This window comes from Lolium perenne, chromosome 2 (assembly GCF_019359855.2).
Source record: "Lolium perenne isolate Kyuss_39 chromosome 2, Kyuss_2.0, whole genome shotgun sequence".
Taxonomy (NCBI): Eukaryota; Viridiplantae; Streptophyta; class Magnoliopsida; order Poales; family Poaceae; genus Lolium; species Lolium perenne.
In genome coordinates, this window is record NC_067245.2 from 296253560 (window position 1) to 296317973 (window position 64414).

A 64414-nucleotide genomic window follows, 5' to 3' on the forward strand; every position below is an offset into this window, starting at 1 on the left:
CAATCGCATGCAAGAGGGGCAGAACTAGAGACACAGTCACACTGATTGGCCTCTATACAATTTCTACATCTGCAACCTTGCTAGCTTAAATTATGGCTTCCCTAATGCACTACTCTATGTCTAACCTGATGCACAGGCCTTATTAAGCTCATAAGTGTGACTATATTTTTGTTTGACCCTAAGAGCATCTCCACTCGTTGGCGCTCCACACGCCCAAATCCGGCGGAATTTTTGTCCGGATTGGAGGAAAATTTAGCCTGGGGAGCGCCAAAATTCCAGCCGTCCCCCCGGCAGGAAACCCCCAACCTCGACCATTTGACATATTTCAAACAAATTCAACATAAAATTTAACAAGTTCGGCGAACAAGAGTCGGAAATTTTCTGAAACAAATTCGCGATAATCAGTACAATGTTTAACAAGTGTTGAAACAAATGAAGCACACAATTTCACAAGTTTTGAAACAAATTAAGACAGACTAGTTGGCGTCGGCGTCGGCGTTGGCGTTGCCTCGGAGCGTCCATGTGTGCTCCGCCAGATCATCTTGCAGCTGTTGATGCATTGTAGAGTCTCGTATCTCCTGGCGCATAGCAATGAAGGCGGCCCATGATGTCGGCTCCTGGTGATTAGGCCGTGCAAGAGGACCCTCTCTCTCATATGGTGCTTCTTGCTCAGCCAGAGGAACCGGATGTTTTCGCTCGTTTTCAATAATCATATTGTGTAAGCACACACACCAGTTCATCACCTCCCACATCTGATCTTTGGACCAAGTCATAGCGGGGAACCGGACGACAACAAATCTCTGCTGGAGGACACCAAATGCATGCTCGACATCTTTTCGGCAAGCTTCTTGTTTCTTGACAAACTCGCAAAGTTTGGGGGTGCTAGGTTTCGAGATAGTCTTCACAAATGTTGCCCACTTTGGATAGATACCGTCTGCAAGGTAGTATCCTTTGTTGTAGTGCCGACCATTGATCACATAGTTCACCGGGGGAGCATAACCCTCAACAAGCTTGGAAAAGATCGGGAGCAGTTTAGGATGTTGATGTCATTGTTGGATCCAGGCATACCAAAGAAAGAGTGCCAAATCCAGAGATCATGGGTAGCCATTGATTCAAGTATCACAGTGCAACCGTTTTTGTGACCCTTGTACATTCCCTACCACGCAAACGTACAGTTCTTCCATTTCCAATGCATGCAGTCAATGCTTCCAAGCATCCCTGGAAAACCCCTAGCTTCATTTGTTGCAAGGATCCTCTGAGTGTCTTCGACAGTGGGTGATCTCAAGTAAAAGTCCCCGAACACTGCTATGACGGCCCTGCAGAACCGGTAGAAACAATCAAGGGCGGTGGGCTCTGCCATCCGAAGATAGTCATCTGCACCATCACCGGGAGCTCCATACGCCAGCATCCTCATAGCCACTGTGCACTTCTGCAGTGACGAAAATCCAACCAAGCCAGTGCAATCGGCCTTGCATCTGAAGTAGGGGTCAAAGTCTCGGATGGCATACACAATTTGCAGAAATAGCTTTCTGCTCATCCTGAAACGACGCCTGAAAACACTCTCACCGTGCAATGGATTGTCGGCGAAGTAGTCGGCGTACAACATGCAATAGCCCTCCATTCGTTGTCTTGGCTTGCACTTCCGGCGACCTAGTGCCGACCCACCACGTCGACCAGTTGCCACCCCGGCGTACATGCTTGACAAGCAACCGAGGATCATCATGTGCTCCTCGTCTTGGGCGGCGGCTGCCATCTCTTCTCGCATAAGCTCGACGAACATCTGCTCCTCCTCTTCGTCCGAGTCCATGGCCGGCGAGGCAAATGGAAGAACACCTGACGGGCGTGGTCGAGGCAACTGATATGTCTCCGACGTATCAATAATTTCTTATGTTCCATGCCACTTTATTGATGATACCTACATGTTTTATGCATACTTTATGTCATATTTATGCGTTTTCCGGAACTAACCTATTGACGAGATGCCGAAAGGACAGTTGCTGTTTTCTGCTGTTTTTGGTTTCAGAAATCCTAGTAAGGAAATATTCTCGGAATTGGACGAAATCAACGCCCAGCATCTTAGAATCCCCGGGAGCTTCCAGAACACCCGAGAGTCGCCAGAGAGGACCCACAGGGGGCCCACGCATGGGGCTGGCGCGGCCCAGGCCCTGGCCGTGCCGCCCTATTGTCTGGTGGCCCCAGACCCCTTCTGACGCCGCCTCTTCGCCTATAAGAAGCCTCTCGACCTAAAACCTCGAGACGGAAAAGCCACGGTACGAGAAACCTTCCAGAGCCGCCGCCATCGCGAAGCCAAGATCTGGGGGACAGGAGTCTCTGTTCTGGCACGCTGCCGGGACGGGGAAGTGCCCCCGGAAGGCTTCTCCATCGACACCGCTGCCATCTCCACCGCCATCTTCATCAACGCTGCTGTCTCCCATGAGGAGGGAGTAGTTCTCCATCGAGGCTCGGGGCTGTACCGGTAGCTATGTGGTTAATCTCTCTCCTATGTACTTCAATACAATGATCTCATGAGCTGCCTTACATGATTGAGATTCATATGAGTTTTGTATCACTATTCATCTATGTGCTACTCTAGTGATGTTATTAAAGTACTCTATTCCTCCTGCATGGTGTAAAGGTGGCAGTGTGTGCATCATGTAGTACTTGGCGTAGTTTATGATTGTGATCTCTTGTAGATTATGAAGTTAACTATTACTATGATGGTATTGATGTGATCTATTTGGTTATGTTGATCTGTCTTGCACTCTAAGGTTATTTAAATATGAACATTGAATATTGTGGAGCTTGTTAACTCCGGCATTGAGGGTTCGTGTAATCCTACACAATTAGTGGTCTTCATCATCCAACAAGAGAGTGTAGAGTCTAGCATTTATCTATTTATTCTGTTATGTGATCAATGTTGAGAGTGTCCACTAGTGAAAGTATGATCCCTAGGCCTTGTTCCTAAATACTGCTATCGCTGCTTGTTTACTGTTCTACTGCATCTGTATTGCCTGCAATATTACCACCATCAACCACACGCCAGTCCTGGACAGCAAAGCACTTTTCTGGCGTTGTTGCTACTGCTCATACTTATTCATACCACCTGTATTTCACTATCTCTTCGCCGAACTAGTGCACCTATTAGGTGTGTTGGGGACACAAGAGACTTCTTGCTTTGTGGTTGCAGGGTTGCATGAGAAGGATATCTTTGACCTCTTCCTCCCTGAGTTCGATAAACCTTGGGTGATCCACTTAAGGGAAACTTGCTGCTGTTCTACAAACCTCTGCTCTTGGAGGCCCAACACTGTCTACAAGAATAGAAGCACCCGTATACATCAAGCACTTTTCTGGCGCCGTTGCCGGGGAGGAAAGGTAAAAGGCACTCATACTCCGGTTCGAGGTAACAGTACTTTTCTGGCGCCATTGTGTTTGTGCTCGAAGCTATTTCCTTTAGATCCTGCAATTGCATCTTTTTGTTTCTTGTTTACACTGGTAAGGCATAATGGACAACAATGAGCTTCTTACTCTATTTCCTGATTTAAGACATGGATGGTTTGATCCGAAAATTAAAAAACCCATGGAACATATTAGTATGAACACTTTGAACACCATTGCTGCTAATGATATGGAAAATTCTAAGCTTGGGGAAGCTGGCTTCGATGAGCATGATCTTTTTAGTCCACCAAGCATTGAGGAGAAAAATTTCTTTGATGATACTTTGCCTCCTATTTATGATGATTATAATGATAGTAGTCTTTTGGTACCACCTGATATGGAGGATAAATTTGATTATGATTACAATATACCTCCTATATTTGATGATGAGAATAATAATGATAGCTACTTTGTTGAATTTGCTCCCACTATTACTAATAAAATTGACTATGCTTATGTTGGGAGTAGTAATAATTTTATGCATGAGACTCATGATAAGAATGTTTTATGTGATAGTTATATTGTTGAGTTTGCTCATGTTGCTACTGAAAGTTATTATGAGAGAGGAAAATATGGTTGTAGAAATTTTCATGTTACTAAAACACCTCTCTATGTGCTGAAATTTTTGAAGCTACACTTGTTTTATCTTCCTATGCTTGTCACTTTGCTCTTCATGAACTTGTTTATTTACAAGATTCCTATGCATAGGAAGCATGTTAGACTTAAATGTGTTTTGAATTTGCCTCTTGATACTCTCTTTTGCTTCAAATACTATTTCTTGCGAGTGCATCATTAAAACTGCTGAGCCCATCTTAATGGCTATAAAGAAAGAACTTCTTGGGAGATAACCCATGTGTTTATTTTACTACAGTACTTTGTTTTATATTTGTGTTTTGGAAGTTGTTACTACTGTAGCAACCTCTCCTTATCTTAGTTTTGTTGCATTGTTGTGCCAAGTAAAGTCTTTGATGGTAGGGTTGATACTAGATTTGGATTACTGCGCAGAAACAGTTTTCTTGCTGTCACGAATCTGGGCCTCATTCTTTGTAGGTAACTCAGAAAAATATGCCAATTTACGTGAGTGATCCGCAGATATGTACGCAACTTTCATTCAATTTGAGAATTTTCATTTGAGCAAGTCTGGTGCCTCAATAAAATTCGTCTTTGCGGACTGTTCTGTTTTGACAGATTCTGCCTTTTATTTCGCATTGCTTCTTTTGCTATGTGGGATGGATTTCTTTGTTCCATTAACTTCCAGTAGCTTTGGGCAATGTTCAGAAGTGTTAAAAATGATTGTGTCACCTCTGAACATGTGAATTTTGATTATGCACTAACCCTCTAATGAGTTTGTTTCGAGTTTGGTGTGGAGGAAGTTTTCAAGGGTCAAGAGAGGAGGATGATACAATATGATCAAGAAGAGTGAAAGCTCTAAGCTTGGGGATGCCCCGATGGTTCATCCCTGCATATTTCAAGAAGACTCAAGCATCTAAGCTTGGGGATTCCCAAGGCATCCCCTTCTTCATCGACAAATTATCAGGTTCCTTCTCTTGAAACTATATTTTTATTCGGTCACATCTTATGCACTTTGCTTGGAGCATCTGTGTGCTTTTGTTTTTGTTTTTGTTTGAATAAATGCTTGTGTGGGAGAGAGACACGCTCCGCTGGTTCGTATGAACACATGTGTTCTTAGCTTTTAATTTTCATGGCGAAGGTTGAAACTGCTTCGTTAATGGTTATATGGTTGGAAACGGAAATGCTACATGTAGTAATTGGTATGATGTCTTGAATAATGTGATACTTGGCAATTGTTGTGCTCATGTTTAAGCTCTTGCATCATATACTTTGCACCTATTAGTGAAGAAATACATAGAGCTTGCTAAAATTTGGTTTGCATAATTGGTCTCTCTAAGGTCTAGATAATTTCTAGTATTGGGTTGAACAACAAGGAAGACGGTGTAGAGTCTTATAATGTTTACAATATGTCTTTTATGTGAGTTTTGCTGCACCGGTTCATCCTTGTGTTTGTTTCAAATAAACCTTGCTAGCCTAAACCTTGTATCGAGAGGGAATACTTCTCATGCATCCAAAATACTTGAGCCAACCACTATGCCATTTGTGTCCACCATACCTACCTACTACATGGTATTTCTCTGCCATTCCAAAGTAAATTGCTTGAGTGCTACCTTTAAACTTTCTATTCTTCACCTTTGCAATATATAGCTCTTGGGACAAATAGCCTAAAAACTATTGTGGTATTGAATATGTACTTATGCACTTTATCTCTTATTAAGTTACTTGTTGTGCGATAACCATGTTCCTGGGGACGCCATCAACTACTCTTTGTTGAATATCATGTGAGTTGCTATGCATGTTCGTCTTGTCTGAAGTAAGGGAGATTTACCACTAAAATGGTTAGAGCATGCATAATGTTAGAGAAGAACATTGGGCCGCTAACTAAAGCCATGATCCATGGTGGAAGTTTCAGTTTTGGACATATATCCTCAATCTCATATGAGAAAATTAATTGTTGTTGAATGCTTATGCATAAAAGAGGAGTCCATTATCTGTTGTCTATGTTGTCCCGGTATGGATGTCTAAGTTGAGAATAATCAATAGCGAGAAATCCGATGCGAGCTTTCTCCTTAGACCTTTGTACAAAGTGCATAGAGGTACCCCTTTGTGACACTTGGTTAAAACATATGCATTGCAATGATAATCCAGGTAATCCGAGCTAATTAGGACAAGGTGCGGGCACTATTAGTATACTATGCATGAGGCTTGCAACTTGTAGGATATAATTTACATGATGCATATGCTTTATTACTACCGTTGACAAAATTGTTTCTTGTTTTCAAAACCAAAGCTCTAGCACAAATATAGCAATCGATGCTTCCCTCTGCGAAGGGCCATTCTTTTATCTTTCATGTTGAGTCAGTTCACCTATTTCTCTCCATCTCAAGAAGCAAACACTTGTGTGAACTGTGCATTGATTCTTACATACTTGCATATTGCACTTGTTATATTACTTTACATTGACAATATCCATGAGATATACATGTTATAAGTTGAAAGCAACCGCTGAAACTTAATCTTCCTTTGTGTTGCTTCAATACCTTTACTTTGAATTATTGCTTTATGAGTTAACTCTTATGCAAGACTTATTGATGCTTGTCTTGAAGTACTATTCATGAAAAGTCTTTGCTTTATGATTCAGTTGTTTACTCATGTCATTTACATTGTTTTGATCGATGCATTCATTACATATGCTTACAATAGTATGATCAAGGTTATGATGGCATGTCACTCCAGAAATTATCTTTGTTATCGTTTACCTGCTCGGGACGAGCAGAAACTAAGCTTGGGGATGCTGATACGTCTCCGACGTATCGATAATTTCTTATGTTCCATGCCACTTTATTGATGATACCTACATGTTTTATGCATACTTTATGTCATATTTATGCGTTTTCCTGAACTAACCTATTGACGAGATGCCGAAAGGACAGTTGATGTTTTCTGTTGTTTTTGGTTTCAGAAATCCTAGTAAGGAAATATTCTCGGAATCGGACGAAATCAACGCCCAGCATCTTAGAATCCCCGGGAGCTTCCAGAACACCCGAGAGTCGCCAGAGAGGACCCACAGGGGGCCCACACATGGGGCTGGCGCGGCCCAGGCCCTGGCCGCGCCGCCCTATTGTCTGGTGGCCCCAGACCCCTTCTGACGCCGCCTCTTCGCCTATAATAAGCCCCTCGACCTAAAACCTCGAGACGGAAAAGCCACGGTACGAGAAACCTTCCAGAGCCGCCGCCATCGCGAAGCCAAGATCTGGGGGACAGGAGTCTCTGTTCCGGCACGCTGCCGGGACGGGGAAGTGCCCCCGGAAGGCTTCTCCATCGACACCGCTGCCATCTCCACCGCCATCTTCATCAACGCTGCTGTCTCCCATGAGGAGGGAGTAGTTCTCCATCGAGGCTCGGGGCTGTACCGGTAGCTATGTGGTTAATCTCTCTCCTATGTACTTCAATACAATGATCTCATGAGCTGCCTTACATGATTGAGATTCATATGAGTTTTGTATCACTATTCATCTATGTGCTACTCTAGTGATGTTATTAAAGTACTCTATTCCTCCTGCATGGTGTAAAGGTGGCAGTGTGTGCATCATGTAGTACTTGGCGTAGTTTATGATTGTGATCTCTTGTAGATTATGAAGTTAACTATTACTATGATGGTATTGATGTGATCTATTTGGTTATGTTGATCTATCTTGCACTCTAAGGTTATTTAAATATGAACATTGAATATTGTGGAGCTTGTTAACTCCGGCATTGAGGGTTCGTGTAATCCTACACAATTAGTGGTGTTCATCATCCAACAAGAGAGTGTAGAGTCTAGCATTTATCTATTTATTCTGGTATGTGATCAATGTTGAGAGTGTCTACTAGTGAAAGTATGATCCCTAGGCCTTGTTCCTAAATACTGCTATCGCTGCTTGTTTACTGTTCTACTGCATCTGTACTGCCTGCAATATTACCACCATCAACCGCACGCCAGTCCTGGACAGCAAAGCACTTTTCTGGCGTTGTTGCTACTGCTCATACTTATTCATACCACCTGTATTTCACTATCTCTTCGCCGAACTAGTGCACCTATTAGGTGTGTTGGGGACACAAGAGACTTCTTGCTTTGTGGTTGCAGGGTTGCATGAGAAGGATATCTTTGACCTCTTCCTCCCTGAGTTCGATAAACCTTGGGTGATCCACTTAAGGGAAACTTGCTGCTGTTCTACAAACCTCTGCTCTTGGAGGCCCAACACTGTCTACAAGAATAGAAGCACCCGTAGACATTAGCAACCCGAGCCGTGAACGACGAGGAGTAGGCCGTCGTCGGAAAACAGGCCGGTGGAGGAGCAGCCAGATAGGCCGTCGTCGAAAGACGGCGGAATATAGGCAGGTGGGGAAGGAGGGACGGCGGAATCTGGGCAACAAGCCAGCGGGGTGGTGCCGGCGGCGAGAGAGATACGAGGGGTGGGGGAGATTATGAGCGAGGTGGCGGTGGGGTTCGTGTATCGAGTCGCCGACAGATCGGGCCCTTCCCCGCTTTTCACTTGTCCGGACTCCCCGATAGATCCCCGGGGGACCGGGGTTGGCGTGGGCTCGCCGGATGGATGAAGGGCCAAATCCGGATGAAAATGAGGAACCGGGGGCGCGACTGGGCCGAATTTCGCCGTCCGGATGGAAAAACTTCGCTCGGGGGCCTCGTCGGGGAGACGAGTGGGGATGCTCTAATGCACAAGCATCAGGTACACCCTATTGAGATCTGCCCTGGTGCAAGAGTAACCAGTAAACAAGCTATCGTTATTGTAAGCGCATGCAATAGAGAGAGGATGTAAATTGCCAACGGAGGGCACCCAAAGATATGAGGTTTCTCACTCCGACTGGTGGGCGAGGCCCGACAAACCATGGACAATGTCAATCCGGAATTCGACAACCGGTATGTCCGCGACCAGACGATGCTAAGAGGAATTCTCATCACCATGATGGAAGACATGCTCGCCCACACCATGTAGGTCATCATGCACCGCTCACTTGGATTGTCAAGTTGCATCACTTGGAAGCCTAGAGAGAACTTCAACTCTCCCATCATGGACATCTCAAACTTCATAGTTATCAATTGTTCAAAAGCTTTGTTGTGGTTTTTGTTAGCTCCACTGTCGAGGGTACTCCTCGCCAATGCCCTCCGATAGGGGCTTAGGGTTGATGGAATCCTGCAAGCTGACATGAGACATCGGTTCACAGACAAGCGGGGAGAGCGATTTACCCAGGTTCGGGGCCCTCGATGAGGTAAAACCCTTACGTCCTGTGTGTCTGTTCTTGATTATGATGATAATGGGTTACAATGGGGTGCCGAATAGTTTGGCTGAGATCTCGTCGAGATGGCTATTGCTAAGGTGACCTAGCTCTAAGCTTTTGCTGGCTAAGATTGCTAAGATTGATCGTGTTCCTCGGCAGCCCCTCTCCTAGCCTTTATATAGGAGGCCTGTTGGGGGGATAACCCCCGGTATGCCAAAGGCATGCCAAACCGGATGGTTTGAGCCATCGAGATACCGGTTTAATGTTCTTGCCGGAAGCCTAGAAGGAATCCGGGAGAGCAAGGCTAAGCCGGTATCCCCAAAGGGGTATGCCGGGACCCGGTATAAAAGATACCGGAAAGGAGAGCCTGTCGGCAGGACTGGTCAAAGATTCTCTTCAGAGCAAGAAGACAAGGATGAGCTACGCCAAGTAACTTTATTCAGAGCCCTGGCGCCAAAGAGAGAGGTGACGGAGAAAGAAGCCGGGGGACGTCAGCTTCTATGATAAAAGAAGGCCCCGGTGTCATCTATGATTAAAGTAGCTTTGTACAAGAGCTGATTAAAGTAGCTTTGTACAGTAACTCTGTAAAGTAGTTTGTCCAGTCAAAGATGCCATTAGGGTTTCTTGCAGTGTAAGCCACCCTCTCCCCTATATAAGGAGAGGGGGCAGCCCATCTTCACGGGCAAGTAGGTACGCGTGTATGTAGGAAGGCAGAGCCTGTAACTTGTGTGAATCTATGAACATGGTGATCTAGAGGGAGTTCTTCCTTGTGTCTTTCTTCTTCAACTTCTGGCCTTGGCCAAGTTCTTGAGGAAACCATCCGGAATCTCTTCCCACCTGATCGCAAACCCTCCCCCGAATCCTCTTGCGTCCATTCGGCCCCAATCTAAGCCATCCTATGGCATCTGCTCGTTCACCACGACGACAGTTGGCGCCCACCGTGGGGCCTGAAGTGGCGCTTGATGGAGTTCACATTCGGGCGGGCGTTCTCGAGATCTCCGGCGAACGTACGGTGTCCGCGTTGGTGCAGAGCATCTACGCCATGGACTTCATCAACGACAACGCGGGCTGCTTCGCCAACGGCGGCGTCTTCCCAAGAACGGCCGCATCATCGAGTTCGGCAGCCATCGCGTCTACTTCGGCACCGTCCCGTGCGCCGGCGCCTCTCGCCGGTGCTGGTGGCACCGGACCCGCCAAGATGGCTCTGTGCTGGCCGCGCCGCCGGCAGCGTCGAGGTAATGATGACCGGTGTGGCTGGTGCAGGAAAGGAGGTTGCGGCTGAAGGTGCCGGTCGCGCGGTTTCGACCCGTGCGGCTAAGCCACCGCTGGAGCGCGGCGCAGGCGCAGCAGGAGCATCATCCGCGCCACCGGAGACACCGCTCCAGGCGGCGATGAACGTCCTCGCCACCCCCATCGCGCAGAACATCGATCCGGCAGCGGCTCAGGCGGAGCTGGAGGCGCAGCGCCAGAAGATGCTAGAGAGCGGCAAGGACATCGTCAGGGCGCAGCGCGAGCTGAACCTAACCGTACGTGAGTATAACGCTGCCCATGGCTTTGCTTCGTTAGCGCGCATGCTGCTAGGATGCCGGAAAACCGGCTAAAAGCTCGCAACCTAGATCAAGATTTGCGCAAAGAGATTCTTACCGGCAAGAGCGCCTCTGCATCTGTTAGCATCGTGGAAAAGCCTAAGTATAGCAGCCCGGATAAAACTATAAAAGCTGCTAAGGCCGCTGTAGAGCTGTGCGAGTCGCTTTCCGGGGAGGCTTTGGTAAGGCAGCAAGAGCGTGTTAGAGAGCTGCTGGAAACCATTGAGCAGCAAAATGCTGAGCAGCTGGCTAAGCTGAACAAGGCAGCGGCCTCAAAATCCGCGCGTTCAACAAAGAATGCCGGTAGCAAATCCCATGGGCAGGCTTCGTCCCCCCATCCGGATAGAAGGAGAGAAAAAGAAGTGAATGCGCAGCAGATGACTGTGTACGATCCGGTTCTTGCCGGAAAGCAACAAGCCGGGCAACACGATGCCGGTAGAAAAAGCCAAGGGGCAGAGCGAGGCTATGCCCGAGGCTATGCGGAAACAATCATGCCGGTAGATATGAGACCGGGCAAAACTATCGAGCTGCAAGGGCAGCGTACGAGGAGGAGGAAATAGATCCCCCAAGGTATCGGCGAGGCAAGGGCCGCGGTACCGGAATGTCACGATGAAGCCGATTCCACGAAACCGGCAGCATACCGGAACCCATTGGGAGAACGCTCGGGAGAGAGATACTTACCGGAACGGGATGCGAGGCACCGTCTGGATAGAGTATACTTGTCGGAAATGATCGAGGAGGAAGGTCCTCCAGGTCCAAAGTGTTTTGGCCCAAGGATCATGAAAGAAAAACCACCAGTTCGCAACTTTATGTTGCCCCGTGACACAAAGACGTATGACGGCACCACGAAGCCGGAAGATTGGCTCGCGGATTACGTGACCGCGGTATACGTTGCAGGCGGTGGAGGAACCGTAGCAGGAGGAGGAAACCGGCGTTGGGCCGTGAGGATCATACCATCGTTTTTGGTTGGACCGGCAAGAATCTGGCTAAACAACTTGCCGGCAGGAAGCATAAATGGCTGGCTGGATTTTGAGGAGGCCTTTGTGAGCAATTTCAGCAGCACCTATCGAGGCCAAACAGGCCGCAAAGAACTTGCTCGTGGCGTGCAGCGCCCGAACGAAACAGACCGGGATTATCTAGCCCGGTGGAACACCACAAGGAACTCCCGTGAGGGGGTGATCGAGGCACAAGCCATTGCTTGGTTTAGCAAAGGATGCGAGAAGAGGTTCACCGTTGTGGCAAAAGTTGCGGCGCAACATGCCGACAACGTTGGCGAGAGATGATACGTGTGGCGGATAGCTATGCGTTGGGAGACCCAACGCAACCGGCAAAGGCAACCGGAGCCGGAACAGCCGCGCCACGAACAACACCGGGACAACCGGAATAACAAAAGAAGGGAAGATTTTCCGGATCGAAGGTACGGTCCGCAGCAAGTTGCTTCTTTGTGCGGGAAAACTTTGAGGCCAGCGACAGCCAGAGGCAAAAACCGGATCGCAGCCATGGGCGGGTCCTAAGAAACAATGGGTGGAAAAGAAACCCTGGGTCCGAGAAGAAGAACTGGCGAGAACCCGCGAAATACACCATGGAAGCTGCCATGGATCAACCTTGCCGGTGGCACACGCCGACTCGGCACATCCGTCAAACCATCTCGACGAAGGATTGTACCTGGACCAAGTACTTGATGCAAAAGGAACAGTGAAAGATGCGCGGCCACCGCAAGACATGCCGCGGCAGCAACAACAACTACCGCCACCACCACCACTTACCGGGGCAAACGCCTTACCGGTGCAGCCAAACCGGCAGCGAGTACCAGCAAGTTAACCGGGTGGAGCAAAATGATAACCAGCCACCTCCACCGGCACCTTTAGGCCGGAATGTTTACGAAGATCCGCATCCGTGCTGTGTTGTCTTTGTCACCGAGCCAACAGACCGGCAAAGTGTACACCGGCGCTCCATGGAGGTCAATGCTTTGTGATGCCGGCAGTTCCCAAGTACATGATGTGGTCCAATCAGGAAATTACCTGGTCATCCAAGGATCACCCAAAGATCATGCCGAATCCGGGTGGATATGCTCTTGTTGTGGACCCGATCATGAAAGGGCCGCAAACTCGAGTGAAGTTCAGCAAGGTGCTGATAGACAATGGCGTAGCATCAACATCATGTACAAGCACACCATGCAAACGCTGGGCATAACAGAAAACATGCTTCAGCCAACGCGCACAACGTTCCATGGGATCGTCCCTGGCTTGTCCTGTGCCCCGATAGGAAAAGTTCGGGTGGACGTGGCATTTGGAGGACGTGACAATTGCCGGGTGGAAAATCTGGAGTTTGAGGTGGTGGATCTGGACAGTCCCTACCATGCATTCTTTGGGGAGACCGGCGTTGGCTGCTTTCATGGCCACCACTCATACGGCTTACCTCAAGATGAAGATGCCGGCACCTCGTGGGCCATTGAGCGTGGTGGGAAACTATAAGATCTCACCGGAAATCGCATCCGCCGGATCAAACCTAGCAGAATCGCTGGTGATCGCGGAGGAAAAGAAAAGAATGCAGACAGCTGTTGCGCTGGCTCAATCCTCACAAATGAGTTTGGCGGCAATGAGTGAAAACATGGGCACACCGGCATTCAAGCCAACCAATGAAACAAAGAACATTGTGCTGGATCCGGCTTACCCAGAGCGCACCGTTCGTATCGGCGCCGGCCTTGATCAAGCATAGGAAAGCGCGCTCGTCAGCTTCCTCCGTGAGAATCGGAATATCTTTGCCTGGTCAACTGATGATTTGGTAGGTGTTCCGAGGAGCTGGCTGAGCACTCTCTAAACGTCCGGAAAGATGCCAAGCCGGTGCGGCAACCATCGCGTCGGTTCGCTGAAGACAGAAGAAAGATCATAGGAGAAGAAGTAACCAAGCTGCTTGTTGCCGGATTCATTGTGGAGGTCACGCACACGAGTGGCTGGCCAATCCGGTAATGGTTGAAAAGAAGAAAGATGAGAACCCGGAGGCAAAAGCTCCGAAGGTGTGGCGCATGTGCATCGACTACACCAACCTGAACAAGGCTTGCCCAAGAGATCCTTTTCCTTTGCCACGAATCGATCAAGTGATTGATTCAACCGCTGGGTGTGAGTTGTTGTCCTTCCTGGATGCCTATTCCGGTTTCCACCAAATTCCCTTAAAAAAGGAAGATCAAATAAAAACTGCGTTCATTACCCCGCACGGGGCTTATTGCTATGTCACTATGCCTTTTGGGTTGCGCAACGCTGGTGCAACGTACCAGCGCTGTATGCAAAAATGCTTGTTTGATCAAATTGGAAAAAATGTGCAAGTCTATGTGGATGACATCGTGATAAAAACTAAGGTAAAAAACACTTTAATCGATGACATCCGGCAAACATTCGATAACCTAAGGCGGTTCCGGATGAAACTCAATCCGGCAAAATGTACCTTTGGTGTCCCCGCCGGCAAGCTGCTCGGTTTCTGGTTTCAAGCCGGGGCATAGAGGTTAATCCGGTAAAGATCCGGGCGATAGAAAGAATGGCTATCCCTCGAGAGTTAAAAGATGTGCAAAAGTTTACCGGAAGCTTGGCATCGCTGAGCCGGTTTGTAAGCAGGTTGGGAGAAAAAGCTCTGCCACTCTATGCTCTCATGAAGAAATCTGACACGTTCGTCCGGACCCCTCAGCACGCAACGTTTAAGGAGCTAAAAACGATGCTAGCCACAAAGACCCGTACCGGCTTCACCTCTAGAAAGGGAGCCTATGCTGTTATACATAGCAGCAACAAACCGGGTTGTGAGTGTAGTGGTTGTGGTTGAAAGAGAAGAGGAAGAAAAAACCGTCCATAGGCCGGTATACTACTTGAGCGAGGTGCTCTCCCTCTCAAAACAAAACTACCCTCACTTCCAGAAAATGACTTATGGCGTGTACATGGCCGCCACAAAACTCAAGCACTACTTTGAGGAACACCCCATGAAGGTGGTGAGTGAAGCACCAATTTCCGACATCATGTGCGACAAAGATGCCAGCGGCCGGATTGCAAAATGGGCGATCCAGATATCACCGTACGTGCCGGTATATGAAAGAAGAGATGCCATAAAATCACAGGCTTTGGCTGATTTCCTTGTTGATTGGGCGGAGATGCAATACAAACCGCCGATCGGAGGATAGAATACCGGAAGATGCACTTTGATGGATCTAAGCTCAAGGAAGGTCTAGGTGCCGGTGTGGTGCTTACTTCACCAAAAGGAGACCACCTCCGGTATGTTTTGCAAGTACATTTCAGGGCATCGAACAATGTCGCTGAATATGAAGCTTTGATCCATGGGCTTAAGGTCGCAAAAGAAATCGGTGCGCACCGGATCATTTGCTATGGCGATTCAGACCTTGTGGTACAGCAGTGCTCAGGAGATTGGGATGCAAAAGACGCCAACATGGCCTCGTACCGGTTTCACGTGCAAAAGATTGCCGGATTCTTCGAAGGATGTGAGTTTCACCATGTGCCGCGAGCAGAAAATGAAGCCGCGGATGCTTTGTCCAAGTTGGGCTCATCTAGGCAAGAAATTCCTCCGGAATAGCTTTGGCTCACCTAAGAGTGCCATCGATCAAGCCGAGCCCGGAATCGAATCAATTTTTGTACCGTAGTCACACGTAGTACCCATGGATATCGATGAAGGGAACCTGGGACTGCTCCGGCAAGCTCGGGGACTGCTCCGGTAGGCTCGGGACTGCTGTACCCATACCGGAAGAAACGATGCTGGTAGATAGCATGGAGATAGATGCACGGTGTTTTTGGTTCGAGAATTACCATGATGTGTTTAACCTATTAAGGATTTCCTGATCAGCGGCACCTTGCCGGCCGACGAAAATGAATCAAGGAGGATACAAAGAAGGTCCAAAGCTTACACATTCATCAATGGTGAGGTGTACAAGAGAAGCGTTACCGGTGTCCTTCAAAGATGTGTGGAACCGGAGGAAGGAAAAGAAATGCTTGAGGAAATTCACCAAGGAGAATGTGGGCATCATGCTTCATCAAGGGCTTTGGTAGCAAAAGTATTCCGGCATGGGTTCTATTGGCCCACCGCTTTGGAGGACGCCGAGGATTTGGTAAGAAAATGCAACGGCTGCCGAGGTACGCCAAGCAAAACCATACCCCGGCATCCGGTTTAAAGACAATACCGCTAACATGGCCATTCGCTGTTTGGTGCCTTGACATGGTTGGACCATTCAAAACTGCAAGAAGCAGCATGACTCACATCTTGGTCATGGTGGATAAGTTCACCAAGTGGCTGGAAGTAAAACCTATCGCAAAGTGTGATGGGCATACAGCTGTGAAATTCTTGAAAGATGTCATTTTGCGGTATGGATACCCGCACAGCATCATCAGTGATAACGGAACCAACTTTGCTCATGGTGAGTTCAATAGGTTCTGTGAAGTACTGAACATCCGGTTGGATTTGTGCTCGATGGCACATCCACAGTGGCAATGGCCAAGTAGAAAGAATGAATGCCTTGGTGCTTTCCGGTATCAAGCCTAGACTCATTGATGCGGTGGAAAAGTCACCGGGATGTTGGCTCGATGAGCTACCATCGCATCTTGTGGAGTATAAGAACAACTCCAAACCGGTCTACCGGATACACTCCCTTCTTCATGGTTTATGGAGCAGAAGCGGTGATACCAACCGATATCATCCATGATTCACCAAGGGTACAGCTCTATACTGAGCAAGAGGTCAAAGAGGCCAGAGAAAACGATGTGGACTTGCTAGAAGAAGCAAGAGAGCTGGCTTTGGCAAGAACAGCCATTTACCAGCAAAACCTAAGACGCTATCATAACCGGAAGGTTAACCCAAGAGTTTTCCGGGAAGGAGATCTTGTACTTCGCACAGTGCAGCGCACCGAAGGCCGGCATAAGCTTTTGCCACCGTGGGAAGGTCCCTTCATTGTAAGCAAGGTGCTTCACAATGATGCATACTACTTGATAGATGCACAGGAATGGAAGAAAGGAAAGGCGGACAGTCCGGCGAGGAGAGCAAGCGTCCATGGAACGTAGCTCTGTTGCGTCCTTTCTACTCTTGAAGTGGTGGTGTAAGAAGTTCCTTTTTGTACCTTATATGCTATGAATAAAAGATGCCGGAACCTTGAGTGAATCTCGGGGACTACCCCAACTTAAGTTGCATGTAACTTGTCTATTTTTTCAGTTTACCAGTTGCTTATTGAATGTTTTTTTTCTTTCCGGTTTAGTAGTGTGCTAAATCCTACCGGAGTCTTCGACTCTGCTGCTGTCCGCAAACCGGCTTCATGGCAAGCAAGATAAACCGGTAGGGGATAAGCACATGAACTGCGAAAAGGGAGAGCAGGAAAGAACAATCTGAAAAATTTAATTAACCCCGGTTAAACCGGTTTTTTGCAAAATTTCAAAGTTATTTCTAAGTTCAAGAGGATGCTTGTTTGGTGAAAGAACCTTGTGCTCATACGCCAAAGAACGCCCAGAGAAGGCAGGCAGAGCCAAGGCAAAAGAACCAAGTATGCATCAAATTGGATGCGGAAGCAATTGAGAAATCTTTGCAGTACAGGATAAAAGCGGAACCAAAAGCAAAATATGCTAAGGCAAACTCATAAGTACTTAGCTACCGGTATAACTTACCGGCAGGAAATGTTGTAGCACAACCACAGGCAAACTTAAGTTTTACATCATAAGCCCCGGCATTCCGGGGCAGAATTTAACAGATATTGTCTTAAAGCAACAGGACCAACAGATATAATGAGCAAACACTTCAAAGGAAATCATCATGCAGCAGGGGCTTCCGGAGGAGCATCGCCGGCACCAGCATCGCCCAGGACCTCTTCTTCGGCTTCACCCTCCTCCTCGTCGAGATAATCCGTGACGCCGGGAGGGGAGGGATGAAGGTGCGCATGTCGGCATACTCCGCGATGCGGTACGCGCGATCCTCGCCGCTTGGCGGAGAGGATCGGGTCCAGATCCGTTTCGCGCCTTCGCGCACGCCGGTAAGGGCGTCCCGATTGAGCTCCGGGTACCAGGAGCAGGCGACGCGGAGGGCGGAGTCCGCTCCAGCGCGGGCAGCAGAGCACTTGCCACTCGCGGATCCTCCTGCCGGCACCTTTCGTGCGGTCGTTGATGAGGGAGAAGGTGTCCGGCACCTCCTCGCCGAGCCATAAAGTCCTGTATAGCTGGGTAGCTACATCAGGGATGTCCGAAAGATTGCGGTCTATGCAGCGCATATGGGACACCCGCGCGTTAAGCGCGACCAGATGGTCCTTGGGCGTCCATGGCACGGTAAGATCCGCTTGGCCTTTGTCCTTGCGCTGCGCGTCGACCTTCTTGACGGCATACCTCTGCGAGTCCGGAAAGAGGCCTGTGCAAAGAAAGAAAAAGCTTAAGGAAAAGAGTCTGGAAGAAAAAGAGACCGGAAGAAAAAGAGACCGGAAGAAAAAGAGACCGGAAGAAAAAGAGACCGGAAGAAAAAGAGACCGGAGAGAAAAGAATCCGGAAGAAGAGAGACCGGACGGAAAGATAGCGGAAACAAAAATGGGGTCGAAGGAAAAAAGGCTCGTATGCAGTAGTCAAAGTGTAAAAGAAAACAACTTACGGAGGGCAAGTGTGTCGGTCTGCAGGATCAGCTGATCGCACTCCTTGTGCCCCTCCTCCAGCCCGCGCGGCCTTCTCCTCGGCACCCTTCCGGGCCTTGGTCATCTCCTCCAGCTCTGCCCGCAACACCACAGTGGCATTGCAGGCATTCTCCAGAGCCTCGTCCAACTTGGCCGCTGCAGTCACTTCAGCGGCCTTGAGGGCCTTGGCATGGTCAAGCCCCAGCTGAATCAACTGAGACTTGAGCTCCTGGTAGCTGGTCTTGAGGGCGTTTAGCTCCTCCTGGTGCTGCCGGCTGAGCTCATCCTTCTCCCCTGTAACCGGAAAAATGAGTGTTAGCAAGGCTACACTAGTAAAACTGAAAAGAAACCAAGTTCAAAGGAGAAAGGAAAAAATAGTACGTTGGGCCGTGGCGAGCTGCTCCTTGAGAGCATCGATGGAAGCTTCCGGGATCACTGTTGAACAGAAATTGTAAATATCACAAGGAAAAGAGGTTTCCGGTAGCAAAGATGCCGGTGAAACGAAAAACTTACCTTGGCACTTGTCATGTGCCTCAGCGAGCTCCCGGTGCTCCCATAAAAGCTCCTCGAAGAGGGCCTTCCGAGTGTCAGCGGTGACCTGTTCAAGAAAAAGAAGAAATAAGGTAAAATTTTGTGCTAAGAACCAAGTTCTTAACCCGAAACTCGGGATCGGCAGTGCCGGTTTTGCGCATTTCTAAGGTAAATTATGTGTTAAGAAGAAGATGTTTAACCCGAAACTCGGGACTGGCGATCTGCCGGTTTTGCGCTAAAAACTTAAGTTAAGTTTTGCGCTAAGAGCTGCGCTCTCACCACAAAACTCGGGACTGGGAAGATAGACAAGAGAGAAACCGGCATGAAACTAAGGAAAAGATAAAGCAGAACCGGAAACGAAGAAACCGGCAAAGGTTGAAAGTTAATAGAACATACCGTCAGATTGTTCGTGGAATCGTACCACGCGCTGTCAAGCTCTTTTACGGCAGCCCGGAGCCGCATGAAGTGCTCCTCAGAACACCGATCCCCGACAGGATCGGGAGCCGGCAGACGATACTTGCCCATGCCGCGGGTCGCCGGAGTGATGTCCGCGGCGTTCCACTTTTGGGCATACGGCAGGAGGTGCCCCAGGTCCCGGCCTTGGCGCTGGAACTCCGTAATGCGGCCGAGGAGGCCGGTGGCCTTCATGCTGGCGCTTTTGGCAGCCTTGGAGACGTGCAGCACCAAGGGCTGCTGGCCGCCCGAAGGGGCGCTGGAGGCCGTCGCCTTCCCCTTGATGAGCTTGGAGGGCTTGGGCGGCGGCGCGGTAGAAGAGGCCCCGGAAGTCTTAGCCGGCGGCGCGCCAGGAGCGGCCTTGGAGGGCTGGGCGCGAGGAGCCTCAGGCGGAGGCATGAGGATGGTGCGTGGAGAAGGGGAGCGCTAGGAGCGTCACCCGTCTTGGAGCCTTCCGGCGCGGAAGATTCCGGCGCGGAGGTTGTCTTTTCGAGGACGGGAGGAGCAAAAGGCTCCGCCCGCCCGGCAGCTTCTTCTTCTCCGGCGCCGGTGTTGCTGGCGCCGGTGTGTTGGTGTTCCGGGAGGTAGGAAAGATCCTCCTCCGTGCGGGGATCTGACCGTGACGGGGCCGCACGCCCCGAATTTGTTGTGCCCCCGAAAGGGAGGCGGAGGTGTTGCTTAGGCACCGGATGGTGCCGGGCTTGAACGAGGAGGAGGGGTTGAGGTCCTTGCGGATCCCTCGAGCCCGATGGCCTTGGGCCAAGCTTGAGAGCGGGGCTGAGAAAAAGAAAAAAGACAAGTGGTTGAGAAGAAGCAACCGGAAAAAGAACTTAGCAAAAAAGGAGGCAAGCCGGAAAATGAAATTACCCGGAAGCGGTTGGCATCGCTTTGCGCCCGTAGCGGCGCACGCCCACTTCTTTCTCCCCCACGGGCTCCGTCCGGAAGCGCTTGGAGGGAGGAGCATGGCTGGAGCCGGCAGTAGATGCCGGCTGCTTGTTCTTCTGGCCCTGGGCCATGAGTTTGTCCACAAACTCAGTGCCGGCCTCGGCGCGCAGGGGCGGCACGCGCTCGTGGATCTGTGAGTTGGATATGGCTAAGAAGCAATTCGCAAGAAAGCGATAATGGCAAAGTATAAGAAGCCGGAAAAGAAAATACCTCGAGCACAACCAGCTCCTCCGGATTTCCGGTGGGCTCCGGCGGGTCCCGGCCAAGGCGCGCAGCCGGAGTCTTCCCCATCTTCAGATCCTTCCAAAAGATGTAGGGATCCGGGTCGAAGGAGTCAAAGGCACGCTTCCGGAGAGGTCCTCGCGGCTCTGCCTGGATAGAGGGGAAGCGGTCCCTGGCCTGAAACAAGGTAAAAAAGATGGTTAGCAAAAGCAGAAACTTACCGGCAAAGACAACCCCAAATTGCGCAATCTCTTACTTCTTGGGTCGGACGGTTAGAGAAACTGAGGGGAAGGAGGCCCCATTCCCACGCAAAAGGCATAGCAGTTTGACAAATCTGCTTGGCCTTGAGAACAACGTCTTTCTTGCGAGAGCGGCCCGTGATCTTGGTAGGATCGCTCGGGCCATACATCTCGCTCATCCTATGTGCGCGGCGCTTGAGAGGAAGCACCCGGCGCGATATGAAAGTCCGGATGATATCGTCAGAACAGATGTTGGTCTCCTTCTTCAGAGAGGCCAAGAAACGCACTACCCGGTTGGTTTCGGCGTGTTCCGTCCTTGGGTTGTAGCTCCAGTTGGTTCTACTGGGGGGCCCCGCTTGATATGGAGGAAGATTGATGCGATCAGCGCGGCCGGTGTTCTTCACGTAAAAGAAAGTTCCTTGCCAGGTGCGGCAAGACTCGAGGCCGGAAAGCTTAAGAAAAGTGCTCCCTTGGCGGGAGCCGACGATGCAGGAGCCGCACTGCACGGGCGGCTTGGGCTTGGGGATCTCCTTGCCCTGGACGGAGTTGATCCGCAGGTTGAAGAAACGGGCAAACGTCTCACGAGTGGGACGAATGCCGATGTAAGCCTCCATGAAGGTGGCATAACAAGAAAGATAGAAAAGGGCGTTGCCTGGACGGTGGTGAGGTTGGAGATCGTAGAAATCCAGGAAATCCCGGAAAAAGTAGAGGCGGGAAGGCCGAAGCCGCGCTCAAAGTGAGCGAGAAAAACAACATGCTCGTCGTCTTCCGGATCCGGTTCGATCTCGTTATCCGGAATCCGGCAGGCCACTCCTTCCCGAATCCTCCGAGAACGGTACAGCCAATCGATCTCAAACTCGGTAACGTAGGAGCCCATCCAGGGCTCCGCGGGTGGTTGGGGAAGGCTCCTCGCCGGAAGATTGGCCGGAGCTGCTAGAGGCTTGACCAGAGCCACCGGCCTCTTGGCTACCGGAAGCTTGGCTAAAGCTACCGGATTCTAGGTGGACGCCGGACGCTTCGGGGTCACCGGATTCCTGCTGGTTGCCGGAATCGGTTTCCATTGGATCTGAGGCCGTAGATTCACCGGGAGAAGGTCTACGGCGCTTGAGAGAAAGAGAAGAAGAGGATGCAGAGGAAGATCCCTCGTCAGACATCGCAAGGATGGGCGGAGAAACAGGAATCCCAAACTTCAACCCCGTGTGAAGATCTACGAGTAAGAAGAAAACCAAAGAAAAGGAGCAAATAAGAACACCAAAGGCTCAAGATCTGGAAAGCAAGCGAACGGCGAGTAAAGCAAAATTGATACCAACCTTGAGCGGCGCGGACGCTGAGGGGAGTGTTTGCTGGCGGTGGAGCGGCTCTGCGGTCGCCGGCGAGCTCCGTCGATGGCGAAGCGGAAAAGCTCGCGAAGAAGCACAAATGCGGCGGACGCGAGGAAGGTGCTGCCAAAGAACTCCGCACGGCGAAGTTCGGCGGAGGGGCGGCGTAAGTTCGCCGGGCGCCGGAGCTTGAACGGGCGACGGCGGACGGAGAGCGGCGGAGGCGCAGAGGCGTGGAGCTCTGTGCGCGAAGGAGGAGAATGCGAAGAAGATGAAGGGGAACGGGCAGTTGTGCTTATATAAGAGAGAGAAAGTGGGCAGCGAACCGCTGGGCCGCGGCGGTTCGCCTCGCGGCCCGCGACGGTTCGCACCTTGGGCCGCCACGTGGCGAACGGATACACGCGCGAAAACGGAGGCCACACGGAGGCGCACGCGGGATCCCGAAGAGGTAGTGGGATCCGCTGCGGTGCATTAAATGCGTGCGCGGGAGTCGAAACGATGTGACAGCGGGCACTGGCGCGTCAGTTACAGTGCGCATGTCACTGACAGGCGCGGGGCCCGATATATTCTCGACTTCGCCGAGGAAGGAGCAGAGACACGTGGTGCCGGAAAAAAGAGATGCCGGAACGAGCCTTGCAAAGAGAAGAAAAGGAACAAGGGTAAAGGTGCCGGAACTAAGCTCAAGAGATGAGTGACTAAACCGGTATCTTAGAAAGATGAAAACCTGGCATGGTCTGTAGGATAAAATCCTCCAGGCTATACCAGCTTCGGGGACTAATGTTGGGGGGATAACCCCCGGTATGCCAAAGGCATGCCAAACCGGATGGTTTGAGCCATCGAGATACCGGTTTAATGTTCTTGCCGGAAGCCTAGAAGGAATCCGGGAGAGCAAGGCTAAGCCGGTATCCCCAAAGGGGTATGCCGGGACCCGGTATAAAAGATACCGGAAAGGAGAGCCTGTCGGCAGGACTGGTCAAAGATTCTCTTCAGAGCAAGAAGACAAGGATGAGCTACGCCAAGTAACTTTATTCAGAGCCCTGGCGCCAAAGAGAGAGGTGACGGAGAAAGAAGCCGAGGGACGTCAGCTTCTATGATAAAAGAAGGCCCCGGTGTCATCTATGATTAAAGTAGCTTTGTACAGTAGCCAGTTAAAGTAGCTTTGTACAGTAACTCTGTAAAGTAGTTTGTCCAGTCAAAGATGCCATTAGGGTTTCTTGCAGTGTAAGCCACCCTCTCCCCTATATAAGGAGAGGGGGCAGCCCATCTTCACGGGCAAGTAGGTACGCGTGTATGTAGGAAGGCAGAGCCTGTAACTTGTGTGAATCTATGAACATGGTGATCTAGAGGGAGTTCTTCCTTGTGTCTTTCTTCTTCAACTTCTGGCCTTGGCCAAGTTCTTGAGGAAACCATCCGGAATCTCTTCCCACCTGATCGCAAACCCTCCCCCGAATCCTCTTGCGTCCATTCGGCCCCAATCTAAGCCATCCTATGGCATCTGCTCGTTCACCACGACGACAAGGCCAGGTCTCAAGAGGCTTAACCGAGTACGACTAGGTTTACAGTAGTTTTAGATCCGATCTTTCCTTGTTCGGCTGCTTACTTGTCTTGCCCGTCAAGGAACCTTCCGGTGCACCGTCCTAGCGGCCCATCTCGCCTTCAGGTGTCTTCATGGGCCTCCAATTAATCAATAAAGGATAGGGCAATGTCGGTTACCCGAAGGGTAGTGCCCACGTCAGTAGCCCCCGAGTGTCTAGCCGAAGATAGTTCGGGTAGAGACTAAATCATGTATTCTCCTGATGTTCTTCTCCTTCATTACCCTTGTTCATCTTGAATCTGCTCCGTCTTCATTTTATCGGGTGCGCGTCAGCGCTCTCGATGGGAGTAGCCCCCGAGTCTAGGTACGGATATTTGCAATCCGTGCGTAGACTCAAGTTGTACCACTCGAATATTCTCCTCTGCCGATGTTTTCCGCAGGTCTTCATAGGTCATCCGATATATTTTCTTTATGCAAGGGATAATGAGTAACGTGCCCAACTTTTGTTGGTTAACTGCCGATGGCAAAACAACGTTACCCTACACAGAATCAAGTCCCCGGGCATGATCCTGGAGTGCAAAAAACTTCTATCGGGTGCGCGTCGCGCGCTCCCGATAGGAGTATCCCTCAAGTCTGGGTGCGAGTGCTTGTAACCGAGTGCAGACTTGAGCTATTCAAACAATATTTCTTCAATCCCCTTTTTCCTTCGACTGTGCATTCTGTCGAGTCTTCATTTTATCGGGTGCGCGTCAGCGCTCCCGATGGGAGTAGCCCCCGAGTCTAGGTACGGATGTTTGCAGCCGGGCGTAGACTCAAGTCCTTCATCCGATAACTTTTCATTTTTCCTTTGAATGCCTCAAGATGTTTTTTTTATGACGTCACTGTTGACGTGTAACTGTTGTGGGCTGATTGACAGGACTTGACCTAACGGGCCCACCCTAGTTCTGCGCGGGCAGTTTTTAGGGCTTGACCAATGCACGCATGGCGATCGAGGCGTCTCCTCGATTTTCGCACAACGTGGGAATAATGGGCCGCCGGTTCCAATCCTTCTTCAAGCGCCACGTGCTTACACAGCTCTTGACTTCTCCTCAAAATCTCCAAAGGGCGAAGAATCCCTAACCTTCTCCACGTTTTCCATAGCATCTCCTCAATCTTCCCCTTCTTCCTTCCTTTGCCGTTGCCGCGCCGCCACCACTACTTTTCCAATCTTCATCAGATCTCACAATGGTGAAGAAGAAGAATCCTGCCGCCGCCGCCAGTTCCACCAACGGAGGCGCCGCCGCCAAGCCCTCTTCTTCTCTTCCGAAGGGGAGCGCTCCGAGCGCTCCTCCCCCAGCTCCGGCGCTGCCAGCGCTGTCGAGTTCAAAGGTCAAGCCCGGAGATTGGGTGGCATCAACCGTCACCAAGCGTGACGAGAAGAGATCCCGAAGCCTGGGATTGATTTCTTCCGACGAGGGAAACGCGATCCTTCCAGGTGCGATTTCTCGGCCTGATCCCCTGCTGGCTTTACCGTGATGTTCTTATCTTTCCTGTACCGAGGCCTTTCGCTTCCCACTCATGGATTCCTCCTCCACCTCTTGCGGACGTACGAAATTCAACTATGGCAACTTACCCCCAACTCAATCCTCCACGTTGCCGTGTTCATCACCCTTTGCGAGGCGTTTCTGGGTATCGAACCTCATTTCGGGTTGTGGAAAAAGATCTTCTATGTGAAGAGATACAGCAGCAGTAATGGATACTTTGTCACCGGAGGAGTGGGGTTTGTAGCTCGTTCGGAGGTCAATTACTTCAATTTCCCAATGAGAGAGTCCGTGCAAGGGTGGAGGCTGAAATGGTTTTACATCAAGGACTCCCTGTCACCCGAATCTCGGCTTCCTTGTTTTGCCGATGTCTCCGAAGCCAAGCCCAAGAATTCCTGGAAGAATATTCTCTCACCCGACGAAAGAGCGACAGCCGAAGAACTATTCGCCAAATTCCTTCGAATCAAAGAGGCTGACGGCCAAACCATGATCGGCACAGAGGTGGCAGCGGTATTCTTGAAACGCCGAGTTCAACCAGTCATGGCCAGAGTTCATCCGATGTGGTTGTATTCAGGTCCAAAGGACGAAACCAGGATTAATGTTGCCGATCTGTCGGAGAAGGAGTTGCTTGACGAAGTCCGTCGCCTTACTTCCTTTAGCCAGGAAGATTCGATTCCGCTGATTTCTTCTTATGCTCCCCTTGACGCTGACCATCCACCATCAAAGGTATTTTTCTTTCTTTACGTTCCTACTATGCTGCTTTTACTTAGCCGACATAATTACCATTGTTCTTACTCGTCATTTTCTTCGACAGATCCCCATAGTTTCTGGAAATATGCATGATTCACCGGATCATACTTCTGAGGGGAGAGGCTCCTCAATCCCCGTAGACTTTCACACTGTCGAGCACACAGACCTAGAGGACGAATATAATGGTCCGACAGATTTTGAAGTTGCCCACACCGACCTTCCTTCCTTAGCCGATGATGCTGACGACGCATATGGATCAGTGCGTAATGACGACGCTGATCGTGATACCTTTGTTGATGCAGCTGCGGAGGAGGCCAGGGCTTCACCTGCGAAGAGATCAACCGGTGGCTTTGCCGATGAAGATGATCTCTTCGACATGTAAACAATTTCTTTTCTGAAGTTACATTTGTCCTTTTATTTTTCATACTCCTTTTGTAACCATTGCCAAGCATTCATTTTTGCAGCGACGAAGGCTTTATCGAGCCTCCAACTAAGAAAGCCAAATCTGACGCTGCCCCGCCGGTCGTAGTGGCTTCCGAAGCTTCGGCTCCTAAGGCAGCCCCTACAGCTCAAGCATCGACAGCTTCTTCTCTTTCCAAGGGGAAAGATGTTTCTCCAACTGCTGCCACCGCAACTCCTTCTTCTGTAAGTCCTTTTCTAATTGTGATGCAAATCTCTTGGAGCGTGCTTTGCTTAACAATTTCTGGTAAAACATCCTTCTTTCTTAAGGACCTGCGAGGCGTTATTTCCTCTTTGGAGGCCTTCGCCTCTCAATTCACTTCTCTGGAAGCTGACAAGGCTCGGCTACAAAAGGAAGTCAAATCTTTCTCCTCGAAATTGGATGGCGCAGTCAAGATAGCTGCTGAGGCTTGCCAAGAAGTCGACTCTTTGAAGGAGGAACTGGGCAAGCTGAAGGAGAAGCTAAAGGAGGAGGAAGCATCCAGGCTGTTGGCTGAAGCTCGGGCAGCCGAAAAGGATGAAGTCCTTCGTCAGTCTTCTTTGGCCTTGCTTGGTAATTTCTTATACACCTCTGTCGATTGATGCACTTATGGATTCGATCCTTTGGCCAATGTATTTTTTTTGTCTTTCTTTCCCCTGCAGAAGCGGCGAACATCCCCGCTGATGCCCTGGACAGAGTTCCAAACAATTCCCCAACAAACACTATGTCGATGATTCTTGCCTCTCACCAGCTTACGCGGGAGCTTCTTGTAAAGGGAAAGGGTGCCCTGGCGCGGATGCACTTGATGATTTTTCCCAAGGCCAAGCAGGACAAGACCCTAGGGCAGCTGATCGATGCCTTCGCGGTTGACACCAAGGAGGTTATCGAGGTATTCAAGCGTACATCACGCACTTATGGTGCTGTCCTTGCCTTCCAGCTTATGATGGGTTACGGCTTGAAGGGTGATATCGAAGAGATGACTAAGGAGCTGCTGAAAGAGCAAGACGGGCAGCTTGTTGACTTAAGCGCCTTTAAAGCGTCTGCCCCTTACTTGTGCTCGCCAGCTCCTTGAACTGGTTTCATCAAGGAAGTCGTCGGCTGGACCCAGTTTATCGACTCAGACCCAAGCCCCTTGATTTTTGTAGCAAACTTATGCTTGAGCTGATGTGAAACATTGTTCTGCCGCAAAACTTATGCTTGTAATAAACTCCGTGCTAGCAATGTTGTTAGCACACTTTTGTTATGATATTTCTTCTTGTACTTCTCCCGATGGGAGTTACTTCAGATGCTCAGCTGTACCATATCCATCATCCTTTTGTAACAGTGTTTTCTGCAGGTCTTCCCAGTGCCCTCATTTGTTGACGACTCTTTGGGTGCTCTTCCTGAAAGTGATCGGATCCAGCGTATGAAGGATCGGATTACGCAGATGGAAAAGGACCTGCGCAGCACTTATGCCTTAGCTGCTATTGTCAATAAGAAGAGCGAGATTGCAGCCGACGTGGAACGGTACACTCTTACTGAGCTGCATAAAGCTACCGAGAGTTTGAACTGTAAGTTTCCTGATTCCTTTGCCCTTTTGCCAACAACTCCTTGTCTGACTCTTTATTGATTCTTTTGCCAGTCATAGCTTTGAACCTTGCGGAAGAGAACAAGCGGATACACGAGCGAGTGCATGCTTTAACCCAGCTTTCCTCATCCGAAGAGATTTTCTGGCGGGATCACTCGAAGGCTTCGGCTATCGCGAAATTTCAGGATCGGGTCCAACAAGTCCACCAATTCTTTGACAAATGCTACAAAGCTATGAGGGTGGTTTGGAAGACGATGTTTCCTTTAAATGCAATTCCCCCTACGCTTTTGACTTTGATGTCCGAGTTTGGAAACACCAAGAAGATTCGAGACTTAGTACGAGCTCAAGTTTTTGCAGGGGCCAAGTGTACGCTTTCCCTTGTGCTCGCTTGTTATCCCTCAGCATGTTTGCTATCTATTGCCAACGCAACTGGCGATTTTGAAGAACTGTACCCGAAGGTATTATTGCCCGCCAATATAATTGTCGACAGGCTTGAAGAGGAATCAAAGGTACCTGAAGGAAGGGAAACTCCGCAAGGGTGATATCAGGGTGTAAAGTCATTTTTGTAAAATGAATTGCATTGGCTAGTCCATCCAAGTGTTAGGATTGTTAAGCCGAAACTTTTTATTTGGTAAATACATGAATATGTACTTTTACCGTGCCGTTGGCAAATTTTTGAAGGAGCAAATCTTAATTGCCCGTTATATGTATGTATAGTAGTTGGTCAGCAAATCATTATGAGTGATCAGCTCGTGTTGCAGGTTTTGCTAAACCTGTTGTATGCGCAACTTTGCTTTCAACCGATTGTAAATTTCGACAGTCACTCCCGAATATTTCGGGTGCAGTGATTCTGCCGATGAGCCCGTTGTTCTTTGATATTTCCATAAGTAAAATATCGAACGTGTGTTGCATTTATATTTTCCAAACTCTTGCTTTGTACGGCACTCGTAGAGGCATCTGAAGCAGAGGGTGTAGGATAACGTTGCATAGAAAACAAAAAATTTCCTACGGCGAACACGCAATCCAAGCCAAGATGCAATCTAGAAGACGGTAGCAACGAGGGGGTATCGAGTCTCACCCTTGAAGAGATTCCAAAGCCTACAAGAGGAGGCTCTTGTTGCTGCGGTAGACGATCACTTGCCGCTTGCAAAAGCGCGTAGAAGATCTTGATCACGATCGGTTCCGGCGCCACGAACGGGCAGCACCTCCGTACTCGGTCACACGTTCGGTTGTTGATGAAGACGACGTCCACCTCCCGTTCCAGCGGGCAGCGGAAGTAGTAGCTCCTCTTGAATCCGACAGCACGACGGCGTGGTGTCGGTGGCGGTGGAGAAGTCCGGCGGAGCTTCGCTAAGCTACGCGGGCTATATGGAGGAGAGGGGGCGGCTAGGGTTTGGGAGGGGGTGGCCGGCCACTTCAAGGGGGGCGGCCAGCTTGTGGTCTTGGGGTGGCCGGCCCCCTCCCTTGGCCCCTCATTATATAGGTGGATCCCCAAGTGTTGGTGTCCAAGTCTTCGAATAAGACCCGAACCAAAAACCTTCCATAAGAGGGGGAAACCTAGCCCAACTAGGACTCCCACCAAAGGTGGGAGTTCCACTTCCCATGTGGGGGGGTGGCCGGCCCCCTAAGGGGGAGTCCACTTGGGACTCCTCCCCCACTAGGCTTGGCCGGCCATGGAGGTGGAGTCCCATGTGGACTCCACCTTCCTTGGTGGTTTCTTCCGGACTTTTCTAGAACCTTCTAGAACCTTCCATAGAACCTTCCGCGACATTTTATTTCACATAAAATAACATCCTATATATGAGTCTTATTCTCCGGACCATTCCGAAACTCCTCGTGATGTCCGGGATCTCATCCGGGACTCCGAACAAATATTCGAACTCCATTCCATATTCAAGTACTACCATTTCAACATCCAACTTTAAGTGTGTCACCCTACGGTTCGTGAACTATGCGGACATGGTTGAGTACTCACTCCGACCAATAACCAATAGCGGGATCTGGAGATCCATAATGGCTCCCACATATTCAACGATGACTTTAGTGATCGAATGAACCATTTACATATAATACCAATTCCCTTTGTCTCGCGATATTTTACTTGTCCGAGGTTTGATCTTCGGTATCACTCTATACCTTGTTCAACCTCGTCTCCTGACAAGTACTCTTTACTCGTACCGTGGTATGTGGTCTCTTATGAACTCATTCATATGCTTGCAAGACATTAGACGACATTCCACCGAGAGGGCCCAGAGTATATCTATCCGTCATCGGGATGGACAAATCCCACTGTTGATCCATATGCCTCAACTCATACTTTCCGGATACTTAATCCCACCTTTATAGCCACCCATTTACGCAGTGGTGTTTGGTGTAATCAAAGTACCTTTCCGGTATAAGTGATTTACATGATCTCATGGTCATAAGGACTAGGTAACTATGTATCGAAAGCTTATAGCAAATAACTTAATGACGAGATCTTATGCTACGCTTAATTGGGTGTGTCCATTACATCATTCATATAATGACATAACCTTGTTATTAATAACATCCAATGTTCATGATTATGAAACTAATCATTCATTAATCAACAAGCTAGTTTAAGAGGCATACTAGGGACTTCTTGTTTGTCTACATATCACACATGTACTAATGTTTCGGTTAATACAATTCTAGCATGATATATAAACATTTATCATAAACATAAAGATATAAATAATAACCACTTTATTATTGCCTCTAGAGCATATCTCCTTGATCTCCCACTTGCACTAGAGTCAATAATCTAGATTACATTGTAATATACCTAACACCCATGGTATTCTGGTGTTGGTCATGCTTTGCCCTAGGGAGAGCTTTAGTCAACGGATCTGCTACATTCAGATCAGTATGTACTTTGCAAATCTTTACTTCTCCATCTTCGATGTACTCGCGAATCGAGTGGTAACGCAGCTTGATATGCTTCAGCCTCTTGTGTGACCTTGGCTCTTGTGCATTGGCGATGGCACCCATGTTATCACAAAGAATGATTAATGGGTCCAATGCACTAGGAACCACACCGAGCTCTACAATGAACCTCTTCATCCATACCGCTTCGATGAAGCCTCTGAAGCCGCTATGTACTCTGATTCTGTTGAAGACTTCGCCACCGTGCACCGCTTTGAGCTTGCCCAGCCATCGCAGCACCATTCAATATAAACACGTACCCAGCATTGTGACTTAGAGTCATCGGGATCAGTGTTCCAACTTGCATCGGTGTAACCGTTTACAACGAGCTCTTGGTCACCTCCATAACAAAGAAACATATCCTTAGTTCTTTTCAAGTACTTCAGGATATTCTTGACCGCTGTCCAGTGTTCCATTCCTGGATCACTTTGATATCTGCTAGTCAAACTAACAGCATGCGCTATATCCGGTCTAGTACATAGCATGGCATACATGATAGATCCTATTGCCGAGGCATAGGGGATATTACTCATCCTTTCTCTTTCTTCTGCCGTAGCCGGTCCTTGAGTCTTACTCAAGACCTTGCACAGTAACATAGGTAAGAACCCTTTCTTACTTTCGTCCATTCTAAACTTCTTTAGAATCTTGTCCAGATATGTACTCTGTGATAGCCCTATTAGGCGTCTTGATCTATCTCTATAAATCTTGATGCCTAATATATACGATGCTTCACCAAGGTCTTTCATTGAAAAACTATTATTCAAATAACCTTTAACATTGCTTAATAGTTCTATATCATTCCCGATCAATAATATGTCATCTACATATAATATCAGGAATGCTACAGAGCTCCCACTCACTTTCTTGTAAATACAGGCCTCTCCATGACACTGTATAAACCCGAAGTCTTTGATCACCTTATCAAAGCGTCGGTTCCAACTTCTTGATGCTTGCTTCAGTCCATAGATTGAACGCTGAAGTTTGCATACTTTGTCAGCATTTTTAGGATCGACAAAACCTTTGGGTTGTACCATATACAACTCTTCCTCAATGTCTCCATTAAGGAACGCCGTTTTGACATCCATCTGCCAAATCTCATAATTGAAAAATGCAGCTATTGCTAACAAAATCCTCACAGATTTTAGCTTCGCTACAGGTGAGAAAGTCTCATCGTAGTCAACTCCTTGAATTTGTCGGAAACCCTTTGCGACAAGTCGAGCTTTATAGACAGTAATATTACCATCAGCATCTGTTTTTCTCTTGAAGATCCATTTATTTTCGACAGCCTTTCGGCTATCAGGTAAGTCTACCAAAGTCCATACTTTGTTATCATACATGGATCCCATTTCGGATTTCATGGCTTCTTGCCATTTGTTGGAATCTGGGCTCATCATCGCTTCTTCATACGTCGCAGGGTCCTCATCATTGTTATCCACAATCATGACATTTAGACAAGGATCATACCAATCAGGAGTGGCCCGTTCCCTTGTCGATCTGCGAGGTTCAGTAGTTTCCTCGTTCGAAGTTTCATGATCATTATCATTAGCTTCCTCTGTTGCCGGTGTAGGCGATGCAGTACAACTTGCCGATCGCGCTACTCTGATCAACGAGTATAGATTCATCAATCTCATCGAGTTTTTCTTCCAGTCACTTCTTTAGTGAGAAATTCTTTCTCAAGAAAGGTTCCGTTCTTAGCAACAAAGATTTTGCCTTCGGATCTATGATAGAAAGTGTACCCTATAGTTTCCTTAGGGTATCCTATGAAGACGCATTTCTCCGCTTTGGGTTCTAGCTTGTCCGGTTGTAACTTCTTTACATAGGCTTCGCAACCCCAAACTTTCGGGAACGACAGCTTAGGTTTCTTATTAAACCATAATTCATACGGTGTCGTTTCTACGGATTTTGATGGTGCTCTATTTAAAGTGAATGCGGCTGTCTCTAATGCATAACTCCAAAATAATAACGGCAAATCAGTAAGAGACATCATACTACGAACCATATCTAAGAGAGTTCGATTACGACGTTCGGACACACCGTTTCGTTGAGGTGTTCCCGGCGGTGTCAATTGTGAAAGTATTCCGCATTTCTTTAAATGCATGCCAAACTCATAACTCAGATATTCACCTCCACGATCAGATCGTAGAAATTTGATCTTCTTGTTACGTTGATTTTCTACTTCATTTTGAAATTCCTTAAACTTCTCAAAAGTTTCGGATTTATGTTTCATGAAATAGATATACCCATATCTACTCAGATCATCTGTGAAGGTTAGAACATAACGATAACCACCGCGCGATGCTACGCTCATTGGTCCACATACATCGGTATGTATGATTTCCAATAAGTCAGTAGCTCGCTCCATCATACCAGAAAATGGAGTCTTTGTCATTTTTCCCATTAGACATGCTTCGCATCTATCAAGTGACTCAAAGTCAAGTGATTCAAGTAATCCATCAGTATGGAGTTTCTTCATGCGTTTCACTCCAATATGACCAAGACGACAGTGCCACATATAAGTAGAATTATCATTCAATTTAATTCGCTTAGCATCAATGTTATGTATATGCGTATCACTACTATCGAGATCTAACAGAAATAAGCCATTCTTTTGTGGTGCTCGACCATAAAAGATATTATTCATAAAAATAGAACAACCATTATTCTCAGACTTGAATGAATAACCGCCTTGCATTAAACAAGATCCAGATATAATGTTCATGCTCAACGCGGGTACAAAATAACAATTATTTAGGCTTAAAACTAATCCCGAAGGTAGATGTAGAGGAAGTGTGCCGACAGCGATCACATCGACTTTGGATCCATTTCCAACGCGCATCGTCACTTCATCTTTCAGTAGTCTTCGTTTATTCTTTAGTTCCTGTTTCGAGTTACGTATATGAGCAACCGAACCAGTATCAAATACCCAGTACTAGAACGAGAACCATGAGATAAACATCTATAACATGTATATCAGATATACCTTCTTTCTTCTTCTTGACAAGGCCGCTCTTCGGATCAGCCGGATACTTGGAGCAATTACGCTTCCACTGTCCCTTCTCCTTGCGGTAATAGCACTCAGCATCGTGCTTAGGGCCGTTCTTAGGTTTCATAGGAGGCGTGGCAGCTTTCTTGCCACCCTTCTTGAATTTTCCCTTAGACTTGCCCTGTTCCTTGAAACTGGTGGTCTTGTTGACCATCAACACTTGGTGCTCTTTCTTGATCTCAATCTCAGCAGCTTTTAGCATGCCAAAGAGTTTAGGTAACTCCTTGTTCATGTTCTGCATATTGTAGTTCATCACAAAGTTCTTGTAACTTGGTGGCAGTGATTGAAGGACACGATTAATCCCCAGTCTATTAGGAATCACTATTCCCAAGTCACTGAGTTTCTTCGTATGCCCGGTCATGGCGAGCATGTGCTCACTAACGGAGCTGCCTTCTTCCATCATACAGCTGAAGAAATGTTTCGATGCTTCATAGCATTCCACGGCCGCATGAGTCTCGAATATAGCTTTCAGCTCATTCATCAACTCATGAGGATCATGGTGCTCAAAACGTTTTTGAAGATCGGATTCCAGGCTGCACAGGATGGCACACTGAACTTGAGAGTACCGAGTTTTCCGAGTCGCGTAAACAGCTTTTACTTCATCGGTTTCATCTTCTGCAGGAGGGTCACCTAGCGGTGCATCAAGCACAAATTGCAGATTTCCGCCAGAGAGGAAGATCCTCACATGACGGAACCAGTCGGTGAAGTTGCTACCGTTGCTCTTAAGTTTCTCTTTCTCTAGGAACTGATTAAAATTGATTGGGGACGCCATCTCTACAACATATATTTGCAATAGTTTAGACTAAGTTTATGACAAATTGAGTTCAAATTTTAATTCAACATAATTAAAAATCTAGGTGAACTCCCACTCAAAACAATATCCCTCACATTGTCTTAGTGATCACACGAACCAAATCCACCGCACCTAAACCCGATCATCACGAGAAAAGGTGTGACTTCAATGGCGAACACTCAAAGTGTTCATCATATCAACCATATGATTCATTCTCTACCTTTCGGTATCACGTGTTCCGAGACTATGTCTGTACATGCTAGGCTCGTCAAGGCCACCTTAGTATCCGCATGTGCAAAACTGTCTTGCACCCGTTGTATGCACTTGTTGATTCTATCACACCCGATCATCACGAGATACTTCGAAATGACAAGTCTTGGCAACGGTGCTACTAAGGATGAACACTTTATTATCTTGAGATTTTAGTGAGGGATCATCTTATAATGCTACCGTCGCGATCTAAGCAAAATAAGATGCATAAAAGGATTAACATCACATGCAGTTCATATGTGATATGATATGGCCCTTTTGTCTTTGCGCCTTTGATCTTCATCTCCAAAGCACGGACATGATCTCCATCATCTTCGGGCATGATCTCCATCATCGTCGGCGTAGCGTCAAGGTCAATGGCGCCGTCTTCATGATCGTCCTCCATGTAGCAACTATTACAACTACTTTGAAATACTACTCAACATGAAATTTAAAGACAACCATAAGGCTCCTGCCGGTTGCCACAATACAATAATGATCATCTCATACATATTCATCATCACATTATGGCCATATCACATCACCAAACCCTGCAAAAACAAGTTAGACGTCTCTAATTTGGTTTGCATATTTTACGTGGTTTAGGGTTTTCGAGAGAGATCTAATCTACCTACGAACATGAACCACAACGTTGATACTAATGTTTTCAATAGAAGAGTAAATTGAATCTTCACTATAGTAGGAGAGACAGACACCCGCAAAGCCTCTTATGCAATACAAGTTGCATGTCGAACGAGGAACAAGTCTCATGAACGCGGTCATGTAAAGTTAGTCCGAGCCGCTTCATCCCACTATGCCACAAAGATGCAAAGTACTCAAACTAAAGATAACAAGAGCATCAACGCCCACAAACCATTGTGTTCTACTCGTGCAACCATCTATGCATAGACACGGCTCTGATACCACTGTAGGATAACGTTGCATAGAAAACAAAAAATTTCCTACGGCGAACACGCAATCCAAGCCAAGATGCAATCTAGAAGACGGTAGCAATGAGGGGGTATCGAGTCTCACCCTTGAAGAGATTCCAAAGCCTACAAGAGGAGGCTCTTGTTGCTGCGGTAGACGATCACTTGCCGCTTGCAAAAGCGCGTAGAAGATCTTGATCACGATCGGTTCCGGCGCCACGAACGGGCAGCACCTCCGTACTCGGTCACACGTTCGGTTGTTGATGAAGACGACGTCCACCTCCCGTTCCAGCGGGCAGCAGAAGTAGTAGCTCCTCTTGAATCCGACAGCACGACGGCGTGGTGTCGGTGGCGGTGGAGAAGTCCGGCGGAGCTTCGCTAAGCTACGCGGGCTATATGGAGGAGAGGGGGCGGCTAGGGTTTGGGAGGGGGTGGCCGGCCACTTCAAGGGGGGCGGCCAGCTTGTGGTCTTGGGGTGGCCGGCCCCCTCCCTTGGCCCCTCATTATATAGGTGGATCCCCAAGTGTTGGTGTCCAAGTCTTCGAATAAGACCCGAACCAAAAACCTTCCATAAGAGGGGGAAACCTAGCCCAACTAGGACTCCCACCAAAGGTGGGAGTTCCACTTCCCATGTGGGGGTGGCCGGCCCCCTAAGGGGGAGTCCACTTGGGACTCCTCCCCCACTAGGCTTGGCCGGCCATGGAGGTGGAGTCCCATGTGGACTCCACCTTCCTTGGTGGTTTCTTCCGGACTTTTCTAGAACCTTCTAGAACCTTCCATAGAACCTTCCGCGACATTTTATTTCACATAAAATGACATCCTATATATGAATCTTATTCTCCGGACCATTCCGAAACTCCTCGTGATGTCCGGGATCTCATCCGGGACTCCGAACAAATATTCGAACTCCATTCCATATTCAAGTACTACCATTTCAACATCCAACTTTAAGTGTGTCACCCTACGGTTCGTGAACTATGCGGACATGGTTGAGTACTCACTCCGACCAATAACCAATAGCGGGATCTGGAGATCCATAATGGCTCCCACATATTCAACGATGACTTTAGTGATCGAATGAACCATTTACATATAATACCAATTCCCTTTGTCTCGCGATATTTTACTTGTCCGAGGTTTGATCTTCGGTATCACTCTATACCTTGTTCAACCTCGTCTCCTGACAAGTACTCTTTACTCGTACCGTGGTATGTGGTCTCTTATGAACTCATTCATATGCTTGCAAGACATTAGACGACATTCCACCGAGAGGGCCCAGAGTATATCTATCCATCATCGGGATGGATAAATCCCACTGTTGATCCATATGCCTCAACTCATACTTTCCGGATACTTAATCCCACCTTTATAGCCACCCATTTACGCAGTGGTGTTTGGTGTAATCAAAGTACCTTTCCGGTATAAGTGATTTACATGATCTCATGGTCATAAGGACTAGGTAACTATGTATCGAAAGCTTATAGCAAATAACTTAATGACGAGATCTTATGCTACGCTTAATTGGGTGTGTCCATTACATCATTCATATAATGACATAACCTTGTTATTAATAACATCCAATGTTCATGATTATGAAACTAATCATCCATTAATCAACAAGCTAGTTTAAGAGGCATACTAGGGACTTCTTGTTTGTCTACATATCACACATGTACTAATGTTTCGGTTAATACAATTCTAGCATGATATATAAACATTTATCATAAACATAAAGATATAAATAATAACCACTTTATTATTGCCTCTAGGGCATATCTCCTTCAGAGGGAAGGATTAATGTCCTTGTTTTTCTTTGCAGCACTCGTAGAGGCTTTTCCCTTGGGGCGCGATCTTCTGCCGCGCGTTACGTTATATCGTTGCTTGTAAGCAAGGTTCACGGTGGCGCGGTCATAGATGCTTTAGATTACTGCAATGCTCAACAAGGAATCGAAACTTAAGTTCTCATTAATAGGGTAAATACGAAACTAGAGCGCGAAAAAGGGAGGCCCTGTGTAAAGAAAGGGGAAAAATTTAAAGGCTAAGGAAGTGCTTAATCAAGGAAGGGGTTCTTCTTATCTTCGACAACATCTTCTGACTTCTTCGCCATGCTAGTGGTCGCTGCAGTGTTGTTGATTTCGCCAGGGCTCTGGGCAGTGATTGCCAGCCTCTTGCTGTTTCCTGTGCCTTCTATGCCGTCCGCTGCCGAAGCTTTTGTTGCCGGAGCTTCTGCCGCTGAGGCTTCAAGGGCAAGGTTGGCTGGCTTCTTCTTGGTTTCCCTGTTATGTTTTTCCTCCTTGATTTCTCGTATCGTCAGCTTGGGCGGAGGGTCGACAATTTCTCGTTGAGGCCCAAACTTTGCAGCAATCCTTTGAAAGTCGCGATCACAATTGTCCGAGCGTGAGAAACTTCCATGGACTATGATGTTCGTCCCGTTGTTCCCAGGCATTTTCAGCTTGAGGTATGCGTAGTGCGGCACAACCATGAACTTGGCATAAGCTGGTCTCCCGAGTATGGCGTGATACTATGATTCCCAGTTCACGACTTCGAACTCGATCTTCTCCTTCCTGAAATTGTCGGGTTTGCCGAAGACGACGTTCAGGTACGCTTTGCCAAGAGAGTACGCTGGCGAAGTAGGGAGGATCCCATGGAAGCGGGTGTCTGATTCTTCTAGCATTCTCATGGTGATCCCCATACTTTGGATTGTGTCAAGGAATATCAGGTTGAGTCCACTTCCTCCATCCATGAAGACTTTGCTCATCTTGAACCCTCCTATCTGTGCTTCGACCACTAGGGCAGCGTGTCCTGGTTTTGGTATAGTCATCGGGTGATCCGCTCGGCTGAACATGATGTTCTGAGACGACCACTCGACATACTCAGGGATGTTCGCCATGATGCTTTCTGCCAGGTTGATTTCTCGGGTGAGCTTCTTCATTTCTCTCCTTGAAACGCCTGTCCTGTGGATCATACTCATCTGCCCACGTGGTGGTGGAAATGCCTCATTGGGTTGATGAGGTTGAGCTTGCTGTACCTGATGTTGCGGTAGGGGTGGTGGTGGTGGCGGTGGTAGCTGTTGCTGGCCTGCCTGCTGGATGAGTTTATGCATATCGATGAACTGCCGATAGACCCTGAGCAGGTGGCTAGACTTTATTTTACCATCCTTGGAATCGGTATATGAATGCAGGTAGCATGGGGCGTTGATCTGCTCAGCGTAGGGTAGTTCGGGTGTTCTCTGTTATCGTGGTTTATAGTTGCCACGGTTCCCAGAGTTGTTCCGATTACCATCCTGTCGATCGTCTCGCCTGTCATCGTACCGATCATCCTGCCGATCAAAGTAGCCTGCGGCCACCAAGTTGTTGTCATCGTAACTGCGGTTCTTCCTTCTCTTGTTGCGATCCCTTCGACCACCCGAATCATGTTTCGGCTGGTCATCTTCTTCGTCGTCGCTGCGCTGTCATGGCTTTCGAACGTTGTCTTCGCCATCGGCCCAGCTGTTGGTGATTTCCATTAACTTGGTTATGGTTTTCGGCTTCTTGCGTCCAAGTTCTTCTATATAGCTTTCACGTCGGATGCCATCACTGAAGGCGTCGATTGCTCTGTCGACAGATACGTCTTCCGCAGCGTTCAGGAGCTTGGTGAATCTCCCGATGTATGCGCGCATCGATTCCTTCTGCTTTTGCTGACAATGCCGTAACTCTTCAATCCCGACAGGCCTTTTGTAGGTTGCTTGGAAGTTGGCGACAAAGGCTTCCACTAGATCGTCCCATGACTTGATGGAACCCTTCGGCAGACCTCTTAGCCAGGCTCGCGCTGAGTCCTTTAGGTAAAGCTGCAGGCACTGCATTGCTGCTATCTGGTTCCCTTTTTGCAGAATCACTGTCTGTAGATAGTCCTCTATCCAGGATCCCGGTTCCTGCTGCCCATCGTACTTGGCAGCGTCGGTAGGGGTGGGTTTGAACTTTTTAGGTGGCATTGCCTCCCGAATTTTGTAGCTTAAACAATCGGCTCCCCTAAGCTCGCCGTCGTTCTCCTGGGTATCGTCCGAAGAATCGTTGTCAAGTTCCTCTCTGGCGGCGCGTCGCCGCCTTGCTTTGTCGATCCTACTCTGAGTAATTTCATCCCGAGCGTCCCTTGCATGGTGCTTTGAGCCGCTGGCCTGCAACGTGGTCTTTTCCTTCCGTGGAACTAGATTATCTCCTAATATCGCGAGACTTTCTAAGGCACCACGGTGAGCCTGAGCCATGGATCCTTCAGGACGCTGGTTAATGAGGTACGCTGCAAGGTTGGCTGTTGCTCCCGCGACGGTTTTTGGCCGTGGCATGCCCGCACTGTCCGTAGTCATAAAGGACTTGGTCAAGTTTGACGTTATCTCCCTTGCATCATCTTCCGAAAGCCTGGACATTCTTGATCGATGTTTGCCTCCTCCGTGAGTACTTCGAGAGGCACTTCCCTGCGAGCCCCTTCGTCGCTCGCTGGATCGGTCTGCCGCAGATAGGCGTCTCTCGAGGGTGGCTTGCTCCTTAGATAAGCGCTCCCGATTTTTATCCAATATGGAGCGGTAATCATTGAGAGTGCCAACCGTGGTTCCCGCCGGAAGTGGTGTGTTGTTAAGCACGGCTGCCCTGGCTGCTGCCCACTCTTCCTCTGCGATGGTGTGGTCGCTGTTGTTGGTGCTGGCGCTGTTCTCAAAACTAGCTCGCCTACTGGAACGGGGGTGCGATCTCCATCTCCCCTGTTAGCAACATAAACTTGGAGGGGTGCCACTCTTCGGGTGTCTCTTTGGGTGATGCTGTCGATGCTGTCCTCTCCCGACGAATAGTGGGCATTGCAGATGAACGGCGTGTCGCTCGACCCTAGCCCGTGCCTGGTGTCGCAGTTCATGCAATAGTACGAGGTTAGCTCCGAGTGGAGGACGTTGAACGGGGAGTCGAAGGCGCGAGCGGACTTGACGGGCTTGTCAATCCAGCCGAAAGGTCGAGTGACGACGATGCGCTTGGACTCGTCGGCCTGGAGATGGGAGACTCCAGCAGCCGAAGAATTCCTTCTGAGTTGACGTTGTAGTGGACGCTCCCGAAGGCCATCTCCATGTTGCCTTGTAGACCGGAGAAAGTCGAGCGAGACGAATCGCTATGTGGGGTGAACTCGTAGGAGCCGAAACGAATCGGGCTTCCCAGACGAGGCGATGACGGTGTTGATGAAGCTGCCGATGACATGACGGGTTCAGCTGATGTCCGATCTTGTGCCGACAGGGTTCCCACAGACGGCGCCAATTGTCGAGGGTACTCCTCGCCAATGCCCTCCGATAGGGGCTTAGGGTTGATGGAATCCTGCAAGCTGACACGAGACATCGGTTCACAGACAAGCGGGGAGAGCGATTTACCCAGGTTCGGGGCCCTCGATGAGGTAAAACCCTTACGTCCTGCCTGTCTGTTCTTGATTATGATGATAATGGGTTACAATGGGGTGCCGAATAGTTTGGCTGAGATCTCGTCGAGATGGCTATTGCTAAGGTGACCTAGCTCTAAGCTTTTGCTGGCTAAGATTGCTAAGATTGATCGTGTTCCTCGGCAGCCCCTCTCCTGGCCTTTATATAGGAGGCCAGGTCTCAAGAGGCTTAACCGAGTACGACTATGTTTACAGTAGTTTTAGATCCGATCTTTCCTTGTTCGGCTGCTTCCTTGTCTTGCCCATCAAGGAACCTTCCGGTGCACCGTCCTAGCGGCCCATCTCGCCTTCAGGTGTCTTCATGGGCCTCCAATTAATCAATACAGGGTAGGGCAATGTCGGTTACCCGAAGGGTAGTGCCCACGTCATCCACCAAAAACAATATCATCAACATAGATTTGACATATGAACAAGACACTCCCTTTAACATGCTTGGTGAAAAGGGTGGAATCAACTTTCCCCACACTCGCGTCCTTGAGTAAGAAATTCCTTAGGTACTCATACCAAGCACATGGAGCTTGCTTGAGACCATAGAGTGCCTTACGGAGTAAATACACATGGTCGGGATGTGTGAATCTTCGAAACCTGGGGGTTGAGCAACACATGCCTCCTCTTTCAAGGGACCATTTAGAAAGGTATTTTTTCACATCCATTTGATAAAGCTTGAAGATGTGAAAAGATGCATATGCAAGCAAAGGACGAATAGTTTCAAGGAGAGCTACGGGCGAAAATGTGTCCTCATAGTACATACCTTCTTTTTAGGAAAACCATTGCATCACTAACCTTGCTTTATTTCTTGTGACAACTCCATTCTCGCATTTCCTATATTTGAACACTCAACTCCAATCACATTATTCGGATGATCTTTGAGTCTCTCAACAAGAGACCACACTTCATTGCGGGAGAAACACTCGAGTTATTCTTGCATAGCAATCACCCAATCCAGATCAAGCAAGGACTCATGTACCTTGAGCGGCTCAAAACTAGACACAAAAGTATGATGTTGACAAAAGGTAGTTATAAAAGCTACGCGTGTATGAGTTACCACTCCTTTGGATATGCTTTCGAGGATCTTATCAACTTTGACCCACTTGACTTTGTGGCGGCCTTGATCTTCCGGATGATTCCTTCATGATCAAAAAATTCATCTCTTGGCTGATCTTGACCATTGAAACTGAACAAAGCTTGATGGAGTAGAGCTTGTTGTACTAGACAGACACGAAGTCACGTTGTGCTAAGGCCCCAAAGGACCAGCGCACGAGAGCAGTAGACATCGTCCATGAAGAGACGCGTAGACCAGAAGGAACACAGATCAAATCCAGCGAGATCCGCCCGAGACAAACCTCCACACGCCCTCCGGTGATGCTAGACGCATCACCCAAACGGGTGCTAGACGTGGAGAACTTTATTTCATCTTTAGCGAGTTACCACCATCACACCTTCCCGAGTAGAACTCAAACCCTGAACAGAGCGGGACAAAAAAAGGAAACCTACCACCGACAAGAACAAGGATCCACCCTGCCTCCATGGCCCTAAGGCCACATGAGACGAGGAAGATCGGCGTCGGTGCCGGCAGGAGGCAGGGAGATCTAGTCGCCTCTATCTCTCTCTTGAAGAAAGGGGTTGTAGATAGATGAGATAACTTAGGTATGGGGTGTTTAAACCGTACAAACTCTAACTACTCCTAAAATTTGTATCTATGGTGTAAACCGGCAAGTCTATATAATAGATGACCCGATAATCATTTTGGTCATCCTAACCTAATCTACCCATCTTTCTATTTCTCCATGTTTCCACGAACTTGTAACTTTACAAAAGTGTTGCAGGTATTTTTTTACAATTGTTTAAGACACACTTGACTATAAATTTAGATGGGAGTGACAGCCTTGGTTTGGACGTTACATCCATGTGCTTAAATTATTTAATAATTTGTCCATTTTTTTGATCTACCCATCTTAGTGCTGGCCGAGGAAAAGAGTCTCTACGTGACGATCAAATTGTGTGCAAGCTCCGGCAGGACCCAGGAGTGACCCCTCCCTCAAATCGGTATCTTCACGATATTAATATATTCCCTTTATCGAAAAAATGAGTGACCCCTCCTAAGCAACTTTTTTTGTTGACCCTAAAGAGAACAATTTGGCAACAACTCAAAAGATTTAAGTTTTATGTGCCATGGAGGACACCGATCGCATAGAATTCAGCATGATGTTTAGAGACCATTTGTACTCTTTTTTGTTGGCTAGTTTATGTTGCAACTTCGTGCGATCCATGAGATGTAATATTTTAACACTACAATTTTGCAGTAAATAAGGCCGTGTGCATCATTTTGTGTGATCACTTTGATGCGGAAGCTCCCCATTTCGAAAAAAAGTACCATGGAGGAAACGCTGCAACTCGGTTTATAAAAAAAAAAAAAACGCTGCAACTCGGTTTGGTTCTAGTCTCCTCCACACACTCTGCTGATCTTGAGCAGCCCCGAGAGCACACCATTCATGTCGGGCCGGTCAGCGGGCTCGAACGCGGCGCACCAGGCGGCCAGGCTCAGCGCGTCGGCAGCGGCGGACAGGTCGGCCTCGGTGCCCACCTTCATGCCAGGGTCCAGGACGCCGGCGACATCCTCGAGGCCCCTCGACAGCGTGTTGCCGACGAGCTGCTGCAGCGTCATCGGCACGCCGTCCTCCTCTATGTTCCCCGTCGGCCTCCGCTTGGTGAACAGCTCCATGATCAGGATCCCGAAGCTGAACACGTCCGCCTTTGGCGATACGCTCCTCATGTACGCCAGCTCTGCATCGCACGAGACAAGAAAATGTTCAGCTTCCCTGTGCAGTGAACAACCTGCAGAAAATCCCCACTGAAATGGTGCGTGGACATTGAAATTGTTGACTCTACCTGGTGCCATGTATCCGACGGTGCCGCGGAACGCCGACGACGAGGCCGCCGACTCGGGCGCCGCCGCGTCTGTCAGGTGGACGCCCTGCATCCGTGCGGTGCCGAAGTCGCTGACGCGCGCCTCCCAGTCGCCGTCGAGGAGAACGTTCGACGGCTTGACGTCGCAGTGCACGATGGGGAATCCATAGCCGGAGTGCAAATACACGAGCCCGTGCGCCACGGAGATGCACACGCGCAGCCGCTCCACCACCGTCCACCGCGGCGCGTCCGGGCCGTGGATCGCGCCGTCCAGGTCGCCGTTGTCCATGTACTCGAGCACCAGGGCCTTCATCCTGCCGGACTCCCACGCGTACCCGACCACCCGTGCCAGGTTCTTGTGCTTCAGGCGGCTCAGCGTCGCGAGCTCCCTAAGGAAGCTCTTGTCGGACAAGGCCGGGAACTGCTTCAGGTTGAGCCGCTTCACGGCGACGACCGTGCCCTCGGGCTCGACGAGCACGCCCTTGTAGACCGTGCTCAGGCTACTGCTCCCGATCACGTTGCCTTCGTCGAACGAGCTGGTGGCTGCGGCCAGTTCGCCGCACGTGAACCTCCTCAGCTCCGGCACCACGAAGGCCTCTGACAGATGGCCGGAGCCATCTGACCGGACCCTCTTCTTCTTGTACCTCCGGTAGCCAACAAGGAGAATCGCCACGAGTAAAAGTAGCATCAGCAAGGCTAGCACCAGAAGCGTGACGAGTATCTTCACCCCTGTCCGCGAGAACCACCGCTTCCCCGCGACGCCGCCGTGGCAGGGCGCGAGAAGCTTCCACCCGCACAGGCCGGCATTGCCCTGCAGGCTCGACATGCCCAGGCTCCTGAACAAGCCGGCGTTCGGCACGGGCCCCTCGAGGCGGTTCGACGAGAGGTTGAGAGCCCTCAGGTTCGTCAGGTTTGCCAGCGCCGGCGGAATGGCCCCGCCGAACGCGTTGCTCGACATGTCCAGCGTCAGTAGGTGCTTCAGCGCGGCGATATCGGGGTGGATCTCTCCGTCGAGGCCGTTGTGGGAGACGTTGAGGCTCGTCAGGAGGTCCAGCTGCGGGAAAAGGCCGGCCGGGAGAGAGCCGCTCAGATTGTTGGCGGAGAGGTCGAGCGAGTACAGATTCTTGCAGCCCTCAAGTGCCGCCGGGATGCCACCGGAGAGCTGGTTGTTCGACAGGTCGATGGCTTGGACCATTGTGAGGCCGCCGATCTCCTGCGGGATCGGGCCCGTGAACGCGTTGTTCGACAGGTTCAGGTATATCTGAAGGGTGCTCATATTGGCGATCATTGCGCCAGGGATCGCGCCGGAGAGGCGGTTGTGGGAGAGGTCAAGCGTGAGCAGCTGGTCGTGGCCACCGAGCCCAACCGGGAATGTGCCGTTCAGCATGTTGTTCGACAGGTCGAGGAGGGAGAGCGAGCGGAGGTTGGACACCGCGGCAGGAATCGGGCCGCGGAACCTGTTCGACGCAACTTCGAGTGTGGTGAGCTGCCGGAGCTCAAAGAGCTCGTCCGGCAAAACGCCGTCTAGGCGGTTCTGCGTCAGGTCGAGCACCTGAAGGGAGGCCGACAGGTTGGAGATATTCGCCGGGACGCGGCCGGCGAACCGGTTCCTCCCGAGCTTCAGGTCGATGAGGTTCGTCAGGTTGCCGATCTCTGCCGGTATCGTTCCCGAAAGAGAGTTCCCTTGCAGGTGCAGATATCTGAGCTCGCCAAGCTCGCCGACGCGACGGCTCAGTCCGCCGGTAAAGCTGTTCTCTCCCAGGTCCAGCGTGCGGAGGCTGCCACAGTCAAACAGGTCCTCCGGTATGTCTCCGACCAGCGAGTTGGCGCCCACCGACAAGAATGCAAGACCCTGTAACCGGCCAAGTCCAGCAGGCAAGTGTCCCGAGAACTCGTTGTACGCCAAGCTGGCGTTGGAGAGCAACGTGCAGTTGGCGATGCTCGCCGGAATCGGGCCGGAGAGCGAGTTGTCTCCGATGACGAGCTTCTGGAGATTCCGGAGCGACCCGATGTTCTCCGGCAGCGGGCCTGACAGGTTGTTGAAGCTGAGCGACAGGTACGTCAAGTTGACAAGGCTCGTCAGAGAAGGCGGAATCGTTCCGGTGAGCCGGTTGGCATGGAGCGTCAGTGACTGGAGCGATCGGAGCTCACCGAGCTCCGGCGGGATTGATCCGGTCAATTTGTTCTGCGAGAGCTGGAGCGCCGCCAGAGACTTGCACCGCCCAAGTGAGGTCGGGATCGCCGATGATAGCTCGTTGTCGTACAGACGCAGCGCCTTCAGGTTCTCCAGCTCGCCGAGCTCGCGAGGGATCGCGCCGGTGAACCTGTTGCTGTATATGTTGAGCAGCGTCAGGTTCTTGCACCGGCCGAGACCCGGCGGTATTTCGCCGGAGAAGCTGTTCTGGAACAGCTGGACGATCCAGAGGTGCGAGAATTCGCCAATCTCCGGCGGAAGCGGGCCGGACAAGTTATTGGCGCTGAGGTCCAGTGTCTTGAGTTTCGTGAGCTTCGCGAACGACGGCGGCAGCTCGCCGTGGAGATTGTTCATGTACGTCTGGAATATCTCGAGGTTGGAGAGGTCGCCGACGCAGGAGGGGATTTCGCCGGTGAGGTTGTTGAACTCGAGGCCGAGCGCCCACATCGCGGAGCAGTTGCAGAGGCGGCTGGGGATTTCGCCGCTGAGGGAGTTGTTGGAGAGGTCCAGCAGCTGCAGGCTGCCCAGCTCGCCGAGCTCCGGCGGGATGCCCCCGGTGAATCCGTTCACGGTGAGGATGAGCCCCTCGAGCTCGCGGAGCCGGCCGAGCTGCGGCGGGATGGGGCCGGCGAAGGCGTTGGAGGTGAGGTCGAGGACCTGGAGCGTGGAGATGTTGGCGAGGAACGGCGTGAGCGTGCCCCGGAGCCCGGTCTCGAGCAGCTGGATGGACGTGACGCGGCCCGCGCCGTCGCAGGCGATGCCGGTCCAGTTGCAGTGCCGCGGCACGCCGCCTGCCCGCACCGTCCAGTCGGACAGCGTGCCGAGCGGGTCATCGACGACGCCCTTCTTGAATTCCAGCAAAGCCTCCAGGTGCACGGCCCGCACCGACGCGCCTGCCATGCCGGCGGCCGCGGCTGGCGCCGGCGCCAGCAATGCCACGGCCACTAGGACAGCGAGAACGGGCAGCAGTAGTGGTGCTGAAGTAGAACCAGTGCCACTACAGAGCACCATTTGACGTGTAATTTTATTCATATCCTCCTCCACATTTGTTGATCGAATCAGTCGCAAACGGAGGCGCTTATAAGGAAAACATGGAGCCGTCGCATCGGCGTGGACTGTGGAGCCAATGTGTTGCTGAGCGGCGCGTCAACTGGAGAAGAAAGAGACCAGTTTGACTCCAAATCTGGCGGGAAGTTGAGCAAGGGGGACGACGAGACGGGACCAATGGGGCCATGCCGGCGACGTCCTTCGTGCCGACATGGTCGCGAGTACCTACCAAACGGCCTCATCCGGCCGCTCTCTGACCAGTGTTATTGCTGCCACGGAGAAGCGCATTCCCAGTATTGCATCACGAGCAGTAAAAAGCTCTGCTTTCTCATCGATGGCGAATTTGCTATACAGAGAGTTCAGATGATATGCTGCAAGGTTAATGCATTAGCAATCTGAATTTTCTATGTGTTCACAGAGAGCTTTAGACTGCATGTTTGATTTTTGTTGGCTAGTCGAAGCTCACTGAAATTTCAAGCGAATGTCCGAAGAAAAACATGGCCAGATTCAGATTGCCAGCCAAGTTGGCTCTGAAAGCCTGAATCCAGCGTGCTGGCTGTCCTAGGTTTTGTCGCAATATACGGATCACTGTGGCTGCTCATCCGTCGCCAATGTCGAGCATAGAACGCGTGTGAATAGATTAAGCCGTTTTGCATCCTCCACGTAGGCAACACGCCGACTTCGCAAAGTTACAAGTGGCCGTTGGACCATGCAGAATTCAGATCAATGCATGTGTAGCTAGAAACCAGTACAGTGAGTCGGACTCACGGTCCGCCTCCGTACCAAGTTGCCGACTGGAATGTTGATTGCCCCCACCAGACGTGTTTCTACGCTTCTTTGACTTCTACATCATCTTATTAACGATTATTGTATTTGGAAGTTTGTTTCAACGGGGTTACATTGACTTTCAGAACTTCAATCCATACGAATTTCCACAAGCATCATTTGCACAACATTTCACGAAAAATGCTCGATTTTGATAAATAAAGTCATCTAGGATATTCTTATGTCAAATTCGGCACGTTTTTTTTTTTGAACAGTGAAAGGGTCCGAAGACCCTAGAAGCTGCTAGTACTAACGAGGCGGTGAGTACAAATTGCAGAAAAACCCCTACAGAACAGGGGAATTCTGGATAAGGACTGAAAATTTACAGAAAAGACCCTAAAAAGATTATGGGAAAAGCAATCGGGTCCTTCCATCTCTGCACCGCACCTGAAGGTCGTCGTCACGTTGCTCCGCCACAGAATAGACACCGGCGCCGGGGACGAACCACTTGGTTCGGCGTCGTGGCTGGAGTCGAAGGTCTTCCCCTCGGACTGCTTGGTCTCTGGGAAGAAGGGGTTGAGGAGGGTCGCCTTTCGACCATAAGATGTAGAGGCAGGGCGGTGATGGCCGCCGGCTTCGGTCCTCCGCTGAAGAGCTCCTCGATCTTGCCAAGATCGATGACCAACCCTTGGTCACCGTGTGAAAGCTCGAAGTAGCAACATAAGATTTACCAGCCGCCACTAACTCCACTAGTGGAAAACGGGGCAACAGGCCCGGTTTGTTTGGGCCTTTAGTCTCGGTTTGCAAACCGGGACCAACAAGGCGGGACTAAAAGGTCCCCCCTTTAGTCCCGGTTCAAAGTTGCACCGGGTCCAAAGGCATCGCCACGTGGTGCGGCCAGGGCGCTCGCGGTGGAGGGCCTTTGGTCCCGGTTTGTGGTACGAACCGGGCCTGGAGGTTCTCTGCCGCGGCAGAAAATTACTATTTCTCTGCCGCGGCACAGGTTTAGTGTGGAGCAGCGTTTCTCTGCCGCGGCAGAGTTTCAGCAATGCATATATCATTCAAGAAACCACAAAATATCGTCGTGAATATATAGATATCGTCAACAGTACACGTAATGCATGCATATTTACAATAAGGAGCTCCTTATCATCGTCGGTGCCCTGCCCCTCGCCGCCACGGCCGGCCAAGAGGACACCAAGGAGAAGAAGAAGTTGTGGCTGCTGGAAGCAGCGCTTATTGACCGAGCTCACCGCAGCCGCTCCGTTGAACGCCCACCATGGGCGCGAGCGATGAGCCACCCAGATCTACTTCCCGATGTTGCGTCAGCACATCAAGAAGCTCGAGCTCCAACCCACCTTATTTGCCGAGATGCCTGTGTTGAAGTCGTGCCGCAGCCGTCGCCCTCGCCACCGGAGCCACGCCGCCGCACCGCCCAACAACAGGATGCACCAGATCTGACGGGGGAGAGCTGGTGACCTACTCCAAGACGCCACTACGGGACAACTACATCTACCTACATCTATGCCGGTGCCTTTCCGTCGCCATCTCCGGCCGGCAGAGCCGCCGGAGAGGGGTCGGGATCGGCCCGGAAAGCTAGAGGAGACTCTCAACTACTGTTCACTCTTGAGAGAGGGGAGGGGGGATGAGAGGCGTCTGTCAAATTTGGCACGTTGAGTTGTCCGTCGTCTTTGTGTTGAGATTTGCACAAAGTTTTTTTAAACCTAGATTAGACTAGACATCTATATAGCACAATGATGTTCATAAATTTCATTTATCTCCTGTGTGTGTATATTGTTAGATGTATATATATGTCCGTACTTTTTCCATATGTTAGGGGGCTTTTTGCATATATGCACCTGTACATGTAATATATATTGTGGCCTTTGGGCTCCTGATAATACAACAAGCATATTGTCCTAACATGGTATCAGAGCCAATTTTGGTCCTATTTTTCTAATCCGCGCGGTGCCTTGGCTTGTTCCGCCGCCGCTCTCCCTCCTTGGCCGGCCGCCGCCTCGTCTTCCCCGCCGGCCGCCGTCCCGTCGCCGGCCGCTGCCTCGTCTCCCCCGCCTCTCCCGCCGGCATGCGCCCTGCCGGCCGCCTCTTCCCGTCCTCTGCCGGCTGCTCCTCTCCCGTGCCGGCCGCTCCTCGCTCCAGACGCTCTCCGCCCGGCATCTCTCTGCCGGCTCCCGATCCACGCCGTGCCGTCCTCTGCCGTGCTCATCCCGCGCCGGCCGCTCCTGCCTGCTCTCCCGCGCATGCCGCCCCTGCCTCCTCGATCTGGTCGCGCGGAAGGATCCGCCCGCCCCTACTCTCTCCTCTGTTGACTTTTCCCGCGCCGGCCCCTGCTCATCCTGCGCCGGCCGTCCCGTGATCCGTTTTCTCTCTCCTCTGTTGACTTCGATCTAAAAAAAAGCAAAAAAAAAAAATACTATCGTCGGTTGTTGTTACCCGATGTCTTCTTCTGCTGATCTCGCCTTATCTTTGGGCCTCCCTTCGGTCCTTGGTATTTGTCCGCTATCTCCGTGTATGACGACTAGCCATTCTTTGTCGCCGTTTGCGGCCTCTTCATGCGGCTCTGCCCGTGCTTCGCCGACTTCATCTACGTCGGACCGCCGCTCTACATCGAATTTTGCGGCCTCTTCATGCGGCTCTGCCCGCGCTTCGCCGACTTCGTCTACGTCGGCCCGCCGCTCTACATCGACTTTTGTGGCCTCTTCCCACGGTTATGGCCGCGCTTCGTCGACTCCGCCTACGTCGGCCTGCTGCTCTACATCGACTTTCGCGGCCTCTTCACATGGTTATGACCGTGCTTTGCCGACTCTGTCTTCATCAGCGTGTTGCTCTCCGTCGCCCCCTTTGGTGGCCTCTGTGCGTGTGGGTGATAGCTCCTCGTCGGCACCTGATTGTACGCCGACCTCTCAAGTCGCGCCCCTCTCTGCGCATGAGATAGCGCAGCTTCACTGCCTGCTTGATGCTTGGGATTCCAGTTTACGTCAGCAGCCTCGCGGTCTGAGTCTCCGCCCTCGTCCTCATTGCACCTACTGTGGCAAGGTTGGCCACACTTCCTCCACCTGCTGGATGCGGGATCCCAGTTTACGTCCGCACTTCCAGGATCATCAGCAGGCTGGCTCTTCAGGATCTTCTGCAGTTGCACTCTCTGATCAGAACATTCTCAGGGGTCTTCGTGGTCTGCTCGCTACTACAGACTCTTCCTCGCCGGACGCTGCTGGTTCTGTGGATCGCTCTTTCCGGCAATCGCGCGACCACCACTTTCTACACAGTCAGGTATGTCCCCGTGGTATCTGGATTCTGGAGCTTCCTTTCATATGACCTCTGAGTCCTCTATTCTGTCTGCTCTTCGGTCTCTTATTTCTCTTGTCCGTGTTGTCACGGCTGATGGTACCTATATTTCTGTTTCTAGTAGAGGCACCCTTTCTACTCCCTCTTTCTCTGTCCCTGATGTTTCTCATGTTCCTCGCCTTCAGATGAACCTTTTCTCTACTAGCTAGCTCACCGATTCTGGTTGTCGCGTCATTCTTGACGCCGAGTCTTGTGCGGTTCAGGATCGTCGCACACAGGCCCTGGTTGGAGCTGGCCCTCGTTGACAAGGGATTAACTTGTCAATGCCTACGGGTTGTAGACTAGGGTTTAGTTGGAAGTAGAGGGCAAGTAGATCTCGAAGGTTTCAGCCGAAAAGTACTCGACGATATGAAAACTAGGGTTTGCGAGACAATGATTCGATACTTTTTTTGTCCCTTGACTCACCCTTATATAGGAGGTGGAGCCGAGGGATTCGTATTGTACAAGTTACAGAGTCCGGGAGGGTTTCCAACTCATCCCGCAAGATTACAAATATTATCTCCTAATACAACTCTAACTTTCCTTAATAACAACTTGGGCTTCCGATTCTTCTTATTCTTCGAGTCGTGGGCCTTCAGTAAACCCCGGGTACTATCTTCGGCAGGCCCATTGGGGGTGCCTATGTCACTCGTAGCCGTAAGTCTCCGGGGCTTTGGGAGTTAGACTGGCTTCGTGTTCCTTCCGCTGCCACTTCATCTGCCAGTTCTCCTCCGGTTGTTGCCTCTGTCACCGGCTCTTTTCAGCAGTGGCATCATCGTCTTGGTCACCTTTGTGACTCTCGCCTGTCGTCTTTGGTTCATCGTGGCCTTCTGGGGTCTGTCTCTAGAGATGGGTCGTTACACTGTCAAGATTATAGGTTAGGCAAACAGATTCAGCTTCCCTATCCTACTAATGTGTCTGTCTCTCAGCGACCGTTCGATTTAGTCCATTCAGATGTTTGGGGTCCGGCTCCCTTCGCTTCGAAAGGGGGCCATCGATACTATATCTTATTCACTGATGATTTTTCACGGTACACCTGGGTGTTTTTCATGCGCTCTCGCTGACATAGGCATCCCCAATGGGTCTGCCAAAGATGGTACCCGGGATTTACTGAAGGCCCACGACCCGAAGGATAAGAAGAATTCGGAAGCCCAACTTGATAGTTAAGGAAAGCTAGAGTTGTATTAAGAGAGAACATTTGTAATATTACGGGAGGAGTTAGAAACCTTCCCGGACTCTGTAACTTGTACATCACGAATCCCTCGGCTCCACCTCCTATATAAGGGGGAGTCGAGGGACAAAGAAAGCATCGATTCATTGTCTCACAAACCCTAGTTTTCATATCGTCGAGCACTTTTCGGCTGAAACCTTCGAGATCTACTTGCCCTCTACTTCTAACTAAATCCTAGTCTACAACCCGTAGGCATTGACGAGTTAATCCCTTGTCACTCGCAGTGAGGTGCTCTCTATTTATCAGCGTTTTGCGGTCATGGTCCGCACTCAGTATTCCTCACCCATTCGCGTGTTCCGTGCTGATTCTGCTGGTGAGTATATCTCCCAGCACCTTCGTGGTGTCCTTGCTGAGGAGGGCACCCTCGCTTAGTTTTCTTGTCCTGGCGCGCATGCTCAAAATGGCGTCGCCGAGCGTAAGCATCGTCATCTTCTTGAGACCACCCGTGCTATGATGATTGCTTCTTCTCTTCCGCCACATTTCTGGGCTGAGGCTGTCGCTACGTCGGCCCACCTCATTAACATTCAGCCTTCCGCTGCTCTACAGGGTGGCATTCCTCTCGAGCGTCTCTTTGGTGTTTCTCCATACTACTCGACTCTCCGTTTATTTGGTTGTGTCTGCTATGTCCTTCTGCCTCCTCGCGAACGCACCAAACTAACCGCTCAGTCTGCTGAGTGTGTTTTTCTCGCGAATATATAAAATCGGACTTTGTGCTAAAGGTGGCAAGAGTTGAGCCTTCACTACACGAATCTGCAGAGGTGCCGACGGTCTCGGGCCCTCGGCGTAGCCTTAAAAGGCCATTGGCGTATTCTATGCCGAGAGTCACCATCGACGTAGCTCCTCGGGCAAGATCCGCCTCAGCAGAGCCATGTGTGCCGTCGGCGTAGACATGGCCCTCGGCGCAGCTATGATACGCCGACGCCACGTCATCCTGTCTGTTAACTTTAAAAAAATCTTTTTTTCTAATTATTTTAAAAAAAATCAATTTTTTTTAATCTCTCGCATTGATCATTTTAATTCTAACATTACACTTAATTTTAGGCCAAATCACCCACAATAGTCAAACTTCCTAACGGGTCACCATTCCTCAAACTACTCCACCTCTAGCACGTTTAACATCTTGGTTCCTTGGGATGAAACTTCCATCTTCTTCACGAAATATTGCTGATAATACTACAATATCAATCCTATTATCCCTTAGATCGTGATATCATAACTCTTTATTATTTTGAATTTTTATTAATTATTTAAATAAACATCAATGGTTAAGCAATAATAATCTCCACCGAGAATGCAATTATTAATTTATTTAAAAAAAATACAAAATCCTACCGATTCGGTTGGAATTTCTCTTTTTCATGATGGGTGGACGAAAAGGTTCCAGATATACCGGTTGAGAAATTTGCCATCTTAGTTGGTCTATTATTTTTACAAAATGTGTTGATACCAATGTGAAACTTTAATTTGGTGGTTACTTCACAAAACACTCCGTTTTCGGCACCTGAAAAATGAAAATGGTTTTTTCGTGCGATGAAAATGAAAATTTTGATATATTATTTGTATTTTTATGAATTATAATGATTTACTTATGATTTTTTGAAGATTAATGTGGTAAACTGGAAAATAGCTACGTTGACCGTAATCCTTAGCGTAGACGTGACCGTTAGGCACGATCAAGCAGGGTCAGCTATTCGTGGCTATGCCGATGGCCAGCTATATGCCGAGGGTTAACGTCGGCGTAGCAACGAGTACGCCGATAGCACTGTACGCCCAGGGCACCTACTAGTGACTATACCGACGGCCAGGTGTACGTCAAGGGTCACAGTTAGCGTAGCAACGAGTACGCCGAGGGGTAAACCGAGGGGCTGGATTGGCCGGCTTGTACGCCGACGGCCTCGATATTTGGCCGTCGGCGGACAGCCAGGCCGTCGGCACCTCGTGCCATTCCTGTCGTGCTTGGCGCATCGCATCTTGTTGGGGCCTTGCTATTCCATCTATCACAATACATACGAGACTTATGGAATCGTTCCGGTGAGCCGGTTGGCATGGAGCGACAGTGACTGGAGCGATCGGAGCTCACCGAGCTCCGGCGGGATCGATCCGGTCAATTTGTTTCGCGAGAGCTGGAGCGTCACCAGAGACTTGCACCGCCCGAGTGAGCTCGGGATCGCCGATGATAGCTCGTTGTCGTATAGACGCAGCGCCTTCAGGTTCTCCAGCTCGCCGAGCTCGCGAGGGATCGCGCCGGTGAACCTGTTGCTGTATATGTTGAGCAGCGTCAGGTTCTTGCACCGGCCGAGCCCTGGCGGTATTTCGCCGGAGAAGCTGTTCTGGAACAGCTGGACGATCCAGAGGTGCGAGAATTCGCCAATCTCCGGCGGAAGCGGGCCGGACAAGTTATTGGCGCTGAGGTCCAGCGTCTTGAGTTTCGTGAGCTTCGCGAACGACGGCGGCAGCTCGCCGTGGAGATTGTTCACGTACGTCTGGAATATCTCGAGGTTGGAGAGGTCGCCGATGCAGGAGGGGATTTGGCCGGTGAGGTTGTTGAACTCGAGGCCGAGCGCCCACATCGCGGAGCAGTTGCAGAGGCGGCTGGGGATTTCGCCGCTGAGGGAGTTGTTGGAGAGGTCCAGCAGCTGCAGGCTGCCCAGGTCGCCGAGCTCGGGCGGGATGCCGCCGGTGAAGCCGTTGACGGTGAGGATGAGCCCCTCGAGCTCGCCGAGCCGGCCGAGCTGCGGCGGGATGGGGCCGGCGAAGGCGTTGGAGGTGAGGTCGAGGACCTGGAGCGTGGAGATGTTGGCGAGGAACGGCGTGAGGGTGCCTTGGAGACCGGTCTCGAGCAGCTGGATGGACGTGACGCGGCCCGCGCCGTCGCAGGCGATGCCGGTCCAGTTGCAGTGCCGCGGCACGCCGCCTGCCCGCACCGTCCAGTCGGACAGCGTGCCGAGCGGGTCCTCGACGACGCCCTTCTTGAATTCCAGCAAAGCCTCCAGCTGCACGGCCCGCACCGACGCACCCGCCACGCCGGCGGCCGAGGCCGGCGCCGGAACGAGCAATGCCAGGGCCACTAACACCGCGAGAACGGGCAGCAGTAGTACTGCTGAAGTAGAACCAGTGCCACTACAGATCACCATTTCACGTGCAATTTTAATCCTCCTACACATTCGATGGAATCAATCGCAAACGGAGGCGCTTATAAGGAAAACATGGAGCCGTCGCGTCGGAGTGGACTGTGGAGTCAATGCGCGGCTGAGCGGCGCGTCAACTGGAGAAGAAAGAGACCAGTTTGACTCGAAATCTGGCGGGAAGTTCAGCAAGGGGGACGAGGAGGCGGGACCAATGGGGCCATGCCGGCGACGTCCCGTTCCTGCCGACATGGCCGTAAGTACTCATGAATGATTAGTACCAGGAAATGGTTTTGTACCAAACGGCCTCATCCGGCCGCTCTCTGACCAGTGCTGCCACGGAGAAGGGCATTACCACTATTTCTCCGCGGGTTATAAAATGGTCTGCTTTGTCTATTTTGTTTTACAAAAAAAAATCCACCAATCTATAGATAATTGTCAACAATAGTACAAAAAGTCTAAAAATGAAAAAATTACAAATAAATTCTTGGACAACCTAGCGAAGACTACGAGCACTAGACTAAGCCGAAGGCGCGCCATCATCCTCGCCCTTCCTTCACAGGAGTTGAGCAAAACTTGTCGTACACTTTCTGTCGACGCTAGAGGTCCCGCCATAAGAGCATCTCCAGCCGTCTCCCCGGGAAGACCCCCAAGACACCTTTTATCATCCGGATGGACGAAAACGGCCCAGTCGCGGCCCCGGGTCCTCGTTTTCCCCCGGATTAGGCCTTTCATCTGTCCGGCGAACCCAGGCCATCCCCGGGTCCCCGGGGAGCGCCCGGGGACTCCGGACGAGAGAAATGCGCGGGAACCGTCTGGTGGCCCCGACCTGTCGGCGACAAAGGCCTGGGTTCTACAGCAATACCCTCGTCTTCCCGATATACGACACGCGTGCGTTTGGGGGAAAATTTGTAATTCTACGGTAATACCCTCGGTCGAAAGAAAGATTTGAACAAACTAAGTGGTGCAACATAGATAAATTATATATAAAACTTCGAATAAACATAAAAATTACATATAAAAACTTTAAAACAAACTTAAACTACTTCTTCTTCTTAGATGGCCTCGCCACATCGTCGTGGCGAAGGTGAGTCCTCCTCATCGTCGAAGGTGCTCGCCGGCTGCGCCTTCGCCCGGGCCGCCACGTCCTCAGCATCTTCCTCTTCCTCTTCCTCTTCCTCCTCCTCCTCGGCCTCTTCATCGGCCTGCTCCTCGGCCTCTTCCTCGGCCTGCTCCTCGGCCTCTTCGTCCTCCTCCTCGTCGTCATCCCATTCCTCCTCGCTGGCCGGCGGCGGGGAATCGTCGTTGTTGGACGATGCAGCTCGATCCCACCAATGGCGCCATCTAGGCGGCTTCCCCTCGTTGTCGGTGTCCGATGGCCAAGAGAGATCGCTCATGGTGGCAGAGGATGGTGAGGAGAAAAGAGATGAATGGCATCGGCCGTCGGAAACCGTATATGCAGTTCTATCAATGAAGAGAGCGACGGTTGCTCTTCCGTGGAGTTCGTGCTCCATTACGGCGGCGTCGAGGCCACTTCGACTGTTCCCGGCGAGGCGTTTGGCCTCCCCAGACCACTTCGCGAACCATTACGGCGGTTCAATGCGTCGAGATCACTCCGACGGTTGCCCTTCCCGGCGACTGCACCGTCGCTATGCACGCGGTGGGTAAGCGTCAGAAGGTGACCATGGACTCGCCGCTAGGAAAATGGGCCTCCCAGACCAAAAAAAAATACATCCATCCGGCGCTAAATAGCGCCGGAGTTTCAGCCTGGGGAGCCTAACGGCTGGGGATGCTTTAATGGGGATAGGACGAAGATCTTATTCTGACTTTAGGATGGAACCGCCGCCTCCTCCCAAAGGCTAGAGGCCGTGGTTCATCGCACCTCCAAAGCCACCGAAGGCGGGACGGACCAATGGCGACAAAGTTTAATACATTTGCAAGTTTATTTGCTTTTGTTGGCTAGTCAGAGTTCAGTGAAATCTCAAGCGAATGTCTGAAGAAAAACATGGCCAGATTCAGATTGTCAGGCAAGTTGGCTCTTAAATTCTGAATCCAGCGTGCTGGCTGTCCTAGGTTTTGTCGCAATATCCGGATCATTGTGGCTGCTCATCCGTGGCCAATGTCGAGCATAGAACGCGTGTGAATAGATTAAGCCGTTTTGCATCCTCCACGTAGGCAACACGCCGACTTCGCAAAATTACAAGTGGCCGAATTCAGATCAATGCATGTGTAGCTAGAAAACAGTACAGTGAGTCGGACTCACGGTCCGCCTCCGTACCAAGTTGCCGACTGGAATGTTGATTGCCCCCACCAGACGTGTTTCTACGCTTCTTTGACTTCTACATCATCTTATTATAGACGTTTATTGTATTTGGAAATTTGTTTCAACGGGTTTCATTGACTTTCAGAACATCAATCCGTACGAATTTCCACAAGCATCATTTGCACAACATTTCACGAAAAATACTTGATTTCCATAAATTAAAGTCGTATAGGATGTTCTTATGTCAAATTCGGCACGTTGAGTTGTCCGACGTCTCCGTGTTGAGATTTGTGCAAAGTTTATGTAAATCAAGATTATACTGGACAACTATATAGCACCATATTGTTCGTAAATTTAATTTGGCTCCCTTGTACATAACTACATATGCCCCCCCCCCCCCCCCCTCCCCCCTCCTCCACTTAGGTGAGGTAAAAGAACATAGAAAATCGGACTTTGTGCTAATTAAAGGTGGCAAGAGTTGAGCCTTGGCGCATCTTGTTGGGGCGTAGCTACTCCATCTATCATACATACATGACTTACGGAACCTAAAAATACAAGAAAATCCCGGCTTTTCCTTCGTTTTCCTAAACGGCTAATCTGTTGATTGTGACTTTGCATATCGAGCTTTATATTTTACAAACACCAATCCTTGCCCTTGCTTCGAGAGGTTTCACAAATGTTTCGTTGAGATTTCACACATATTTTATAATGGATGTAGCAAGTAAGGCCTAGTTTGGCAACAAAGTTTATTGAAAAACAAAGTACTACAAAACCGTAGTGTTTTAGTGTTGGGCAAAGGAATACTTCATTTTCTTGAAACCACAGTTTTTTAACATTTTGGCAAAAAACACGGAGATGTTTGGCAAGTGATGCTTTACTGTGGTTTTGACGCATGGAAAATCAAGTTTTGCCCAATAGTGTAGCTGCAATGGCCGTTGCATGAGTTTATGCATGGTTGAATGTAACTATAAAAAGTAAAACATATTCTTTATTTAGGTTTTCAGAACAGGCTTCACAAAATTTTCAATGAAACCTCCTTAGAGGGACTCCGGGTTGATTTTAATAAATAATAAGGGTTACTTATTTGACAAATATGATCGAACGGAAGGGTTGCCATGATCAGCTGGTACCTTCATCCAGCGCTAATATTTGCATAGCCCGTCCTTGATCCTCAGATGCTTCTGAGGGAATAACAGGAGCATGCAGAGGAGAATCTTCTCTCAATTATCACATTTACTTGTAGGATGGAATCGAAAAGAATCTAAGTTGTTGGAGGGGTAACAGTTTATTATGTGTGCCCATCTCAATCTCATTAACTTGGTGCTCTAATGCATGCCTATGCTTATTAGTTACCTATGGGTGCGCGTTAGAGATTTCAAATTTGGTTTTTATTGCTCACACCTTTTTCTTTGTAAAAAGTGATATTTATAATAAAAATATGTATAAACTTGTTGAATATGCATTGCATGCGGGCCTGCAGAACGATTGGGCTTGAGGTACAAGATTTCCAGTGATGTTTTTGATTGAATAATCATTCATGCTTATAAACAAGGATGGGGTATTGTAAGAGCTTCCTGGAAATAAATATTTCAGGATTAATCTTTGTCAGCGATTACTTGAAATGCAAGGGAAACTCATTTTTAGGCCGGTCTTATGGAAGAGGGACTGCTTTTTCTTCAGTTTGGTTCTTTGAAGTTCTTATTCCCTACTCTTTAGAACATTACCTGACATTGAAAACATTACATGGATGGTGGCTTTGGAACAGATGATCCAAACATTGAGTTTAGGCATGCACAATTTAGGACTAAATTGATAGGTGTGAATGTGCTTTGTTATAATTTAGCGAATCTGCATTTGAATTATGCAAGGGGTGTCTTTAGATGTAATATTAATCAGACTCGGGTGCTCACAATTAGCTCAATGTACAAGTCTTTGGATATGAGTTTGTGACTGGTTTACATAGTTGCACTAAGCACATTTAAAAAATAAAAATGCCTTCTAATATGAAAGATATTCTACATCACCTGAGGTGTTCTTTTTTGTGTGAAGAATACTCGAGATTTTATTAGTCTACCACAGAATTACAATCAGCTAGCACTAGGTGTGATATAGTATCTGGAGTATGATGTACCCAACAGTCAGTACTTCCTCCAGTTCTACCCAAATTTGCTAAACTATGGGCAACCCTATTTTGATCTCGAGTAATTTTGACGCAACTTGCTTCACGAAGACTAATCAACCGCTTAACTTCCTCGAAAAGATGACCATACACTGATTTGTTGCGGTTATCCTCTCTCGCGGCCGACACCACCGATGCACAATCAGTTTGAATGATGATTGGTTCCTCCAGCCACATATGAGCTAGAGCTAAACCCTCCATCACCGCACTTACTTCCGCTTCCATGACATCATTGCAATGTTGTAGGCAACGGTGAGCTGAGAAGATAACTGACCCATTTGAGTCTCTCAGTAACATACCCCTTCCTTTCTCATCAAAAGAACCATCAACTGATAAAGCATTCCAGCCAGGTGAAAGAACATCTCTCACATTATGTTTTGTGTGTTTGATGTCAATATATATGATACACTAATGTTTGTTTAAGTGGTACAGGGATTACATAGATATTTATTCATGTGTGTTGGATTTGATCGTGTGTCAAAAAGGTTTCAGAAAAAGTTTGGCCAGGCCGGATAATCCGGGCCGGATATTGTCGAAATATCCGGCCCCCCTGTTTTTGGCTAAGTGTTTCAGGAATTTTGGCTCTGGAAGGGGGCCGGACATTTGGCCGGATAATGTCCCGGTATTGTACCAGGGCCGGATTATCCGGGCCGGATATTTTGGAAATATCCGGCCCCCCCGTTTTTCGCTAAGGACTGGAAGAAAATCAACTCTGGAAGGAGGCCGGACATTTGGCCGGACATTGTCACTCTTTTGCCCCGAAGACCGGATTATCCGGGGGGGGCGGATTATCCGGCCCTTACTTAGGCCGGATTATCCGGCCCCCCGGAAACTGCAACGGCTCCATTTTGAGTGGGGGTATAAATACCCCCCTTCTTCCTCCTTGCCTCTTTGCTCAATCATTGCACAAGAATTCTGCCAAGCCACCTCCATTAGAGCCAACTCAAAGAAAGTCAAGATTTGCAAGATCTCCTTCCTCCCCCAACCAAATCTCTTGATCTTTGGAGATTCGAAGGAGAAGACACCGATCTACATCCTCACCGAAGCGTTCTTCATTTCCCCCTCTCTTGTTTGAGGGATCTCATGCTAGTGTTCCTATTTGGTTCCCTAGTTGATTCGTGTTGATGTATTGTTGTTGTTGATTGTTGTGTTGTAACAGATTTGGGAGCCTCCAATTTGGTTGTGGATGTGTGCCCCAAGAACCTTGTAAAGGCCCGGTTTCCGCCTCGAGGAAATCCCTTAGTGGAAGTGGGCTAGGCCTTCGTGGCGTTGCTCACCGGAGATCTGAGTGAAGCCTTCGTGGCTGTTGGTTTGGCTTTCGTAGCAACCACACTCCTCCAAACGTAGACGTACCTTCTTGCAAAGGAAGGGAACTACGGGAATCATCTCCGTGTCATCGCGTGCTCCACTCTCGGTTACCTCTATCCTATTCTCTCTCTATTGCTTAGTTATCTTGCTTAGTTGGTAGCCTTGTCATAGGTAAATTCACTTAGTTGCATATCTAGAGAATTTACCATTTGTGTCAAGCCTAAATTGAAAAAGAACTAAAAATTGGTTAGCACCTATTCACCCCCCCCCCTCTAGGTGCGGCATACGATCCTTTCAATTGGTATCAGAGCCTCGGCTCTTATTTCGGGCTTAACCGCCTAAGAGTATGCCGGACGAGGAGTCCTCGGAAGGGGCCGCCAAGATGGTCTCCGTGGAAGACTTCAATTCGTTGAAGTCCTCCATGGAAGCCCAAATGGAAAGCATGAAAAAGATGATTGCCGAGCTTTTGGCTCCGGTCCTTCCCAAGGCTCCTAGTGTAGAGGTTAAAGACACGGGTGTGGTACATGAGGGAGAGGCTTCGGACTTACCCTCATCTACCAAACCCGTGGAAGGTGATAACTTAAACACTATCAAATCCCCCATTGCATCTCCCAAGGGAACTAGTGAAAGTGAGAGCTACAATCGAGTACCTCCACCTTTCCAATCACCCGATATACCGGTTCCCATGCCTCATTTGAACATTAGGGGCGACCCACCTAAGTTTTCTATTGAGGATTTCGATACTTGGCAATTTGAGTTCCGCTCTCATGTTTGTAGTGCTTCCAATGAATTATGGAGAATCATCAAGGTGGGCTTCAAGCCATACAACCCCGACAATTTGACTAGAAGAGAAGCCATTGAGAGTCAACTCAACAACACCGCCTTGCACATGATTCAATCAAGTGTGGGGACAAAGGAATTGCATCGTGTCCGGAACTACACCACCGCCAAGGAAGCTTGGGATGGTTTGACCTCGAGTTGCATTGGAAGTGAGAGCACAAGAAGGAACAAGTATAATGCTCTCAAGAATAAAGCCGAAGGGTTCATGAGGCTCCCGGATGAAGATCATGAAGATATGTATGGAAGACTTCTCACCGTTGCCGATGCCTTCCGCTTGTTGGTGCCACCCACATCAATGATTCTTGGATCAAGGAGAAGTACATTGAATGCATGATGCCATTTGTACCCATTGATGTCAAGACCCTTGTGGGAAGGGAATGCTATTCCTCTCTCACCTCTCAACAAGTTGTGCACGAGTTGCAAGCTCTCAAGGTGCTTGAGGAAACCTCTCATGACTCTCGCAATCGTGCTATTGGAATGGCAAAAGGTTCCAACCTTGCCTTGGTGGTCAACTCCGTTGAAGAAGTGGTTCCTCAAGAATCTTATAGAGCATCTTGGAGTATGACCTATCCGGAAGATTTGCAATGCCACTACCATGACCACATGGCCTTCCATGCAAAGTCGTTTTGGATTGATCCCTCCAAGGCCAAGGAAGACAACATCAAGAGGAACAACAAAAGTGGGTTCACTAGCTTTGGCCCAAAGACAAGATCATGCTACAATTGTGATGACAAGCGCCACTTCATTGCCGAATGCCCCTATGAAAATAGAGAGCTTCATAATGGGAGGCTCATTCCCAAGGACAAGAGCAAAGATTCAAAGGGCAAATATTCAAAGCCCCTCAACAAGAAGTTCTACAACAACAAGACCAAGAAGGGCAAGAGGCCCTCAAGAGTTGTGCTAGTAACAAGGGAAGAATATTCTACCGATGAAGTTGAAAGTTCTAGTGGTGATGAAGATGAAGAAAGCTCAAAGGAATTGGCCGCCATCGCCACCACCAACACCCCTCTTCATCTCTCTTTGAATCTCCCAATGAGAACCCTCATATCAAGAATGCACATTGCTTCATGGCAAGGTCCTCCTTGGACACACCTATTGTGCTATCAACTCAAGAAGAGTATACCTCCGGAGATGATGATGTTGATGATGAAGAAGATGCAACCTCTAATGGATTGGTCGCTCTTGCCTCCCTCTCCACTAACTCTTCATCACCAAGTGAATCCCCCAATGAGGTCATTCATGTGGAGGAAGAAAGTTGCCTTATGGCTAAATCCTCCGAGGTATCATCCCCTAACCCCTCTATGCCTAACTTATCTAGTGATCTAGGGGTTGATGATGATAGTCTAAAAGTGAAACAAGAAATGCTAGAGTTTGATGATTTCATTCTTAACCTACAAGGTAACACTAAGAAGCATGTTTCTAGCCTCATGGTTCGTATAGCTCAACAAGGTGATTTGCTTGAGAAAAAGGGTCAAATAGAGAGAGAAGACTCTCTTGAAATCCATGCTCTTAAAAATGCTCTTGAGGAAAGTCAAGAAACTATAGCCTCTCTTGAGGAGAGGCTAGAAACTCTTGAAGAGCCTCAAGATAAAATTAACAAGCTCACAAAAGCTAGAGATCTTGCTAGGGCTAAGTCTAAAGTGCTTAAAAAGGAAAAGGCTCAATTTGAGGTTGATCATGAGAAACTTGTGAAAGGTCTAGATGAACTAGACAAAGCTCACAAAGCTTTGAAGAGTGAATACACTCTCTTATCCAAGTCTTATGAGCAACTTCAAATTAGGCTTGCCTCATATG

The 64414-nt window shown here is 49.4% G+C and overlaps 3 protein-coding genes across 3 annotated transcripts; all 3 read right to left on the bottom strand.

Annotated features, from left to right (window-relative positions):
- Positions 1-18472: 18472 nt before the first annotated feature.
- Positions 18473-19551, bottom strand: LOC127329427 (uncharacterized). Its single transcript, XM_071825723.1, has 4 exons — positions 19548-19551; positions 19009-19131; positions 18877-18930; positions 18473-18789 (listed from the first exon to the last, which is right to left on the bottom strand). Exons 1-4 carry the CDS (start codon positions 19549-19551, stop codon positions 18473-18475), a joined length of 498 nt encoding a protein of 165 aa, XP_071681824.1.
- A 24056-nt stretch (positions 19552-43607) lies between these two features.
- Positions 43608-47571, bottom strand: LOC127336150 (uncharacterized). Its single transcript, XM_051362925.2, has 2 exons — positions 44306-47571; positions 43608-44200 (listed from the first exon to the last, which is right to left on the bottom strand). The coding sequence occupies exons 1-2, from the start codon at positions 47547-47549 to the stop codon at positions 43854-43856; spliced, it is 3591 nt and encodes a 1196-aa protein (XP_051218885.1). The 5' UTR covers positions 47550-47571; the 3' UTR covers positions 43608-43853.
- A 7303-nt stretch (positions 47572-54874) lies between these two features.
- Positions 54875-56079, bottom strand: LOC127336151 (uncharacterized). The gene has a single exon (XM_051362926.2). The coding sequence runs from the start codon at positions 56067-56069 to the stop codon at positions 54921-54923; it is 1149 nt and encodes a 382-aa protein (XP_051218886.1). The 5' UTR covers positions 56070-56079; the 3' UTR covers positions 54875-54920.
- Positions 56080-64414: the final 8335 nt, after the last annotated feature.

Excerpts from the sequence above, each read along its gene's own strand:
- LOC127329427 (XM_071825723.1), bottom strand. Across the intron at positions 18,931-19,008 it reads GGCACATGACAAGTGCCAAG|TGATCCCGGAAGCTTCCATC; the intron begins GTAAGTTTTTCG and ends TCTGTTCAACAG. Across the intron at positions 18,790-18,876 it reads GCAGCTCGCCACGGCCCAAC|GGGAGAAGGATGAGCTCAGC; the intron begins GTACTATTTTTT and ends TTCCGGTTACAG.
- LOC127336150 (XM_051362925.2), bottom strand. The coding sequence starts at position 47,549 with ATGAATAAAATTACACGTCAAATGGTGCTCTGTAGTGGCACTGGTTCT. Across the intron at positions 44,201-44,305 it reads CGTCGGATACATGGCACCAG|AGCTGGCGTACATGAGGAGC; the intron begins GTAGAGTCAACA and ends CGTGCGATGCAG.
- LOC127336151 (XM_051362926.2), bottom strand. The coding sequence starts at position 56,069 with ATGTGTAGGAGGATTAAAATTGCACGTGAAATGGTGATCTGTAGTGGC.